This window comes from Nannobrachium achirus (genome assembly GCF_963921795.1).
Source record: "Nannobrachium achirus genome assembly, chromosome: 10".
NCBI classification, from domain to species: domain Eukaryota; kingdom Metazoa; phylum Chordata; class Actinopteri; order Myctophiformes; family Myctophidae; genus Nannobrachium; species Nannobrachium achirus.
This window is the reverse complement of record NC_137819.1, coordinates 21752027-21815157: the sequence shown is the minus strand read 5'-3', so window position 1 is coordinate 21815157 and position 63131 is coordinate 21752027. Positions and strand designations below refer to the sequence as shown.

General features: G+C 43.0%; 2 protein-coding genes across 2 annotated transcripts; both read right to left on the bottom strand.

Annotated features, from left to right (window-relative positions):
- Positions 1-7643: 7643 nt before the first annotated feature.
- Positions 7644-14281, bottom strand: LOC308292903 (high-affinity choline transporter 1-like; the record flags this gene model as incomplete). The annotated part of the gene is made up of 6 exons (XM_080735326.1): positions 7644-8270; positions 8490-8707; positions 9091-9244; positions 10474-10644; positions 11212-11360; positions 14098-14281. The coding sequence occupies 6 exons, from the start codon at positions 14279-14281 to the stop codon at positions 7644-7646; spliced, it is 1503 nt and encodes a 500-aa protein (XP_080591452.1).
- An 8045-nt stretch (positions 14282-22326) lies between these two features.
- LOC308292902 (high-affinity choline transporter 1-like) lies at positions 22327-32796 on the bottom strand (the record flags this gene model as incomplete). The annotated part of the gene is made up of 7 exons (XM_080735325.1): positions 22327-22953; positions 23173-23390; positions 25325-25478; positions 26255-26407; positions 26765-26913; positions 27518-27673; positions 32781-32796. The coding sequence occupies 7 exons, from the start codon at positions 32794-32796 to the stop codon at positions 22327-22329; spliced, it is 1473 nt and encodes a 490-aa protein (XP_080591451.1).
- Between the last annotated feature and the right edge of the window lie 30335 nt (positions 32797-63131).

The following is a 63131-nucleotide window of genomic DNA, read 5'->3' as shown; positions in this document are numbered from 1 at the left end:
TCACATTGGTTTATATGTTAACTAGAAATGTTCATTTATACACTTTCCCGTGCTTACCAGACGATGTATGGGTACTCATTCGAACGGGCGCGATCCAGCCATTGTCGCGATCCAGCGGATCGAAGGCGCATTAGCGTTTTGGGCTAGTATGCAAATATGGCTGGCCTGGAGGAAATCAAGCGCCCCCCTCATCAAAAAAATAAAAAGGTACTTCTTGTATCCTAAATGACGATCAGATAGTAGGAGAGCACCACTTGGTGGTTTTCAAAGGCCATTGCACTCTAAAACACACACAGTCATAATAACAGTATATAATATCATAATGATCTAGGTCATCTTACACATGTTCTATTGAAGCCCAAATCTAATGATAGGATATCCTTATATACAATTTAGAAGTTAGCCACTCCCTGAGAAGTTAATCACGCCCCGTGTACTGTATCCCGCTGCTACACTGCAGCTATATTAGCACAGACCCACGGCCCAATTCCCAAAACCATTTAACCAACAGCACAATCATACCTCTCGCTTTTGGACCGTCGCTATTTATTGTCTCTTTATGCATTCTTTTACCTTCTTTGCCCCGCTTTTCTGCCTCAGCCGCGAACGGTGCTACGTCACATATCATTCTTCCTGAAAGGTCTGTCCTTCTTCCTGAGACGACAATCACTTATCCTTTACAGTCTCTCCTTCTTCCGTGTCTCTCAAGTAAACGTCCCTGACGTATGCGGATGCGACGTGCCTTTGCGCAAGTGGAACTTATACTTCTCTGCCGGAGCCGCCGCTACGTCACTGACTCCACCTTTGCCTTCAGAACCCATGTCGCCTCTCGCGACCGAGTTTTTCCCGGTGAACCTAAGCGCAACGGTGGGGGCTTGGGAGTGTGGGGAACACGCACCACTGACTACTATTGCTGATGATGGAGACTTGGAGAGCTTATATAGCTTAGCCTTTGTATTGAAAATGAGAGGCACTCTTGCCGATTTATTAAGAGTCGAGACTCGTCGCCAATTGCAAGATATTTAAAAGTTATTTGGGGCCATGATGATGATGATATCCTTTTATTCCCACAACTAGACTAAGGATTTATGTGCGAACACTAGGATTCGCCCGCCAAAGGCGGGCGATATTCTAGTATATATATATATATATATATATATTTTTTTTTTTTTCCCCCTTTGTAAGAGGGGTAGTGTGGCTTGTGTGTGTAGATATGTAATTTGGGCGCGACGTTGGTGTAGTGATTAGTGCATATGCCCTTCATGCGGAAGGTGAGTGGTTCAAACCCTGCCTAAGCCGACGTCAGCAAGGGGAGAAGACGACAGCCAGCCCCATGGCCTCCCCTAAGTAACAAGAAATCTTGTGAAATAAAATGTCGTGAACCAATCATCAAGGATGATGATACACGAAAGAAGAAGAATATGTAATTTAAGTACAAAATATGATTTTGGCCCCCATAAAAAGTTGAAATTAAACAACTAACAGTTTTGTAGATTTTTAATAAAGGGTGGCATTCAGTGAGTGGGAATGTCTTTCTATCAATTCGAATGGTACTTTCGTGCTCCTGAATTATTACATTTTACAACTCAGACAATTTAGGCTCTGTGGAAAAAAACTGTAGTCTTTCTGGTTAATTTTCCCTTAATGTTGTTTGATTGGTTTGGCAGCACAATTGAATTGAATTGAATATTATGTGCACCTTCTTTTATTATTTTATTCAATAGCACAGTTGAGAGAAACAGGAAACAGCTAAAGAGTCAGGGAGTGACTATAGTCCGGCTGCCAGCTTAGCATTTATGCTAAGTTGGTATCATAGGTATGATATTTGGTATATAGTTTTTTTTATTGGCCTAAACTGTTGTCTATATATATATACGTTCATGAAACCACCTGCTGACGGCCTGTCAGCATTGAGCAATTTCTTTTATAGGGGGTAAAAGTTTGGGCCCATCACTTACTATACACTATACTATAAAGGAAAAAAATACCCCCCAAAAATCTGCTTTAACCCTTAAGTTCTGTTCAGATTCACTACACCTTCGTTCTGTTCGGGTCATTTTGACCCGGGGGATATTTGGTTTAAAAAAAACAACACTAATATAAATTTTAACTTAACAAATCATCATGATACATTGACTTTGACTCAATACCAAACAATTCATATGATATATAATTATATATGGTAAATGTTTGCATTTCTGCTTTGCTATATCACATTAAAAACTGAACGAGCTAGGCGTTTTTACTGATTTAGCTGGAATTCATGTAAAAAAACTACTTTATTTAATACTGGGCAATATTGCTCATGCTTATAGGAAAAAATTAAAATCAGACAGGGGGGCTTCGGAAGGGGGGTGTTAGAAGGGGGGGGGCTGTGTGTCTGTGTTTTGGCACAATACTGTGTATTTCTGTGCATAATTATGTGCTTCCGGGTCAAAATGACCCGAACAGCACTTAAGGTTCAAAAAATATGAGGGGGGTGTAGCATGGGTGTAGTGCAAAAATATTTTTTTTACACGTTCATCTCAGAAGAATCTTTAAGGCCAGTGAGTTTCAGGTGGAAATCTTTTTAACTTCTACCTTTTTTTTCCAAATGAAAATGTAAAACGGGTCAAAATGACCCGAACAGAACTTAAGGGTTAAGTGGCATGTGAGGGGTCAAACTAGGGGTTTATAATTATTCTGAATCCATTGCAAGCATTTGTTTTGCATGAAAAACTTTCCTTGGGCTTAAAAAGCCCCCCACAAAATTGTGAAAAGTGATGACTCATCACTAAACCATATTTTTGTTTGTCTGTTTTTAGGCCAAGGAATGTTTTTCATGCCAAACCAATGCTTGCAATGGATTCAGAATAATTATAAACCCCTAGTTTGACCCCTCAGGCCCTCACATGCTACTTAAAGCAGATCTTTGGGGGCATTTATTTCCTTTATAGTATAGTGTATGGTAAATGAATGGGCCCCACACTTTTACCCCCATAAAACAAATTGCTCAATGCTGATAGGCGGTCAGCAGGTGGATTCATGACTGTATGTATATAGACAATATTTTAGGCCAATAAAAAAAACTATATACCACATTCCATACCCCACCTCACCCCCTGACAAAACTGTCAAAAGTGATGACTCATCACAAAATCATATTTGTGTGGGTCTGTTTTTAGGCCAAGAGATGTTTTTCATGCCAATCCAATGCTTGCAATGGATTCAGAACAACTATAAACCCCTAGTTTGACCCCTCACATGCTACTTAAAGGTCCATGAAACACAAAATCACTTTTTCTATAAATATATATTATATCAATGAGTCACTTGTGATAGGGAGCAGTGATATGGTTCAGTTTGCCTATAGCCTTGTGGATTCAGAGCTTTCTGCTGGTCTCTGCAGCTATTTCTGTTTACTTCCAGTTTCTAGAAGAAAAGAAAACTTTGGCACCACTCATTAAATATTAGCTATCATTGTTCTAGAGTGCAATGTGACGTAGGCATATCTAATTAATATTAACGTTTGTTTAATATAGAGTTGTATCAAGGGGGGCGTGGTTTCATTCTGCCCTTGTTGTGGTGGCGTCTCGTTGTGTTGTTCAGAGCATAGACTGTAGGGCTGTCGCAGTGGGGCACTTGTTGATTAGATTCGGCAACTCCATGTTCTATAACCATTTAAAATGGGCAAGTATTTTACAAACAAGCTGCCTGAGCTTTTATCCATGGACAAACTTTCTCCAGCTTTGAACTGTTTACCACGGAACCGAAGAAGAAGGGACGCTAAGCTATCGCCGATAGCTATTTTCTGTGTAGCGTGTGTGTGTGTGTGTGTGTGTGTGTGTGTGTGTGTGTGTGTGTGTGTGTGTGTGTGTGCGTGCGTCGTGACAGTGTGTGCGCACACAACGTCCACACACGAAAAATAGCAGATCTACAAGCTCACAACGCGTCGCGAAAGCGACGCGTTGTGAGCTTGTATATCAGCTACGTAGCCAAGCTAATAGCCGTAGCAGCACGTTTGTTTCGGCTCTACGGCTATTTAGCTCGGCTACATAGCTACATAGCCGATATACAAGCTCACAACGCGTCGCGAAAGCGACGCGTTGTGAGCTTGTAGATCTGCTATTTTTCGTGTGTGGACGTTGTGTGTGTGCGCGCACTGTCACGACACACACACACACACACACACACACACACACACACACACACACACACACACTACACAGAACATAGCTATCAGTGCTGGCGCGTCCCTTCTTTGGTTCCGTGGTAAACAGTCCATAGGCTGAGCTGGAGAAAGTCTGTCCATGGATAAAAGCTCAGACAGCTTGTTTGTAAAATACTTGCCCATTTTGACTGGTTATACAACATGGAGTTGCCGAATCTTTATACTTTTTACACCTCCAATGGCTGGTTTTAAAAAATGTTTCCGAAATGGAAAAGCAACAACTGCCCACGGCTGACTAGAAGACGCATTACTCCGCCCCCTCCCCCCACAACGGCAGATAACCACGCCTACATTTTAGAAATCTTTTCATATCTCAAGTCTGATAAAATTAATAAAGAGGCGGGGTTTCTTATCCCTTTAAAGCAGATTTTTGGGGGGTATTTTTTTCCTTTATAGTATAGTGTATCCTAAGTGATGGGCCCACACTTTTACCCCCTATAAAAGAAATTGCTCAATGCTGACAGGCCGTCAGCAGGTGGTTTCATGAACGTATATATATAGACAACATTTTAGGCCAATAAAAAAAACTATATACCAAATATCATACCTATGATACCAACTTAGCATAAATGCTAAGCTGGCAGCTGGACTACTAGCATGCAGCAAAGATAAAGGTGGGTTTGGGAATCAAAACTGGGACTCGCTGTCAGGAATACACAGTTAAGTGGGATACTTGGTCATTATCTTGTGTATAAACTAAAACTTAAGCTTACTCAGCTAAGATGAGTTTCTTAAGACATTTGAATTTAAATGATGCAAAAATGTAACCTGTAAGTTCGTCGGCATACTGGCACGGAGGCATATTGACGCGGACCCGAGCTATTACTCAGATAACAGTTGTTTAAACACATTCACGTTATGAAGTACAATGACGATGATAATAGATTGAACCACGGTGCAGTGGAGCAGCGCAAACGAGGCAGTGTGTTTGTGTGTGTGTGTGTGTGTGTGTGTGTGTGTGTGTGTGTGTGTGTGTGTGTCATTACATGCAAGCATTACAGGCAAGAGTAACACGTGACACAATTGCTGCAGGTTTTCACAATAACTGTGACCTGCGGTCACAATAAACAGAGCTTCTACCTTTAAACGCATTTTAAATTGGAGTCTTTTTTTGGTTTAGTATTTAAATCGTTTTGAGAAAGTAATGCTGCTATTTGTCCCAAATTGACAGCAACCGATTGCTGCTACTTGTTTCAAAAAACGTACTGTATATACCCTGTATACCGTATAACATGTAGGCCTTTATAACGACGCAATGTGACATAGCTCTCTTTACAACTGTCTTTATTATATTGTTACACTTGATTTGGGAATGTTAACATATATGTTCTCCTGCCAATAAAGCTCCTTTGAAATGAAATTGAATTGCATATGTTAAATCCACTCAGGTAAGTAAGAGTTGTCTGTGCTCAATCAAACTTTGTATTGCAGTGGTTTTTGACATTGTGATAAATATTGAACCAAATTTACCCAAATAGACTCAAACAGTGTGCAAATTGGATCAGATTAATTTGTTCCTATATAATCAAAGTAAAATATTAGGGGTGTAACGATATAGTAACTGTATCGAAATATCGTTTTTAACTTAAAAAATTGAAGTAGATCGAAATGAAAACAGCTAAAATCGAATTGTATCGTTTTATTTTGTATCGTATCGAATCGGCAGTGCAAATAATCGATTGTATCGATACTGCCTACTTGTGCATTGTATTTAGCATTTTTAAGAAGAAAAAATGAAAAGGAGGGGTTTAATTACTTTTCCTTTCCATATAGCTACACTGGTCTATCGATAAATGTGTGTAATCTCTGGGTTCATGTCAAGGTGCAGGTTTGTCAATATACAATGTCCATGTATTTGGCAGATAATCACTGTGTTTACTTATTTATATCCATAATTATACATGTTTCCCTTAAAAACCTGCACTATCCACACCTTTCACACAGATTTAATTTCTTTGCTAAATAGTTACTATATCGACTTTAAATAATTAAATCGAATCGTATCGTATCGCCATGAATTAACAAATATCGTCCATGTATCGTATCGTCAACCATGTATCGTGATGTGTATCGAATCGCTATTAAAATGTATCGTTACACCCCTATAAAATATATAGCATTCAAATTATGCAAGAAAACCACTCAAAGGCTTTGCTTACACATCCAGGAAAATGATTACTTTACTTAAAGCACACACTATCACTTATAGTGACCTATAATCACAGTATAATGCATTATAACTGTGTTTATATACATTCATACATCATAACAATATAGCTGCAAGCAGTGATAATGGAGCCACACTATAGACTTACATGACAGGCATACAAGGCATACAAAAAAATATATATATATAAGCGATATGCACTGTAAGCCATAGAAACATGGAAGATTGAACATGAGAGAAAGAAGACCACACCCACCCACTTTCACCCATCTGCACCCACTTTAACCCACCCTCACCCACCTCTACTCCCCATTACCTATTACACAAATACACAATTATACTATTACTTCAGTCTTGGCCCCTAATAAACCCGTTCCCATTCAAATCCTAAGGCTTTCACTTTAAGGGTGTGGAATGAGTATTTTACCCTAAATGATGTCTGTTTGCTTTTGTTTAATATTGAACTTTTGACAGTGTACAGTAAGTCAAAGGTGGCTAGATCTGACTGAAACCTTACCCATATATGTAGTAATATATCTAAACATAAGCATGTGTGATCATGTGAAAGTTTGTATTTGTCCTACTGCATTACTGCTAATCCCCTCTAGAGGTCGGCATTGTCCCTCACTGAAACTCCCTGTGTAGTAATACAGTTAAAACCTGATTCTATCCCAGATTCGAACCCGGGTTTCCTGGGCAAGCGCTGGAATCTTTACCATTGGGCTAATAGAGCCTGCCTGCTTGCTCAGGGGATAAATGTAATCTTGACCGTGATCAGGTAAAATAAATTCAGAATCAGATTCTGTGGTGAGACATGACCTTTTATACCATAAAGAGCACGAGGACCAAATAAAACCCACCCCAATTGTATAAGCTATATTGTATTAACATTACATTTTATTTGTTCAAAACAATTTACATAGTGAGGTAGTTTTTTGAGGTAAATAGTTTTGAGATGCATAAGGCATAGTGGTCATGGTATTCATTATGGCCCCCATGACATTCTTCTTACCCTAGTACTATATATTAAAAATATAGAATGTGACATAATATGTGGGTGTCACATGTGTTTCCGGTACAACTGTGCTGCCAAACCAATCAAACAACATTATGAGCCATAATGAACCAGAAAGACTGCAGAGCCTAAATTGTCTGAGTCGTAAAATGTAATAATTCAGGAGAACGAAAGAATCAGAATTGATAGAAAGACGTTCCCACATTAAGAAGAAAATGGGAGATGTTCTTCTCTGCGTGAGCCAATTCTGCTCAGAAAGGGGTGCTGTTTAAACATTGGTCCTCACATGGTATGAGTTTAGCAGGGTCTAATCTCAGGTCTCCACCTCTGGGGTCACCTGGGGTTGGGGTCGCGGGTTGTGGGTCGGGCAAATTGTCAGCAGTAGCGGGTAAGTCTACATCCTCTCTCTTCACTCCGTTTACATCCCCATCCTCCCTCAAGACACCAAGGAGGTCCCAGGAACGAGGCAGCATGTGGCGGGCGAAGACAAGACGTGCCAGCAAAGAGCATGAGACGATGACGAGCAAGGTTAGCAACATTATCAACGTCCTGAAGGGAAACTTCTGGAGGATCTCCCCTGTTAGCTCATCCTCCTTCCAACCAGGGAACAGCAGGACAGGGGGGAGGTGGAGGATGGGCTCCCCACTCAGAAGTCTCAGCAAGCTCCCCAGGATGAGGCCGGCAGCTGCGCCGTAACCATTGGCGCGGCTAAAATGCAGGACACAGACGATCTGGGGGAATATCACACTGATCTGCAGGTCTGAAACCAGCAGCAAGAGAGACAGGACACCTTCCCCGGAGAAGGCCAGACCTGTGCTAACCAAGCCTGCCAGCAGAACACTTATGCGGATCACCCATGCACACTCCCTGTCTGATGCCTGGAGAGAGAATGGAAAAAGACTCATTAAATAATTTTCAGCTCACCTCGCCTCACCACGCACGCACATACACAAATACACATAAACACAAGTGCACACACACATGCATAGAGACACAGTAAATGGTTACGTACCTACACAAAGACAAACACAAATGTGCACACATTAGCTCATTCGCAGAGACACTTAAGCACATGATACTGTCCACAATTTTCAAACCTGTTTCCGGAGAAGGTTCTTGTAGATATTATGAGTGAACAGGGAGGCAATGGAAAGCAGGACCGAGTCCATGGAAGACATGACAGCGGCACTTATGGCTCCGATACCCAACACCGACACAAAGTATGGGGTGAAGTTTTGCAGGGCCAGCGGCAGCACATTCCCTGCCTCCCCACGCTCAAACGGAGGTGGAAGACCGTATTGTGTCTGGTTCCAGTCTGAAAAGATCAACTTCAATATGTTTGTGTCTCATACTCAGAGGACCAGCAGAGGGCAGTACATTGACAAAATATATGTTTGATCATCATGATAACAATTAGGAAATAAAGACTTAAGATCTTGGGCTCTATTTTGATTGCCTGAAGTACCAGCTCTTGTGTCTTAACTTAAGCTAGGCCTGTCCATACTGAAAAGCTTTACCGCCAATTAGAGTTCGGAAAGCTGCACGTCGGAAAGTCTCTCTGACGAAGGGTTTGGTGGTCGGAGACAGTATGGACAGGCCTTTAAGTTAAGGCATAGCAGCTGGTACTAGACAATCAAAATACAGCCCACTGCCATTGTTTAACAGTGTGTGCAATCAATGTGTGTGTTCATAACTTACCTGCAGTGGAAGCCACTGCTCCTATGATGACTGAGGGAATTCCCAAGATGACACAGGGCAGAGCTGCAGCGAAGCAGGTGATCTGAGCCTGAGCAGTTGATGCAGCCGAAAGGATCCTCTGGTAGAAGGCCTGGTAGCACAGTCCTCCCAGAGACTGCAGCATGCACGCACGCACGCACGCACGCACGCACGCACGCACGCACGCACGCACGCACGCACGCACACACACACACACACACACACACACACACACACCCCTTAAACAACTCATTTAATGCCCCAGACATGAAAGGGTTAATTGCACAGAGCGCCAGGATTTTCTTCCATAAGCGAACACTTTTACTTTGAAGGACCGGAAGGAGATTGCGCTGACTTTTTTTCATTTTACTTTCTTCAAGATTCACCCGGAACTAGTTCCGGGGCAGTGTGTAAACAAATCGAGCTGCACGTACGCACGCCCCACATGCACGCACACACGACACGAGCGTGCACGCACGTCGTCAAGTTGTGTGACGCCGCTGTCAGCACAGTACCCCTACCTGGCTAGCTGCTTTGCATAACAATACTCGGGTAGGCAGTTCTCACCTACATCCTCATTTACACTTGTACACGGCCAGCAGCACGTTCGCCTTGCAATCTTTGCAGACATTTAGCTTCTTTCGGAACCCCCCCTCCGCTATGCAGCTCCGAGATAAGCTTCTCCACTCTTGTGATCCACAATCGTTTGCGTCGCGGGGAAGCTCATCCGTTCGCGAAAACTTCTTACCTTTTGTGAACATTTACTTCACAAGAGTGGAAGAAAAACGAAACAGTGTGTTGTTTTGTCAGAGCTGCATGCATAGGCGAGGGAGAGTTCTGAAAGTGTCTATGATTGTAAAGTAAAGTGTATGTAATATGTAGTTATTTTATATTTTATATTAAAAAAATACATTAATTGAAACACATTAATTGAAACTAATTAACAATGTAACTAAATAATAAGAAAAAATAATTAGGCTACATTAAAAATGTTGTGTTGTTGAATACAGTATTTCAACTAGCACCGCGCGGCAGGCATGCGTGCACACATGCGCGTGCTCGTGCGTACTTGACGTGCACGTGGCGTCATGAATTTAGAGGGGTACCACTTCAAAAATCCATATCACACCACTGGCTACGTCCAACTGGAAACTCCCCCCTGTCAGGTGATAAGAAGCTTCTTGAGTCCTCATGCATTGAAGGAAGCAGGAGGTCAGTCCGTTGCTCTCCCCAGGTTGGCAGAGGGAGTGTAGCGCCCCGGATTCCATTAGACAATTGACAATGGGTGAAAAAAGTGGGTTACAAAAATCGTGGAATAAAATAATACAAAAAACACAAGCAGATACTAAAAAAGCAACAACAAACCAATTGGACTAATTCATCCATCCATTTTCCAGCATCCTCCATCTTCAGCTCACCCAGCCAGGAAGGGTATTGTAAAGGTGTAAGCGTGACATTAGATGATGATGATGACGATGACGACGATGATGATGATGACGACGATGGGTTGAGAAACAGGAAGGGAACACAGAGCCACTGGAAAGAAAGAAAGAAAGAAAGAAAGAAAGAAAGAAAGAAAGAAAGAAAGAAAGAAAGAAAGAAAGAAAGATTACATGTAAATAAAAAAATATACATACATATGAAAAACTGCATCAAAAGTAATATTTTAGTCTTGTCCTTATTAGGCAAATCATATAAAGGGTAGTATATTTCCAGTAGTCGCATCCAAGCCATGCGGTAAGTACTGGGAGCTGAAGGCAGGTGTTGCACTCCATCCCCCAGGGGTCTAGCACATTGGCCGATATAGACATTAAGGCCCTATTATGATCCAGGTCTCATGCCTTATGCCTTAACTTCTTTGCCTTTTTTTACTATTTTGTTTTTGTTTTTTAAATATTTCAAATAGCTGATCTGCAAGTTCACAACGTGCAGATGTATATCAGCATTGGAAGTATTTAAAAATGTTTTTCAAAATAGTGAAAAAAAGGTAAAGAAGTTAAGGCATAAGGCATAAGACCTGGATCATAATAGGGCCCTTACTCTCCAACCTAGACCCCGACATGACGTTGACTGCTGAGGCTGTTTGCAATAGGCAGTATTCACCATGCTGATGAAGATGATCACGAGCTGGATGACATCCGTGTAGGCAACTGAATAAAACCCTCCCAGTAGTGTGTAGATGACGGCAACGGCTGCAGACACGATGATGGAGTAGGACGAAGGAAGATCAAGGATCACACTGACTGTCCCACCTGTAAAAATGCACAATACGTCAGTGTTTGAACGGTTGAATGTACCATTGTAAAGTGATGTAGCCTATATACCTCTTAAAGATATTCTCATTGTGTTTCATTCTAATGGTTAAAAAAGGTTTTGGGCAGTTTGGGGGTGTTGATGATGCTTCCTAAACACAGCCAAGACTAATTCAGAGCAGGTTAGTGTTCACCAGGGGCGACAGGGTAGCCGCCACCCGCACCGCAGGTTAACCCTAACCCTAACCCTAACCCGAACCCGCGTCAGAACAACAAGACATTAAAATATGGATAGTCGGTATAGTCAGAGTACACAAATGATCACTAACCCAAGGCTACCAAGACACAGGCCACGGTAAGCAGGTCACATATCAGAATGGGTAGCAGAAGGATGGTGGTGATACTGTTGCCATAACGACGATGAAAAGGATCCATCATTGTCACAAACCTCTGTGACCTCATTGGCTTGGCAAAGAACAAGCCTCCTGTCGGGACAAAGCATGAGTAGATGATTTGAAACACGCATTGTTGTTGTCTGGTGTTGGAAACATCAGACAAGAATAATGCCAATGATCGGAGGATAATCCATGTTCATGGTCATGACAGTGCTGGCAAAGAGAAAGGCTAACATCGGAGAAGAACACTGCCGCAGACTTAAAAGAAATGCACAGCCAAATTAAAACACTTATGTAACATCTATGCATTATGTAATAGAAATGTCTAAGGCCATGCGTTTGCAACCAGGGGTGTCGCACCAAATTCTGGGCCCTGGGTACAAGGACTCCCTGCGGGGTCCCCATGAATGTTCTTCATGGGGGAGGGGGTTTAAACCCATTTAGAGTGGGAACGCATTATTTTGTGCTTTAACTATTGAAAAATAGCAGATACAAGCTCACAACGCGGCACAGAGTGCAGCGCTGCGAGCTTGTCGATCTTTGAATATTTCAAATCCTTCAAAGGATTTTTGAAAAACCTGTTTCTATGTCAGTGGTGCTCAAACCTTTTCACGTGAAGGACCCCCAAAATGATATGTATTTGGCCATGGACCTCTATCTCAAAATATTTAGTTCCAGGGACCCCCCAGAAGCAAAATTTGCTTTACAAATGTTTGCTTAACTCATTTGTAGCCGATCCCGAGTATACTCGCGAAATATACTCGAGTATTTATAGTGCCGATCCCGCGAATACTCGCAAAATATACTATACAGTAAAGCTGGCAAGGGCTACGTACCGTCCGTTGGAAAGTGCTGGCACGGGTGGACTCGCCGATTCATCATCATCGCGCATCCATGTGCACACAATAGTGATCCCTTAACATGGAAGCCAACGGTCTTTCTCGTCTTTGATGTCCATTTTCTCCAAAAAACACTTTTGATGCCAAGGATGGCATTGGATTCTCGCTAAAATAGTACAAGCTGAAAGGCATCGATCCGCCATTACTGTTTACGCTTTGGACGACAACACTTCCGGGTAAATTTCAAAAGGTCGTCAAGTAGGAATTGTGAGCGCGATCTACTTCCAGCCTTCAAAATAAGAGACTGGCCGCGGACGGAGCAGGCGAACGGCAGCTTGGACTTTTAACCCGTGGAGCACTAAATGGGTAAAAAATACATATATTCAAGATTTGCACACATTTTCACAACTTGCTAAAAAATAGCAGATGCACTCGGTGCCGCACTGTGAACTTGTATATCTGCTATTTTTCAATAGCTAAAGTATAACATAATTTGTAACTCAGTCCCCCCTCCCCCCTTCTGATGCCCCTGGAGGAGGCGCGTCTGAGGTCTGTCCTGGACACGTGTCACTGGACATAAAAACCAACAACATTTTTTTATGGAAACACAGGAAACACAAAACGGACAGAAACGTAAAAGTATTTCTCCCCTTCAATAATACCAGTAGTTGGTATTGTATTTTATATAGTTATTATCATTGATTAGTCACCTTTACAATAAAGTGTAACTTGAAAAGATCGTGCAATTGTTGGATGAGAAACACAGCTAAACGGGTGGGCAGTGAAACATTTACCTTAAGTACTGTACTTAAGTACAATTAAGTACACCTGACAGGTGTGTTGCGGGGGGAGGGGGGGGGATTAGTCACCCCACGTCAATCACAAGCACCTGTCAATTGTGTGCCCCGTGCGTTTGTACTTCCCAAAGGAAGTTATGATATATTGAGTCCAGCAGTCATTCAGGGCCCCTCGCCCAGGCGGAAAGTCATCCGTGTTGGCTCGTGGATAAGTGGAGATATTTTACAAAGTACACGTTTTCAGCCATAACTTTCAAATGGATATCCACCTACATGCCAGCCAGTTTGAATATAAGACATGTCAATATAAAATGTAATAAATGTCAGGATGCTTTTCATTGAATTTGGAATGAACAAGAATCATGTTTCTTACCTATGATGAAAGTGAATAAATAGGCAAAGGGTGCTAAGCCCCAGATAAGACCACGAGAGGGAGTGTAGACAGCCTCGGCAGTTCCCAAAATGTAGCCTCCTCCGACCCAGGTAGCTGATCCCACGCACGCACGCACGCACGCACGCACGCACGCACACACACACACACACACACACACACACACACACACACACACACACACACACACACACACACACCTTGATTAGTTATTAGTAAAGGTGGTGCCATAGTTTTGTACTTTATGGGTACAAAACTATGTAGCACACTGCTACAAATGCAGATGGAAAACAAACACAACTTAGACGTCCTTACCTGTCATTGTGAAGACTCCAATCCAAAGGCTGATGTTGCGTCCCCCTAGTATGGTGACGTGAGTCCTGGAGCCCACACATTTCTTCTCCTCCGCTCTGGATTTCTTAGAGGCCCAGATGCCCATTGCCAGGATCAGAGCATAGAAGACCAACAGTCCTACCAACCCACCTATGTCTAGAGCCATTGTCACTCTGTAGACAGACAGACAGACAGACAGACAGACAGACAGACACTTTATTAATCCCAAAATAAATGTGTGCCATATACATTTGCCATACATTCATACATACAGATTGTCAGTAAACGAACCATTAAAAAAAATTAAAAAATGGGTGCTTGGTCACTTACCCTTTTGCCTCAAATAAAAGAGCCCTTTTGAAAAAAGAAAAAAGTGTCCATTTAACATCCATGGCCCCCTTATCAAGATGAACATTCGACTGATTCATTTGTGTCCGTCTGTGTAGACGTGTACACATTTTTACGGTCTGTGGCTTTGCCGCTCTGACATCATGCTCTGATGTTACTGTGATGTCAGGGGAACCACTCTAACAGAATGGGTTTGCTGCTCTGACATCATCACGCTCTGGCTTCACTGTGATGTCACACTAACAGAATCCCTTTTATGCCCATGTATGGAGTTCCCTGATGTCATCAATATTGATGATGCCCTGTTAAAGAGATCCCTGTGATGTCAGGGGGAACAAATCCCTTTTATGCCAACATATGGAGATCCCTGATGTCCTTCCTCATCACTGTGGTGGCGCCTTTAGGGCGAGGTCGCTTGTCGCCCTGAGACGTCTTACTAGTTATTATTTATCGCCACAGAGATATATCCATAATGGGCATGAAAGGGACAAATGGCAAGACGGAATACATTTCCCAGTTTATTCCTCGTAACTCGCGTCATGGCAATCACACTTGCAATTTCCCAGAATCTTTCTAGTTTATTCATTGCCTCCGTCCGGCCGAAGGCGTGGCAGCCTGAGACTGTTTTTCCCCGTCTGTCTGTCCGTGTGTGTGTCTGTCCTTCCATCCGTGTGACTGCAGCTATAATATCCACCACCCTTGGACCGATCGGCGTGAAAATATGTGCACACACACTCATCAAAGGCCAGAGCAGAACCTCTGTCCCAAAGGTCAGATTAGCAAAGATTGGCATCTTAACTCATTCACAACCAAGACTATTTAACCAAGAATAGATTTTACTTACCTTTTCGCGACGTGCGAGTGGCCCGCAGATCGATCACGCAAACACGGTCTTTGTGATCATGTAGGGGAAAACAATATATTTGGACAAACGGTTCCAAAGTTAGAGCAGAAAATAAAAAAATGTTACAGAACTGAATACAATGAGGTTCTCTTGTGTGTGTGTGTGTGTGTGTGTGTGTGTGTGTGTGTGTGTGTGTGTGTGTGTGTGTGTGTGTGTGTGTGTGTCTCTCTCTCGCTCTCTCTCTCTCTCTCTCTCTCTCTCTCTCTCTCTCTCTCTCTCTCTCTCTCTTTCTCACAAATTCTCCTGAAAGTATGGCTATGGGGCCACACAGTAACTAAATGATATACTGTGCTGGCGAGGTGGTTGACAATCTGTAGAACAGGTCTAGAACAGATGACCTGATGATAATAACTAGGTGCAATTCTTGGAAATTTTGTGAAAGTGTGAACATTTGCACCAGGAGGTATTTTTGTGTGCTGAATTCAAAAAATGACAGATCTAAGCACTTTTCCCATGGGATCTGGTCGTAAAACGAGAATTAAAGATAGCTGCCTATGTTTTTGGTTCAATTAGGTTTTGTATTACAATCTTTGATATATAATGACTTTTGAAGGTGAAACAAGTTTGTTGTAATTGAAATCCTAAATTGGAATGCACCCAATAGTTTGAAAATATACATTTTTGTAGATTAATTTAGCAGATTACGGTTTGTTTTTATGCGGTAAATTTGATTGAAACCAGTGCTGCTCCACTGTGGCGGCTAGGTGGCTGACAATCTGTAGAACAGGTCTGTGACCGGATGATAATAACTAGGTGCAATTCTTGGAAATTTCAAGTGTCACTGATGACGCGAGTCTCGAGGAGTCCACTGGGAAATGAAGTCTGAGACATAGAAAACTAGTGTGTTTTAACCAAGTTTCTTCCAACCAAGGACAAACCATCAGGCCGGCATGTTCAGTGATCTCTTTCAAATCACTTCTCAAAATACACTTTTACAGACCTGCTTTTTACCTGATTAGTCTGTGGTGTTTTATCTCTGTTATTATTTTGGAATGAACAGACAATGTTTCTTACCTATGATGAAAGTGAATAAATAGGAAAGGGGTGCTATTTGCTAAGGCCCAGATAAGACCACGAGAGGGAGTGTAGGCAGCCTCGGCAGTTCCCAAAATGTAGCCTCCTCCAACCCAGGTAGCTGAGCACACACGCACACGCACACGCACACACACACACACACACACACACACACACACACACACACACACACACACACACACACACACACACACACCTTAAAGGAGTAGTTCACCCCCAAAATGACTTTTTTTCTAATGAGTATTCATGCCATGGAGAGTAGAGTTCAATAATATTTTTTGGTTTTTGTCACATTCCTAAGACAAAAATTTGATTTGAGTAAATTTACCCCCATTGATTCCGGATGGTGACCCGTTTCGAAACGGGTCACCATCCGAAATGAATGGGGGTAAATGTATTGTTATCACATTAATTAATTTTGGCAACAAACAATACTGAATATCTATACTATAATTTTGCAAATGTCTGTCTGAGTGAGTGTCTGTCTGTCTGTCTGAGTGTCTGTCTGAGTGTCTGTCACAGCGTTTCTCCTCAGTGGCTGGAGCAATTGATCTGAAATCGCATCACCATTAGCATATGAACACACCTGACATAACTGTGAAGCCCGTTTGTCACTTTCACAAATCATATGCTGTATATTAGCATTTTTATGGTGTATCTACTATCTATTCTGCATCTAGCATGAGGCATATCTATTCTGCATCTAGCATGGGGCAACATGTTTAACCCACTCTGTGTGTGTGTGTGTGTGTGTGTGTGTGTGTGTGTGTGTGTGTGTGTGTGTGTGTGTGTGTGTGTGTGTGTGTGTGTGTGTGTGTGTGTGTGTGTGCGTGTGTGTGTGGGGGGGGGGGGGGGTTGGCTGGCCCTGTTACAGATGTTGTCATGTAGATCGGTACACAGTATCTCTGTAGCCTTTAAACGAAACGGGTATTTCTTACATTGATGCTCCTACATATTATCATGCAAGCACCAGAAAGTTACTTTCCATCCCTCATATACTGTGTGCACAGTGCACACCCCATAACCCACACACTGCACATCATTTCAGAGCTCATATCTTTGAACGGGTAAGGACTAGTATAGTACTAATATGACAAACGAAAAGAAAAAAAAAAAGAAAAAAAAACTATAAGCAATATGCACTGTAAGCTATAGAAACATGGAAGATTGAACATGAGAGAAAGAAGACCTCACAACCCTTAGTTGGGTCAAAAGGGGCAGTTCCGTGACCGTGGAGAGCGAAGGTCCGTTTCTCAATGGATTTGTCATCTAGGAGGGTTATTAAACAAATTTGGCCGGGGTGTATTTTTTTAAATGGTTGGGAAAATGTTTGACAGCTAGGGTAATTTTCAGTCTCATTCACCTACACTATAAAGGAAAAAATGCCTACCCAAAAATTTGCTTTAAGTGGGATGTGAGGGGTCAAACTAGGGTTTTTTAATTATTCTGAATCCATTGCAAGCATTTGTTTGGCATGAAAAACATTCCTTGGGCTAAGAACGGACCCTAAAAGACTGTAACAATTGATGACTCATCACTAAACCATAGTTTCCTTAGGCGTTTTTTAGCCCAAGGAATGTTTTTCATGCAAAACAAATGCTTGCAATGGATTCAGAATAATTAAAAACCCCTAGTTTGACCCCTCACATCCCACTTAAAGCAGATTTTTGGGTAGGCATTTTTTCCTTTATAGTGTAGGTGAAGGAGACTGAAAATTACCCTAGCTGTCAAACATTTTCCCAACCATTTTAAAAAATACACCCCGGCCAAATTTGTTTAATAACCCTTCTAGATGACAAATCCATTGAGAAACGGACCTTCGCTCTCCACGGTCACGGAACTGCCCCTTTTGACCTAACTACCTGACCCACCTCCATCCACTTTTATGCATACCCACCCATCTCCACCCACTTTCACCCATCTGCACCCACTTTAACCCACACCGACCCACCTCCACTCCCTATTACCTATTACACAATTACACAATTACACTATTACTTCAGGCTTGGCCCCTAATAAAATAAATACATAAATAAAATATTTATTAGTTTTATGTTATTTTAAAAGCAGTTAAAATAGGCCCGTCAAAATTGCCCGGGACCACTGAAGTAAAGGGGGGTAAATAGTCATAGTCATATCCTATGGCGGTCATTTTTTACCGGGAACACTAAGGGTGTGGGGTGTGAGTATTTTACCCTAAATGATGTTGGTTTGCTTCTGATATGTAGTAATATATCTAAACATAAACACATACAGTAGGCTTACAGCATGTGTGATCATGTGAAAGTTTGTATTTGTCCTACTATACTGCTAATCCCCTCTAGAAGGCAGCATTGTCCCTCACTGAAACTCCCTGTGTAGTAATACAGTTAAAACCTGATTCTATCCCAGATTCGAACCCGGGTTTCCTGGGCGAGCGCTGGAATCTTTACCATTGGGCTAATAGAGCCTGCCTGCTTGCTCAGGGGATAAATGTAATCTTGACCGTGATCAGGTAAAATAAATTGTATCAGATTCTGTGGTGAGACATGACCTTTGATACCATAAATGTCTTAATTCATGGGTTGCATTTGTAGTCCTAAACGGCCATCTTGAGGACCAACACAGGTGTTTCAGTTTGTCTGATTGGCATAGAACTAATGTTCTACGCCAATCAGAACACCTGTGTTGGTCCTCAACATGGCTGGTGTAGGACTACAAATGCAACCCATGAATAGAAGAGCACGAGGACCAAATAAAACCACCCCAATTGTATAAGCTATATTGTACCAGTAAGACTCCCTAATCGGGAGATAAGCGACCGTCAGGTCGCAGCGTGATTTTAGGGCAAAATGTGTAGGAGCAGTGTCCAAAAATGTGGTTGAAAAAAATCGGCCTGATGGTGGCGCTGAGTGTAGACATAGTGTGTACCGATTTGGGTGATTTTAGGGCAAAATCTGTAGGAGCAGTGTCCAAAAATGTGTTCGAAAAAATCGGCCTGAAGGTGGCGCTATATGGGACAGATCCATGTTGATGAGATGAGTGTAGACATACTGGGTAGCGATTTGCGTGATTTTAGGGCAAAATTTTTAGGAGGTAATTTGGTCATTTTTGCAAATTTGGTCATTTTTTACATCTGGGGGTCCCCCAGGGACCTGGGGGTCCCTGGAGCTCCGGGGGTCCTTCGAGGTTGTAGTTTGGCAGGCAAGGAGTGTGTGTGCAAAATCTGGCATGGATCGGGGCAACGGTTGCGGAGATATGAGCAGGGCAAAAGTGTGACATGTGACGTGTGACAGACAGACTGACGGACGGACTGACGGACTCACAGTTTGTGGAGGTTTTGTCAGGTCGCAATTAACATTACATTTTATTTGTTCAAAAGAATTTACATAGTGAGGTAGTTTTTTGAGGTAAATAGTTTTGAGATGCATAAGGCATATAGTGGTCATGGTATTCATTATGGACTTAAAGCACACAATATCACTTATAGTGACCTAATCACAGTATAATGCATTATAACTGTGTTTATATACATTCATACATTATAACAATATTGCTGCAAGCAGTGATAATGGAGCCACACTATAGACTTACATGACAGGAATACACCAGTAAGACTCCCTAATCGGGAGATAAGCGACCGTAGGTCACTTATCTCCACAAATAGGGCAAAAATGTCTTTTGCCAAAATCTTCCTGATCCATGTTGATGACATGAGTGTAGACATACTGTGTAGTGATTTTCGTGATTTTAGGGCAAAATCTGTAGGAGCAGTGTCCAAAAATGTGTTTTTAAAAATCGGCCTGGAGGTGGCGCTATATGGGAGAGATTCATGTTGATGGGATGAGTGTAGACATACTGTGTACCGATTTGCGTGATTTTAGGGCAAAAATTGTAGGAGCAGTGTCCAAAAATGTGTTTTGCAAGAATCGGCCTCATGGTGGCGCTAGAAGAGGGCCATGTGAGAAATGAGGGGTGGGGTCTCCGCGCCGGCAAGGCGGACGAATAGGTACCGGCCCCGGCTGTCCCGGTCGCTCCTAGCCGGAGTTACGGCATTTTATGTGAGCTGCAGTGTAGGGGGTCCTCCACTGGGGGCGCCACCACTTTTGCATCCGTTCTGGAGCACCAGGAGTCGGTGGTCCCCGGGAATTCCCCGTGAGCAGCCCCGTTGGGGTGGTCATTTGGTCAGTTTAGCACATTTGGTCATTTTTTACATCTGGGGGTCCCCCAGGGACCCCCAGATGTCCCTGGAGCTCCGGGGGTCCTTGGAGGTTGTAGTTTGGCAGGTAAGGAACGTGTGTGCAAAATTTGGCATGGATCGGGGCAACAGTTGCGGAGATATGAGCAGGGCAAGAGTGTGACGTGTGAGGTGTGACAGACAGACTGACGGACGGACTGACAGACGGAGTTACTTACACTTTGTGGTGGTTTTGATAGTAAAGTGCGACCTATGGTCGCAATGACAAAAAAACTATAAGCAATATGCACTGTAAGCTATAGAAACATGGAAGATTGAACATGAGAGAAAGAAGACGACCCTGCACCTCCATCCACTTTCATCCACTTCTATGCACACCCACCCACCTCCACCCACTTTCACCCATCTGCACCCACTTTAACCCACCCTCACCCATTTCTACTCCCTCTTACCTATTATACAATTACACAATTACACTATTATTTCAGGCTTGGCCCCTAATAAAATAACCCTTTCCCATGCATTCATATCCGATGGCTTTAATTTTAAGGGTGTGGAATGAGTATTTTACCCTAAATGATGTCTGTTTGCTTCTGTTTAATATTTAACTTTTGACAGAGTAGAGTAAGTCATAGGTGGCCGGATCAGACTGAAACCTTACCCAGATATGTAGTAATATATCTAAACATAAACACATACAGTAGGCTTACAGCATGTGTGATCATGTGAAAGTTTACTGCATTACTGCTAATCCCCTCTAGAAGGCAGCATTGTCCCTCACTGAAACTCCCTGTGTAGTAATACAGTTAAAACCTGATTCTATCCCAGATTCGAACCCGGGTTTCCTGGGCAAGTGCTGGAATCTTTACCATTGGGCTAATAGAGCCTGCCTTGCTTGCTCAGGGGATAAATGTAATCTTGACCGTGATCAGGTAACATAAATTGTATCAGATTCTGTGGTGAGACATGACCTTTGATACCATAAATGTCTTAATTCATGGGTTGCATTTGTAGTCCTAAACGGCCATCTTGAGGACCAACACAGGTGTTTCAGTTTGTCTGATTGGCATAGAACTAATGTTCTACGCCAATCAGAACACCTGTGTTGGTCCTCAACATGGCTGGTGTAGGACTACAAATGCAACCCATGAATAGAAGAGCACGCGGACCAAATGAAACCACCCCAATTGTATAATCTATATTGTATTAACATTACATTTTATTCGTTCAAAGGAATTTACATAGTGAGGTAGTTTTTTGAGGTAAATAGTTTTGAGATGCATAAGGCATAGTGGTCATGGTATTCATTATGGCCACCATGACATTCTTACCCTGATAGTACTATATAAAAAAAAAGAAAACATGAAATATTTTTGTGTCTGTCTGTAGGCATTTGATGGGTTTGTCTTATTGTTGTATTTGATATACAATAACAATAACGCCTCCCCAACTCTTTAGCTGTTTCCTGTTTCTCTCACTGCGCTATTGAATAAAGGCAGGACAAAATAATAAAAGAATTTGACATAATAATTATGTAGGTGTCACATGTGTTTCCAGTTCAACTGTGCTGCCAAACCAATCAAACAACATTATGGGCCATAATGAACCAGAAAGACTGCAGAGCCTAAATTGTCTGAGTTGTAAAATGTAATAATTCAGGAGCACGAAAGAATCAGCATTGATAGGAAGACATTCTCACATTAAGAAGAAAATGGGAGATGTTCATCTCTGCGTGGGCCAATTCTGCTCAGAAAGCGGTGCTGTTCAAACATTGGTCCTCACATGGTATGAGTTTAGCAGGGTCTAATCTCAGGTCTCCACCTCTGGGGTCACCTGGGGTTGGGGTCGCGGGTTGTGGGTCGGGCAAATTGTCAGCAGTTGCGGGTAAGTCTACATCCTCTCTCTTCACTCCGTTTACATCCCCATCCTCCCTCAAGACACCAAGGAGGTCCCAGGAACGAGGCAGCATGTGGCAGGCGAAGACAAGACGTGCCAGCAAAGAGCATGAGACGATGACGAGCAAGGTTAGCAACATTATCAACGTCCTGAAGGGAAACTTCTGGAGGATATCCCCTGTTAGCTCATCCTCCTTCCAACCAGGGAACAGCAGGACAGGGGGGAGGTGGAGGATGGGTTCCCCACACAGAAGTCTCAGCAAGCTCCCCAGGATGAGGCCGGCAGCTGCACCGTAACCATTGGCACGGCTAAAATGCAGGACACAGACGATCTGGGGAAATATCATGCAGATCTGCAGGTCTGAAATCAGCAGCCAGAGAGACAGGACACCTTCCCCGGAGAAGGCCAGACCTGTGCCAGCCAAGCCTGCCAGCAGAACACTTATGCGGATCACCCATGCACACTCCCTGTCTGATGCCTGGAGAGAGAATGGAAAAAGACTCATTAAATCATTTTCAGCTCACCTCGCCTCACCACGCATGCACATACACAAATACACATAAAAACAAGTGCACACACACATGCATAGAGACACAGTAAATGGTTACGTACCTACACAAAGACAAACACAAACGTGCACACATTAGCTCATTCGCAGAGACAATTAAGCACATGATACTGTCCACAATTTTCAAACCTGTTTCCGGAGAAGGTTCTTGTAGATATTATGAGTGAACAGGGAGGCAATGGAAAGCAGGACCGAGTCCGTGGAAGACATGGCAGCGGCACTTATGGCTCCGATACCCAACACCGACACAAAGTATGGGGTGAAGTTTTGCAGGGCCAGCGGCAGCACATTCCCTGCCTCCCCACGCTCAAACGGAGGTGGAAGACCGTACTCTGTCTGGTTCCAGTCTGAGAAGATCAACTTCAACATGTTTGTGTCTCATACAAGGACCAGCAGAGGGCAGTACGTTGACAAAATATATGTTTTTTATCATTGATCATCATGATGACAACAATTAGGAAATAAAGACTTAAAGTTATACCATGTAACTTTTTTTATAAAACAAATCTTAAAATGGTCCTAGCTGTTAAATCGCTAAAGTTTTAGAACCCCCACTCCGTTATTGCCAGACCCAGGGGGTCGGCCTACATAAGGCTTTGTCTGTCGGTCGGTCGGTCGGTCCCTCTTTTCCTCTGATTGCCTTGAGTGCCGTCACCTGTACAGGACCAGCTGAGTTGAGTTGGCTGACGAGCTGCTGACACTATAAATTCCTCAGCCCATCTACAAGCTCACAAACATTTCCAGCTGCTCAGCCTATACAATCCTGTGTGTTCATGTGTTAGTTCAGTGCCATACTAGTCAAAACAGCCGATCTACAAGCTCACTACGCTTTGTTGCTGAGACTATAAAATCCTGTGTGTTCATGTGTTAGTTCAGTGCCATACTACTTTTCATTGCGGGTCTGGCACAACCAGGTGACCTGGTCTAGTTTTCAGCTTCTAAAGCCTTCTCTTTATATGTTTTCTATGATCCCTGCCCGGGACCGGTTTTCACGGAAAAATTGCGTCATCACACTACCGGCCAATCACAGCGAGGGTTATACACTGCCGGCCAATCACAGCACAGAACATACACTGCCGGGCTCTCTGGTGGGTTTAGGAAACACGCCTTCAGGAAGTACACTGCAGTGTTTACACTGGAGGAGTCTAGCATGTAACTCCCCAACCGCTGCTCGTAGAAGGACACGGGAGACCTCATTGAAAGCGTCTCGGCGAGGCGGACGCGGTGGTCTGACGGCCCGGTCCGCGAGCGAAAAACGGACGAAAAAAGCAAGCGCGACCGCGGTTTGCTATACTGCTACAGACCACCAGTTGAGCAACTTACACAGTATAGCTTTAAGATCTTGGGCTCTATTTTGATTGTCTGAAGTACCATTTCTTATGTCTTAACTTAAAGGGCCACTTCACCTCTGGGACAACCCGATCTTATTTTATTGTTGTTTGGGACACGATCAACACAATCCTGAGTTATTTTTTGTGTTCAATCTGTGTTTTTAGATATTTTGGTATTTCAGCATGTACAACAATAAAATAAGATAGGGTTGTCCCAGAGGTGAAGTGGGCCTTTAAGCTAGGCCTGTCCATACTGAAAAGCTTTACCGCTAATTAGAGTTCGGAAAGCTGCACGTCGGAAAGTCTCTCCGACGAAGGGTTTGGTGGTCGGAGACAGTATGGACAGGCCTTTAACACAACGGAAGCCAAGGTTTCTAACATTTCTAGCTGTTGCTGCTGCGCCGTTCACTTACGCTTTATTTTGAAGAGCCTCGGAAGCTTCGTGCGTGTGCACGTGAGTGTCCACTGACGATTGAGGAAGATAATCCATTTGTTTACAAACGCTCGCGAAACTAAAATCCAAACCGGGGCCGACCATCGCGGTAAAGTGTCGCCGTGAAAACAGGCAGATCTCTGCTTCCTTGGTGTTCTTTGCACCTTATTCATAGATAAAGCTGTTTTTATGTTTCAGCATAGAATGGAAGTGTATGCAGCCTAGATCCTCCATTTTGTTTCTGTGCGAGCCACGGTATGACGTATGGACCAGGGTCTTTCACAGGGCACATAGCATGCGCGCAGCTGCACGCTGCACAGTTAACCCTTTATGTCGTTATTCAACGGGATAACAGATTTTTGGCACAGCGACCTCCAGTGGCCTTATCCTGTTACTGAACGAGTTTGGCTCTGTGGGTGTTAAGTTAAGGCATAGCAGCTGGTACTAGACACTCAAAATACAGCCCACTGCCATTCTTTAACAGTGTGTGTAATCAATGTGTGCTTTCATAACGTACCTGCAGTGGAAGCCACTGCTCCTATGATGACTGAGGGAATTCCCAAGATGAGACATGGCAGAGCTGCAGCGAAGCAGGTGATCTGAGCCTGAGCAGTTGATGCAGCCGAAAGGATCCTCTGGTAGAAGGCCTGGTAGCACAGTCCTCCCAGAGACTGCATCATGCATACACACACACACACACACACACACACACACACACACACACACACACACACACACACACACACACACACACACACACACACACACACACACACACACACACACACACACACCTTAACTCATTTAATGCCCCAGACATGAAAGGGTTAATTGCACAGAGCGCCAGGAAATCGAGAAGATGGCTGCCTCTATGCTTGTGCTATTTTAGCAAGTAAACCTGCCAGCCTTGGCATCAAAAGTATTTTTTTTTTTCGAGTAAATGAAGTGCAAAGATGTCAAGATCCATTGTTTTGTATGGAAGCGCGGCATTTGCGTGCACGTGGACGTGCGATGTAAACAAATCGCAGAGTTCACCAGTGCCAGATGGATAGCCCGGACCTCACGGTAAGTCGTGCCACATTTAGCCTACTATATACAGTATATAGCGCGAGTATATGCGGGATCAGCACTCCGGAACTCGTCTAATATTTTGCGAGTATACGCGGGATCAGCATTAAATAGTTATTAGTAGAGCCTGTCCTTCCAGCGCTACGACCAACTGGAAACTCCCCCCTGTCAGGTGATAAGAAGCTGCTTGGAGTCCTCGTGCATTGAAGGAAGCAGGAGGTCAGTCCGTTGCTCTCCCCAGGTTGGCAGAGGGAGTGTAGCGCCTCGGATTACATTAGACAATTGACAATGGAATGGGTGAAAAAAGTGGGTTACAAAAATCGTATAGAATAAAATAATACAAAAAACACAAGCAGATACTAAAAAAGCAACAACAAACCAATGAGACTAATTCATCCATCCATTTTCCAGCATCCTCCATCTTCAGCTCACCCAGCCAGGAAGGGTATTGTAAAGGTGTAAGCGTGACATTAGATGATGATGATGATGATGACGACGATGGGTTGAGAAACAGGAAGGGAACACAGAGCCACTGGAGAGAGATGAAAGAAAGAAAGAAAGAAAGAAAGAAAGAAAAGAAAGAAAGAAAGAAAGAAAGAAAGAAAGATTACATGTAAATAAAAAAATATACATACATTTGAAAAACTGCATCAAAAGTAATTTTAGTCTTGTCCTTATTAGGCAAATCATATAAAGGGTAGTATATTTCCAGTAGTCGCATCCAAGCCGTGCGGTAAGTACTGGGAGCTGATGGCAGTTGTTGCACTCCACCTCAGCATTCCGTCCCCCAGGGGTCTAGCACATTGGCTGATATAGACAATAAGCCTCTCCAACCTAGACCCCGAAGTGACGTTGACTGCTGAGGCTGTTTGCAATCGGCAGTATTCACCATGCTGATGAAGATGATCACGAGCTGGATGACATCAGTGTAGGCAACCGAATAAAACCCTCCCAGTAGTGTGTAGATGACGGCAACGGCTGCAGACACGATGATGGAGTAGGACGAAGGAAGATCAAGGATCACACTGACTGTCCCACCTGTAAAAATGCACAATACATCAGTGTTTGAACGGTTGAATGTACCATTGTAAAGTGATGTAGCCTATATACCTCGTAAAGATATTCTCATTGTTTCATTCTAATGTGGGACACAAGGTTAAAAAAGGTTATAGATTTTGGGCAGTACGGGGGTGTTGATGATGCTCCCTAAACACAGCCAAGACTAATTCAGAGCAGGTTAGTGTTCACCAGGACTCAAGGAATATCCTTTTTACATGATTTTATCGGCCCTTCGGCCTTCTTCAGCGTTGCATGCAACGCTGAAGAAGGCCGAAGGGCCGAAACGCGTCCGTACACTGTCCATTGAGGTAAATAAAATCATGTAAAAAGGATATTCCTTGAGTGCTGGCGACTACTTCTTTCTCATTATGCTTCTTTGAGCCGTGCACCTAAAAGCCTTCATCTAACTTGGAGTGTTGCGGGCTGTCTGCTTTATTGCAGATACCTTTCTCTACTAGTGTTCACCAGGGGCGACAGGGTAGCCGTCACCCGCATCCGCAGGTTAGCGTTCCCCCGCGTCAGAACAACAGGACATTAAAATATGGATAGTCGGTATACTCAGAGTACACAAATGATCACTAACCCAAGGCTACCAAGATCCAGGCCGCCCAAAGCAGGTCACATATCAGAATGGGAAGCAGAAGGATGGTGGTGATACTGTTGCCATAACGACGATGAAAAGGATCCATCATTGTCACAAACCTCTGTGACCTCATTGGCTTGGCAAAGAACAAGCCTCCTGTTGGGACAAAGCATGAGTATGATTTGAAACACGGGTGCACACCAAACACCTGCGGTAGAAGATGTTTCTAACACCAGACAACAACAATGCCAATGATTGGAGGATAATCCATGTTCATGGTCATGACAGTGCTGGCAAAGAGAAAGGCTAACATCGGAGAAGAACACTGCCGCAGACTTAAAAGAAATGCACAGCCAAATTAAAACACTTATGTAACAGAAATGTCTAAGGCCATGCGGTTGCAACCAGGGGTGTCGCACCAAAATCTGGGCCCTGGGTACAAGGACTCCCTGCGAGGCCCTCATGAATGTTCTTCATGGGGGAGGGGGTTTAACCAGTGTTCGAGTTATACTCCCAGAGCTATGGGGGCCCTACATGGGGGGGGGGGGGTCATGCACGCGCGCGAAATTGGCGTTTTTTTGCGGTTTTGATCGCGTTTTTATCGCATTTTATTCGGGTTTCCGCTGGGTTTTTTTTGCTAAAAAATCGGGAACGGCACACTACACTTTCCCTTTGCCCCTTTCCACATGCACCAGCCAGCAAGATAGTCTATATAGTTATAGTAGATGGAATTCTTGGTACCAACACTCCAACAGACAGACAACACCAGTATCATATAATCATTCAGTTCCAAAAGCTTTTCAGTTATCTACTTAATTTTACACCACTGTTCTACTACAGCAAGCATTATGGTATTGCTTCCCAAACGTTTTAGCCCGTGAACCAAGAGAAACTAAATCCAAACAAGTAGAAGTGAAAATAGCCGATCTACAAGCTCACAAGGAGTCGCTTCGCGCTGCGTTGTGAACTTCTAGATCTGCTATTTTCAGGACCCATACAATGTGTCCACAACGCTAGCCAAAACAGTGTTAGCTAGCAGCATAGCATCCATCATTACTCCAACTCTAATATAGCCACGACTCACTCACCAATTGTTGACTGAGTGACGATGAGACGAGCAGGACGATGTTTAATGCCTTTATAGCCTACATGGTCTTGTCTTGGTGTTTTGTTATATTCCTTTATGCCTGTGTTGTTAATTTCACCACGAGTCCATCAGGGCGCAAGATACGCACTGACGACAGAGTGGACGACCGTTAAAGGCTCGTCCTATGAAAGCCATTTCCTCTCTGCACAGAAGCGCATTTCAAAACAAGAGTCTATATTTTATTTTTTTCATCTATACAATCGATCATTCAACATGTTTATTTTGAAATTGTCCTGGAAAATAGTAGCCAAATAGCACCTACATGCCACTGAGAGGTTACGTTTGTGTTGATGAGAGCCAGAGAGCGCAGGGGAGAAAAAAAAAAAAAAAAAAAAACACTTGGGAAAAAAAAGAGACCCCATAGGGGTTTTTGACTATGGGGTCCCAGACTTTATCTATGGGGGCTAAGCCCCCATTGGCCAACACATAACTCGAACCCTGGGTTTAACCCATTTAGCCTGGGAACACATTATTTTGTGCGTTAACTATTGAAAAATAGCAGATACAAGCTCACAGCGCGGCACCGAGTGCAGCGCTGCGAGCTTGTAGATCTTTGAATATTTCAAATCCTTCAAAGGTTTTTTGAAAAACCTATTTCTATGTCAGTGGTGCTCAAACTTTTTCATGTGAAGGACCCCCAAAATGATATGTGTTTGGCCATGGTCCTCTATCTCAAAATATTTAGTTCCAGGGTCCCCCCAGAAGCAAAATTTGCATTACAAATGTTCGCTTAAAAAATACATATATTCAAGATTTGCACACATTTTCACAACTTGCAAAAAAATAGCAGATATACAAGCTCACAGCGCTGCACTCGGTGCCGCACTGTGAACTTTTATATCTGCTATTTTTCAATAGCTAAAGCTATAAAATAATTTGTAACTCAGTCCCCCCTCCCCCTCCCCCTTGTGATGCCCCTGGAGGAGGCGCGTCTGAGGTCTGTCCTGGACATGTGTCACTGGACATAAAAACCAACAACATTTTTTATGGAAACACAGGAAACACAAAACGGACAGAAACGTAAAAGTATTTCTCCCCTTCAATAATACCAGCAGTTGGTATTGTATTTTATATAGTTATTATCATTGATTAGTCACCTTTACAATAAAGTGTAACTTGAAAAGATCGTGCAATTGTTGGATGAGAAACACAGCTAAACGGGTGGGCAGTGGTGTAAGTAAACATTTCAGGTTCAGGTTCAGGTTCAGGTTCGGTTTATTAGTCAAATGCGTATCCATACAAGTACAGACAAACAATGAAATGCTTGTGCCAAGAGCACTCTCAGCCTTATTGCACACAAAACAATACGACAACAACAGGTCACCCAGGACAACCCAAAAAACAACAAAACAACCATACAGTGTGACAGTGTACAGTTTAAAAACTGCGTATATTGTACATGACTACCTACGTCTCGCTTCCATCTCTTCGTTAAGCAGCCTGATTGCTTGAGCATAAAAACTATTACTGAAACGGGTGGTGTGAGATTTGATGCTCTGGTAACGTTTTTTTGAAGGGAGGAGATAGAACAGGGAATGGGCGGGATGACAGCTGTCCTTTAAGATGTTCTCTGTCTTTTTCTTACAGCGTGTGTTATAGATTGTGTGTAGCTGTGGTAATTCTGTGCCAATGATTTTGGCAGCTCTCTTCACAATTCTCTGTAACTGTTTACTGTCTTGAGCAGTCACGTTACCAAACCACACTGTTATGCATCCTGTCAATACACTTTCTATGGTACAGCGATAGAAATTAACAAGAGCCTTGGTGCTTAGGCCAAATCTCCTGAGGCGCCGCAGAAAGTACAATCGCTGCTGCGCTTTCTTAAGGATACCTTCGCTGTTTTGAGACCATGTGAGTGAGTTTGTTATGTGAACACCCAGGAATTTGAAACTGTCCACTATGTCTACAGGTGAACCATTTATGGTTACGGGACTGTGATTGACTTCAGATTTCCTAAAGTCAACGATGATCTCTTTTGTTTTACTAACATTTAGAGAGAGATTGTTATTCTGGCACCATAGGGTTAGCTCTTCAATTTCCCTCCTATAGGCCCTCTCATCATCGTTGGATATTAGTCCTATAACCGTGGTGTCATCTGCAAATTTGAGAATAGAATTATTTCCACACCTGGCAACACAGTCATAGGTGAACAGACTATACAACAAGGGACTGAGGCAACAGCCCTGGGGCGCTCCAGTCCTGGTCAATATCTTAGATGAATGCTTGTTCCCTATTCGTACAGATTGTGGCCTGCCTGTCAAAAAGTCAAACAGCCAGTTGCAGATACTACTGCCCAGACCAAGACCTCTGAGTTTCAACACAAGCTTAGATGGTACAATCGTGTTAAAGGCAGAGCTATAATCTATGAAGAGTAGTCTGACATAAGAGTTCTTATTCTCCAGATGTTTCAAGGCAATGTGTAGTGCGAGAGAAATAGCATCATCGACTGATCTATTAGCACAGTATGCAAACTGTAATGGATCAGTATTGGCAGGGATAATGTGCGTTATATGTGATATAACCATTTTTTCCAGACACTTCATAAGAACAGAGGTCAAAGCCACAGGGCGATAATCATTAAGACAGGTGACAGGATTTTTCTTTGCTATGGGTACAATTATGGTTTCCTTGAAACACAACGGCACCACACACAATGACAGGGACATATTGAAAATGTCAGTAAAGACTCCCGAAAGCTGGTCAAAACACAACTTAAGGACACGTGAGGCAATCCCATCAGGACCGGCCGCCTTATGAGTCCCAACGCTTTTAAAAGTTTTACTCACATCTCGTTGTGTCACCTGCAGCTCCACCGCACCGGGTGTACCCCGCACCGGTGTAACTGGGTCCGTGTTGTGAGATTCAAAGCGGGCGAAAAAGTTATTCAATTCGTCTGGTAGAGAGTCCGAGGTGTTAATAACAGCCGGCTTCGGTTTGTAATCCGTAATCGCCTGCAGCCCTCTCCACATACGCCGTGCGTCACAGCCACTATAGTTGTTCTCCAGTTTGTCCCTATATTGTCTCTTAGCGTCTCTGATCGCCCTCCTCAGGTCGTATCTGGATTTTTTGTACCGTTCCTCGTCCCCAGATTGAAAAGCGGCTCGGCGCTCCCTCAACTTCAGACGAGTATCCTGGTTCATCCACGGCTTCTCGTTGGGATAGGAGCGAACGGTTCGCGCTGGGATGCAATTTTCCACACAGAATTTAACATAGCTGGTGACAGTGTCAGCATAGTTATCCAAACTTGTGGCTGAGTCTTTGAAGATGGACCATTCTGTCGCTTCAAAGCAGCCCTGGAGTTTAGATACATTATCTGTGGACCAGCACTGTACAGACCTCACCCTGGGTTGCTCGCTCTTCATCCTCTGCTTGTAGGCAGGTAGTAGTAGCACCGCATGGTGGTCAGATCTCCCAAAGTGGGGCCCGTTGGACCGCTTTGTAGGCATCCTTGATGGTTACCTTAAGTACTGTACTTAAGTACAATTAAGTACACCTGCTTGACAGGTGTGTGCTAACAGGTCACTGACAGGTGTGTTGCGTGCGGGGGGGGGGGGGGGGGGGGGGGGTGAGACAGTGAGAGTCTCACCCCCCCCAGTGAGAGGTCGCTTGAGCATGGCTCCAGCAACTTTGCCGGGCACACAATCACCCCACGTCAATCACAAGCACCTGTCAATTGTGTGCCCAGTGCGCTTGTGGGAAGGAAGTTATGATATATTCAGTCCAGCCGTCATTCAGGGCCCCTCGTCCGGTCGGAAAGTCGTCCGTGTTGGCTCATGGATAACTGGCGATATTTTACAAAGTACACATTTTCATCCATAACTTTCAAATGGATATGACACTATAGGACAATGTCTTTCTCCCAGGCTGAGGAATACATTATTGGGTGAGTACACAAGTAACGCGCAACACTTTAGTGCCGCGCAGATTAGCTGCTAACCGCCGCGGATAGGGACCGTACAGACATTCTAGGACTAATTTTAAGTGTGCTTTCTTTTTGGTTATATTTTAAACTATGCCGTTCTTGTTACTATATTTTGTTTACTACTCACTCCTCACTATTAGTCCTTATATTTACATGTGAACATCAGCCTATGCTTTTTGTGTTTTTGTTTTTACCGCAGGGCTTCTTCATCTTTGTCATTAAAAACGTATAATTGACATTGAGGAGTCTATTTCTTCATGAAGAAGCCATGGTTGTCGTTGGATGCTTCGTGCCTGACTGCGGTTTCCAGACTGGCGACGTGTCAGAAGCTCTCGCCATTGCTCTGTTGACAAATCATGGACTTGCCCATCAGAGTGCGCCATCTGTCATGGCCGCCCCGGCCCAGGCCCCGACCCCTCTGGGCCCAAAACTGTGTGTCCATCGAGGAATGGAACGTGTTCATCCGTCGTTGGGACATCTTCTGCACCGGCTCGGGCATTGGAGCTGCCCAGGCCCCTTTCCAGCTATTCCAGTGCGCTGGGCCCGAACTTGGTGACAGCCTGCTTAAAGCCAATCCCACCGTCACGTCAGGGACTCTGCAGGATCTCATCGCCGCCATGCGTTCTCTAGCACTCATTCCAGTCGCCACATGTGTACTGTGCACCAAACTGCTTCAGTTTCGCCAGGAATGCAACGAGACCTTCCGTGCCTTCACTGCCAGGGTGCGGGGGAGAGCAGAGACATTTGCCTGCCTACGTTGCGGTATGTGGGTGTGGCGCGGCCGTGGACTATACCGACCACATTATCCGCGATGTTCCACTTAATGGGATTTATGACTCTGACATACGCCGCGAGGCGCTGGGAACACCTGACATTCTGAAATTGCCAGTTAACGACGTAGTTGCACTTGTCGAGAACAAAGAGATGGCTCGTAATGCTCTCCCATCCTCGGCCCTGTCGGCCATGTCGTCGTTCCAGCGCTTAAAGAAAGGCCCACAGGTGAGCCCCACCCCGACCCTAGGCCCAGCGGACAAGGCGGGCTTCTTCATCTTTGTCATTAAAAACTTATAATTGACATTGAGGAGTCTATTTCTTCAGGGTTGGCTAAAGGGCCTTTCTGTGTGGAGTTTGCGTGTTCTCCCCTTGTCCCCTAGGGTACTCTCCCTATACTGTCTCCGCCTGGTCAGCTGGGGAAGGGAAAGGAATAAAGTTTACCTTCCACACGCTACATCCTACCCCCATCATTTAAGCACTCCAATCAATGACAATTTTGTGACCTCCACCTACATGCCAGCCAGTTTGAATATAAGACATGTCAATATAAAATGTAATAAATGTCAGGATGCTTTTCATTGAATTTGGAATGAACAAGAATCATGTTTCTTACCTATGATGAAAGTGAATAAAAAGGCAAAGGGTGCTAAGGCCCAGATAAGACCACGAGAGGGAGTGTAGACAGCCTCGGCAGTTCCCAAAATGTAGCCTCCTCCGACCCAGGTAGCTGATCCCACGCACACACGCACGCACGCACGCACGCACACACACACACACACACACACACACACACACACACACACACACACACACCTTAATTAGTTATTAGTAAAGGTGGTGCCATAGTTTTGTACTTTATGGGTACAAAACTATGTAGCACACTGCTACAAATGCAGATGGAACGACGCATGCCCAGTACAGGCGGTGGTTTCAGAGATGTCAAAAATGTGGGCACTGTTTCACCCGTATATGCCCATGGTGTTCCATGCGTTCCGACAAAAAACAAACACAACTTAGACGTCCTTACCTGTCATTGTGAAGACTCCAATCCAAAGGCTGATGTTGCGTCCCCCTAGTATGGTGACGTGAGTCCTGGAGCCCACACATTTCTTCTCCTCCGCTCTGGATTTCTTAGAGGCCCAGATGCCCATTGCCAGGATCAGAGCATAGAAGACCAACAGTCCTACCAACCCACCTATGTCTAGAGCCATTGTCACACTGTAGACAGACAGACACTTTATTAATCCCAAAATAAATGTGTGCCATACGGGGACTGCCCATAAGTCCGAAGGTTCATTAGTCCGAAGGTTCATTAGTCCGAATTTAGTTAGGGTTACTGAGGTTAGGGTTAGGCATAGTATTCTTAACAAATTCGGACTAATGAACCTTCGGGCTATTGCCATGGCACCGTGCCATACATTTGCCATACATTCATACATACAGATTGTCAATAAAAGAAGCATTACAAAAAGAAACGATGCTAAGTAAAAAGAATATATATAGGCCTATAGATTTGTTTTTCTTCCCTGTTTTGCCTTTATATTTTTTATGGAGAATGGACCACTCCATTCCCATTGAAAAGCAGAATTACATTCATATGTCGATTTAAACTTCCAAGTCAGAGAAGGTAAAAGAATAGCTATTATATTATATATATTATAAATATATAAAACACAACTATAACTACATTACATTTTGCTAACTTACCGTGTCAATAATGCACACCGCTAAAAATGCAGATGGATCAAATAACCAGGTGAATGATGGATGTATGGTGAACTACAGTAAATATGCAGAAGCCCTAACCCTAACCCTTAGCCTATAGGACGGACAGAGCAGGACCTGAGACACACCCACATAGAGTCTCCATGCAGAGCTATCCTTGCACTGGAATACCAGTATAGTATAGTGTCTTATAAAGATAAAGGCACTATATAAATGCACCATTTACCATTTTGTCATGCATTAGGTGCAAGACTTGTCACAAGTACCTAAATATACTTAGCCTCTCTGTATCTTCTTATGTAGGCCTCAGAGTGTATATAAGAGAGTTACGTCACACTTTGAACTCGCCGCAGACCGGAAGTGGCGTCGCATGGAGCCTGTTCTCATTCTTATCGAGGCTCTGCTGCTCTCCTGCCCGTCCGCGGACGGGCTGAAGAGCAGCAGAGGCTAGCTAGGAATGAGAACAGGCTCCATGCGTGCGCAAGTGCGCATGCGTAAGCTTCCCACCATAGAGTAAATAGGCTTTCCACGCTTACTATGGGAGTCGACGTAAGTGACGTAACTCTCTTATATACACTCTGGTAGGCCTATAAGGAGTTATGCCTTCCTTGTTTCAAAGTACATCAGGCACGTGCAGGGGGGGGGTCTGTGGGTGCTTGGTCAGTGGTCACTTGCCCTTTTAACATCCATGGGCCATGGCCCTTATCAAGATGAACATTTGACAAATAATTCATTCATGTCCGTCTGTGTAGACGTGTAGACATTTTTACGGTCTGTGGGTTTGCCGCTCTGACATCATGCTCTGGCTTCACTAACAAAATCCCTTTTATGCCCATGCACGGAGTTCCCTGATGTCATCAATATTAATGATGCCCTGTTAGAGAAATCCCTGTGATGCCAGGGGGGAAAAATCCCTTTTACGGCCATATATGGAGACATGGAGATCCCTGTGATGCCAGGGGAACAAATCCCTTTTATGCCCATACATGGAGATCCCTGATGTCCACATCACTGTGGCGCCTTTAGGGCGAGGTCGCTTGTCGCCCTGAGGCGTTTTACTAGTTATTATTTATCGCCACAGAGATATCCATAATGGGCATGAAAGGGACAAATGGTAATCCGGAATACATTTCAGAGTTTATTCCTCGTAACTTGCGTCATGGCAATCACACTTGCAATTTCCCTGAATCTTTCTAGTTTATTCATTGCCTCCGTCCGGCCGAAGGTGTGGCAGCCTGAGACAGTTTTTCCCCCCTGTCTGTCCATCTGTCCGTGTGTGTCCGCGTGTGTCCTTCCATCCGTGTGACTGCAGCAATAATCTCCACCACCCTTGGACCGATCGGTGTGAAAATATGTGCACACACACTCATCAAAGGCCAGAGCAGAACCTCTGTCCCAAAGGTCAGATTAGCAAAGATTGGCATCTTTACTCATTCACTACCAAGACTATTTAACCAAGAATAGATTTTACTTACCTTTTTTGCGACGTATGTATATATTGTATATACTGTACTTACTGATTGTATAGACCTACTGTTTTCTTTTTTTCTTTACATATCTACTGCATAGTACTGTGTTCTATTTGTCTGTCATTCAATGTTATATGAGATACTTTAATGGTTTCCTGTTGAAATAAGCTTAGTCTTTTCATGGATCTCCTTTTAGTAGACCTTGTACCAGTGAACTGTACCGTCATGAATCTGTACATTTTCCTATGCAAACTTCTAATAAAGCCTTCAATCAATCAATCAATCAATGATTGGCCCACAGAACGATCACGCAAACACGGTCTTTGTGATCATGTAGGGGAAAAACAATATATTTGGACAAAGTTAGAGCCGATTTTTTTTTTTACAGAACTGAATACAATGAGGTTCTCTCGTGTGTGTGTGTGTGTGTGTGTGTGTGTGTGTGTGTGTGTGTGTGTGTGTCTCTCTCTCTCTCTCTCTCTCTCTCTCTCTCTTTCTCTCTCGCTCTTTCGCACAAATTCTCCTGAAAGTATGGCTATGGGGCCAGACAGTATAAATGATATACTGTGGCGGCTAGGTGGCTGACAGAACAGGTCTGTGACCGGATGATAATAACTAGGTGCAATTCTTGGAAATGTCAAGTGTCCAGGGACGTGCTGGCCATTGGGAAAAGCGGGACAACTCCCGAACGGCCGGTTCATTCCTGGCTGGTCCAGGCCGGCCATTAGGAAAACAATATAAAAAAATAAAATGTCGGCCTTTGTTCCATTTTGGGGGCTGGGCGGCCAACAAAGTAAATCGTCACTGTCAGGCAGAAACCTAGAAACCTCGTATCTCCAAGTTTCACATGTAATTTTTTTTCGCAAAGCCCTGCTTCATCATACAAGGCCGTCGCACAAAAGTAGTGAAAACAGCAGATCTACAAGCACACAACGCGCGAGGCGTTGTGTGCTTGTAGATCGGCTGTTTTCACTAGTTTAAATCATTTTTTAAATGATGAATACAAAACATATGGTTTTGGACATACAAAGTTTCCACCCGACAACGACGAAATATAACTCATGTAATTGGCCCACTGGCTTGTCACTTTGTTACAAATCTTTGAGTAGCAGCAGCGCTATATAGAGAGAGATCTCTCTCTATAGCGCGCAATGAGGGCCTCTCCAACTCTTTTTCCCGGGCTGAATCAGGGGCCCAGCACGTCCCTGCAAGTGTCACTGATGACGCGAGTCTGGAGGAGTGCACTGGGAAATTAAGTCTCAGACATAGAAAAATAGTGTGTTGTAACCAGTGTTGTTTTTGACAGCAGATTTTGATTTAGTTTTAGTCATAATCTTTGGAATAAAATGTCATTTAGTTTTAGTCATAATTTAGTCACCTGAAAAGTTTTAGTTTTAGTCTAATTTTAGTCGACTAAATATCATAAGATTTTAGTTGATTAAATCTACAGTTCATTTAGTCAACTGAAATGTATTTTGGCGGGCCTTAATGGCATCGTAATGACTAATTGTAAACTTGCTTGAGTGCTGAAAATAGCTGCTACAAGCTCACAACGCATCGCAGCGTCACGCGTTGTGAGCTTGTAGATCAGCTATTTTCAGCACTCAACATCTGAGAGCAACCAAACATAAAATGACTCTCTTCTCCACTAGTCCCTCCCTTTTAGTCTAGTTTTTATTTTGTTGACGAAATTGTCAATATATTTAGTCTTAGTTTCAGTCACCACAGCTTAGTTTTTATTCCGTTTTTATTTCATTTTCCTCAGTGAAAAAAACGCAGTCGACAAACATTTTTCGTCATAGTTTTAGTCGACAAAATCAACACTGGTTGTAACCAAGTTTCACCCCCAAGGACAAACCATCAGGCCGGCATGTTCAGTGATCTCTTTCAAATCACTTCTCAAAATACACTTTTACAGACCTGCTTTTTTCCTGATTAGTCTGTGGTGTTTTACCTCTGTTATTATTTTACTTGCACATTTGTATCCCTTCCCTTTATGTTTTTAACCAAGTTTCCTGATCATTTTATACTGATTTGGGTGAGATACTTGTTGCACTAACTAGCATTGAATGTTATGGTCACTTTGATTTGGGGGCACTGTACTATATTGATAGTTTTGCCTAAGGACACTTTATGTATGTGTATATATATATATATATATATATATATATATATATATATATATATTATTCGTTCCCTTTCTTGACGTACCTTGCTCTTACTGTACTCTGTTCTTGTTTTATATATTATTATTTTTTTCGTCTTACTCTGGGCAACTGATTTTCCCCCTTGGGATAATAAAGGTATCTATCTATCTATCTATCTATCTATCTATCTATCTATCTATTTGTGCTGTTTCTATTCATTGATGATGATGATGATGATGATGATGATGATTATGATAATTGTCATCATCATCATCATCATACTTATTATCAGGCCCCAACATTTAGTCCTAATGTAGATGCAACTGGGAGTCGATCCATGGAGCTATATTAGTCAGATCTGTTTAAACACCATTATGTCAGGATAATCCTGATTCCCTTGATTATTGACAATTAGATTACCAATCTATGCATCAATCTTAGATGTTGCAGTTAATAATACAATCATTTGACTTGCAGGACATTCACGTTATTTTTCTGCTTTTTAAATTGATGTTATCCTAGATAAAGTACTATGTTCTATCTGTCTGTCTTTCAATGTTATATGTGATACTTAAAGTGTGGCTCTTGTGGAAATAAGCTGTAGCGCTTTCTAGGATCTCCTTTTAGTTGACCTTGTACCAGTCATAAAACTGTACTTTTTTCTATTGCAAACTTCTAATACATTCTTCAATAAATCAATCAATCAATATATGCATCGTGCTTGGCCCCTAAATATAATGTATAGGCTATTACAACTACAATGATTATAATACTATTTGATCCTTGTCAAAGACACATGTATGTGAGTATCCAGCAATTATAAACACAAATATAGCTGCAAGCAGCGATAAAGTGGCCAAGCCAGAAAAAGCAGGAAAGCAAAAAAGCTAAAAAGCAGCTCTGGAAAGCAAGGGAAAAGTGGGAAAAGAAATAAAAGAAAAACTAGAAGCAGTGCTCTTCCAAACACTATAATACGTAATTTAAATAGTCCGCATGAGGTGAGACTTGAACCGGTGATCATCGGCGTTAAAGACATAAAACACTGACTGGAACCTGTAAAATAACCTCTCTAAATTAAAATATCTTGTGTGTGTGTGTGTGTGCGTGTGCGTGTGCGCGTGTGTGTGTGTGTGTGTGTGTGTGTAATAGTTTCCAAAGTGCCAATTTTAGGGGTGCCAGGTAGATTCTGTCTACCAGAGAAATATTCAGCGGTGGTCACACCGTCTCCTTAGCGTGACCATGTGTGTAGCTATGAGTGGCTGTAGCCTGGCCTGCAATACCGCTGGGTGACTGTTGAGCAGCCTTGAAATGTACTGTTCATGCACGCATACACACAACCTTGAAATGCATGGACACCACCGCTCCATTCACACTGGTGTGATTTTTATTTTACACTTCTCCATAATTAGATATTTACGAAATGTAAACGCAAAAGTCAAGTCAAATCAAAGTACCCAAGTTATGTTTGTAACCAATACGTTTCAAAGCAACCACAAACAAACAAGTCAATTGAGTTCAACCCACAGTTCAATGAATGAACACTTTTAGCCACAGGCTTGTCAAGTTCCCACAGATTTTAGTTAACTCCTCAAGGTCTTAACTCTCAATATCTTTATTTTCCAACTTTTTCATTTGTTGTCTTCTTTGTTGAAGAGTTGGTCATCAGGTTGTAAACCTTCAAAACAGAAGGTTAACAACCTTGCCATTTTCAACAACGTAAGCATCTCTTTTAAATCACTCAAGTCTTAAAAACAATGTTTTCAAATAATTCAAGTAGTAAATGTCTTCAAATAAAGTTTTTAAACGTTAAGTATTGTGAAGTCTGAACCCAAACCAGCACACAGAAACAGTTCTCAAGGTGAAAACGCAATAAGCGTTGTTTTATTCAAGGGGGCGTTCCCCTAAAACATGAAATAATGTTTTTCCAAAAACCGGGGCTTTTAACTCAAAATATGCTTCTTTCAGGACTTCACAAACAGGGGTTATGTTCGAAACACGTGTTTCACAGTATGCCGTTGCTTCCATAAACACATGCCATTTCTCTTCATTTTTTTCACCACTGGTTAAATATAAACAGGTGCTCACTGCTGATATAACTTGATGAGGTTCCCCTCCAGTGATACTGTTCATATTGATACTGATATTAAATGTAAACATAGGTTAATGAGGCTTCTTGCCTAACTGGTCCACATGCGACCATCAGTCCATCACAGAGAGGAAAAAGTCTTTGGGATATTGAACATTTTGTGCAAAGCATATTTGCCTGTGCATACCTGCTGTATTCTTATGTTTGTTTATTATAACTGCTGACTACAGTAGGCCTACATGTCCCTGTCTGTCTAAAATATGCCACAACTAAAGCTCCTTTAACAAAAACATACCTCAGGTTTTTTCACAATCATCAAACTCAAGGAAATCACCATGAAAAGAAGACATCTTACTAACGAATATCTCTCTTATATCATCATATTTATAGGGCTTCAACAACCAAAACATAAAATATCTTCTTTCCTCTGGTTTGGCGTTAAACCTGCCAGTCTCCAGAGCTAATGGTAACGTTCCTGGTGAATTATGTAATAATAATAATAAATATAGCTGCAAGCAGCGATAAAGTGGCCAAGGCATAAAGAGCAGGAAAGCAAAAAGGCATCAAGGGAAAGCAAAGAAGACATCAAAGAAAAACTAGAAGCAGTGTTCTTCCGAACAGGACTCCGGCAGGTCAGGTAGGTTTTTTTTTGGCCTAGTGGTGACTCTATAATAGGCCAAAGTGAAAAGGGTGCCACGTGTTCTTGGGCCTTTCACGGCAATCAAGACGCTGCATGCGGGATTTGAAGCATTTTGTTCCAAAAATGTGTTTTGCAAAAATTGACCCGCTGGTGGCGCTATAACAGGCCAATGTGAGAAGGGTGGCATCTGTTCCTTGGCCTAGTGGGAATGTGTGTGCAAAATCCCACACACATAGCAGGCTGCGTTTGAGACATTTTGTTCAAAAAGGAGCAATCCTGCAAACCAGGGGTCTTCAACGTTTTCAGGCCGGGGACCCCCAAACTGATGGAGAGATGGAGCAGGGACCCCCTACCACCTCGTAGGGTGGGGGGGTGGGGGCTACGACATATCGTAGGGTAGGGGGGGTGGGGGCTACGACATATTTTTTATTTTAAACATGTACAAGTTACAGCGAGCAGGGTGGGCCGTACCACTACCATTTCTAAATATACTACTTATTAACTGAGAACCAATGTCAATAATATCAACAATCTGTCAATTGCATAGTAATCATGTATTCAAGCTATTCAAAATGGATAGAATCATGATTTATTTTTTTACATAAATGTGAAAAATGAAAAAAAAAAACTTTTTTTGAAATCTTTTTTTTTTTTTTTTTTTTTTAAGCAATAATTTCGCGGACCCCCTGCTGTACCTCCGCGGACCCCCTAGGGGTCGCGGACCCCCTGTTGAAGACCCCTGCTGCAAACCATGGAATTCAATGTTAGCCAATTAGATAGAATATGATATCTGACAAATCTGTCATGATTACATCACTGTAGAGATACTGTGTACTGATTTGTGAGATTTTCGGATAAAATCTGAAGGAGTAATATCGAAAAATGTGTTTTACATACTGTAAGTCGGCCTTCTGGTGGCGCTATAAATGGCAGATGTGAAAAATGCAGGGCACAGGTTTTTCCTTGGCCTCTGGGAAGTGTATCTATCTAGGTCGTCCTCAGACGAGCCCTCCATCGTTGTTTCCAGTCATCTCGGTTCTCCATACATCTGGCCAGCTCATTGGTGTTCTGTGTCCCTACGTCTTCCTTCAGTACGTCCACGTATGTTTTTGTGGGACGTCCTCGCGACCGGTGCCCATGTGTTGGCTCCCACAGTACCAATTTGCTGGCTGGAAGTTTTACACTAATCGGTGGTTATAGGTAAAAGCACAAATTGGCCTCTACACAACATGTATGCAAAAGACTGTAGGCCTATATGCAACAGACATAAAAAAAACTGTGATACTATGCACCTGGACAGTTTGATGATGACATAAAAAAACTGTGATACTATGCACCTGGACAGTTTGATGATGTACATAGTAAGCCTTGCTGAGCTATGAAGACCATATGAATCGGCCAGGCTATGAATCTCATAGGGCAGGAGCCTATCTCCTGTTTCTGTAGCGTAAGGCAGCTTGATGTACAAGTACACCCCCTGGACATAACGCTAGTATGTCGCAGGGAGTTAACCCCAATCCAACCCTTGATGCTGAGTTTCAAGCAGGGAGGCACTGGGTCCCATTTTTTAGAATCTTTGGTATGACGCGACCCGGGTTTGAACCCGGATCTCCTAGTCTCAGGGCAGACACTCAAACCACTAGGCCACTGGAACTGGTACATGATATCATTGCAATCCTTGAAAATCACAACATAGGTGTAGACATGACAGTTTGTATTATAATGCTTGTTTCAGGATTTATGATGCAAAATGCATTATTTAGTAATGGCGGATATTAAAATACGCATCAAGGGATTTCTGACATTTTCGAGTGATCATATTTTCTTTTACTCAGAACAGAAAAAAAAACGGCCGGTAGAGAAGGGCTCATTTTAAACATGAACGTGATCTGGAGTTAGATCAGACGTGTCAACATTAAAGAGATTGACATAGGCACATGTCATGGGCATCCAGGATATTAACATCAACTCAACCCGAAGTGGGGATTGAACTGACAACCATCCGTAGACTAGGCACAGGTACTGACCACTACACTACGGCAGTAACACATAATGGACCTGTCATTTTAGAAAAAAAGAAAAGAAAAAAGAAAAAGTTTCATGTAAATCTACAGTAGTTGTGGGGCTCATTTTAAACATGAACGTGATCTGGAGTTAGATTAGACGTGTCAACATTAAAGAGTTTGACATAATGCACATGCCATGCGCATCCAGGTTGTTAACATCAACTCAACCCGAAGTGGGGTTTGAACTGACAACCATCCGTATACCAGGCACAGGCACTGACCACTACACTACGGCAGTAACACATAATGGACCTGTCATTTAAAAAAAAAAAAGAAAAGAAAAAAGAAAAAGTTTCATGTAATGTACTTGACGCCTTCTTTCAAAATGATATAGCGACCCCTTTGGCCAATTGGGGTAAGATTGGTTTCAGTGATATTTGGACTAACCCTCTACAGTAGTTCATCATGACATTTTTACTTTGCATGTATGTTTTAGAGGCAGAAGAATAATTTGCATAAAACTTGCAATGTTGATTGAATTATTAAAAAAGCATGTTTCAATTTAAAAAAAAAAAAACGATCCGACAGATCTTTAGATATTGGTCCAAAGTTCATGTAAAAAAAGTTCCGTGCACGTGACGTGAAAGTTCCGGAATAAAAGCGGGTTTAAGTGTTTTACAAACTGCTCAAAATGGCAGAAAATCAAAGACAGAGCGTACTTAACAAAGACACGGATGGCTTACGCTTGAGTCAAGGCACGCGTGTAAGCAAGTTGCATGTCTTCAAACGAAACGAGGCATGACTTATGTCCCTTTAAAGTTTGAGTTTTCAAACGCTTCGTATAGCGCCCCCCTTTGGCCAATTGGAGTAAGATTGCTTTCAGTGATATTTGGACTAACCCTCTACATATTTGCCAAATGCCATGAACGTGTCACTTTGCATGTATGATTTAGAGGCAGAAGAATAATTTGCATGAAACTGCATTATACAGTGAATTATTAAAAAATAATGTTTCGCTTTAAAGAAAATCCGGCCGCTGTGCGATGACCGTGTTGGTCCAAAGTTCATGTAAAAAAAGTTTTGCGCACGTTACCCGAAAATCCCAGGAGGAGATAGATTTTGACTGTATTTCATATAATTCAAAATTGTGGGAGAGGTAAACAGTGATGTTAATAGGTTTTTAATGTAATGAGTCCCGGGACCCAAGACGGGTCTTTCGGATGAGTCCCAGAGATATTTTATGGGTCCCACAAAAATTCAACGCGTCATGTCATTTTTGACAAAGTGCAGCATTTAACTTGAATTGGTTATTATATGGTTATGTTCATGTTACGTAGAAATGTGTCTGAAAGAAATGAACCACAATTCCAAATCTTACAATTTGAATACTTCCAAATAGTCATGTGATGGTTTGATTTTTTTTATACCTAACCGGTAATATCGGATGTTGACCACTTGGGGGCGTAGATAGAAGCTTTTACCGAGTCTTCATAATCAACAGCCACCTGTTATTTTATATACATCGATAATATATGGATCTTCTAAGTGAGATCATGATGTCTCCTGTTTGTACTGTTACTGCTTCTATGGAATGGGGGAAATGCCGTGCTTGTGTTTGCTCTGCTGTACATTGAACCAGTGGACTGGGTCAAAAACAGTCGATTAGGATTGCTTGTAGATCGGCTACTTTTGTTTTGAACGGTTGATCATAGAGGGACGTGCCGCCCCTCTATGGATGCGGGAGGGCAAGGCACAGGCGGCCGCCACCAAATGGACGGCGCCGCCACGAAAACACTATAATCAATCAAAACAGTTAGGCAGTCTAGGCTACATACATACTGTCTCAGATAGCATACATGCTAGGCTAGCTTGCTTCCTCCGTGTTGTAGTTGAGCCAATAAAGGTTATTTGACCACGTTCACCACAACGTTAATCGTCGCTATTGCTGTAAAGACGCAATGAAGACCTGTGTGGCTTCTAACACGTTGTCCAATGTCCACCACATCTATAAACAATAGCGCGTGTATCCAGTTGTTATTGAATGAAGACGACAGAGGGAGAGGAGGCGGGTCGCTGTGTGAGCAGTGAGCATGTCATGTTTCTGCGCCATACACGTTCTGTGGGGGAACCCTTTTTGGTGTATCACCTAACACGCTGTGCCACTATGGTCAGAGAGCGGCCCGGTGCTACGCTAAAACTCAGGCACCCATTGAATTCTGTGACCATCCACATACACACAATGGCGTTCAAAACACACTGTCGTTAGTTCTATCGTCTGTTTTAAGACTTTCTACGCGGATTTCATTTGTGTTAACATAGCATTAAGTAGCATGCCTTCACCCATGAACAATGGTGGCGTCTGGACTTTTTAAAATATATTTTTTTCGCGACGTGGTAAATTATTTTAACGTGGACTCCAATGGAGGCGATGCGTCCATGGGACCCAAGGACACTGACGTGAATGCGTCTTTAGGCAACGTGAATGCGTCAGAGACGCGTGACACGCACGTATTGACGTCACTGGGTAAAGGTCAGAGGTCAAAAGTCAGAGCGTAAAAGTTGTTCGGCATGAGGAGACGCATAAGTGTATACAGGTTTCATTGCTGTACCTGAAACAGGGCATGAGCTACACCAGTTCAAAGTTGGCATTTTTCAAAGGCTTCCTACAGCGCCACCCTTTGGCCGATTGTTGCGAGCTTCGCGTTTTAGCCGTTTGGCATAGTCCTCTGCCATACTGCCGAGTTTCGTAAAAAGCGACTGCACGGTCTAGCCGGTAGAGAAAAAGTGGCGGAATAATGATGAAGTCCAATATCAATGAGTGGCCTTTTGCCACTTCGTGGCCTTGGCCACTAATAATATAGCTGCAAGCAGCGATAAAGGTTTGCCAATTAGGTAGAATATGATATTGGACAAATCCGTCATGATTACATCACTGTAGAGATACTGTGTACTGATTTGTGTGATTTTCGGATAAAATCTGAAGGAGTAATATCGAAGAATGTGTTTTCGCTCTTCTGGTGGCGCTATAAATGGCAGATGTGAAAAATGCAGGGCACAGGTTTTACCTTGGCCTCTGGGAAGTGTGCATACAACGTTTTACACTAATCGGCGGAGTTATAGGTAAAAGCACAAATTGACCTCTACACAACATGTATGCAAACTACTATATGCAACAGACATAAAATACTGTGATAATATTCACCTGGACAGTTTGATGCTGTACATAGTAAGCCTTGCTGAGCCATGAGGCCCATATGGCTCGGCCGAACCATGAGGCTCATAGGGCAGGAGCCTATCTCCTGTTTCTGTAGCGTGAAGCAGCTTGATGTACAAGTACACGCCCTGGACATGACGCTTGTATGTCGCAGGGACTTACCCCCAATCCAACACTTGATGCTGAGTGCCAAGCAGGGGGCACTGGGTCCCATTTTGTAGAGTCTTTGGTATGACCCGACCGGGGTTTGAACCCCGATCTCCCAGTCTCAGGGCAGACACCCAAACCACTAGGCCACTGAGTTGGTACATGATATTATTGTAATCCTTGGCCATCACAACATGGATAGGTGTAGACATCACATAGTTTGTATTATAATGCTTGGTTCAGGAGTTAGGATGTAAAATACATTAGTAATGGCGGATATTAAAATACACATCAAGGAGGGGCATTTTTGGGAAGGCTCCATATCAGACATTGTTCAAGGACCCAAACTGTACAAGTCTAACACATTTCATGGTTTTATGCATATATCAACCCCAGGCGGAATTCTATCCACGAACCTACTGCATAAAAGGCATATGCTCTAACCGCTAGACAGCCACACATTTGGTGTCAGTCATGTTTGTTAAAAAGAACAATGATTCAATAGCCGTTTGCCACAGTATTTTATAGATTTTCCATATTTGAGGCTCAGGCTAAAAGTAATCTGAGTAAATGTAATATTTCTGTATTTCTGTCATTAATCGTATTCTTTCACTCAGCATAGGCACTAACCATTGGCTGATGCACATACATGACCAGTCATCTTTAGAAACAAAAAAAGTTCCATGTAATGTACTTCAATAATATGTTTAGTTTTTTGTCGCATTCCTAAAACAATTTGCTTTCAATAAATCTATCCCCATTGGCTCCGGATGGGGACCCACATGCATTCGGGTCCCCATCCGGAATCAATGGGGATAAATGTACTATAATCAATTTTTTGTCTTAGGAATGCGACAAATACAAAAAAGAATTATTGAACTCAAGTCTCCATGGCATGAATAATCAATAGAAAAAAAGTCATTTTGGGGGTGAACTACTCCTTTAAACAATAAAGCTAAGTAATTCAGGTCAAAGTCAAAAACAGTCTAACAGTCTATTCAACCCAGGGCTAGTACTTGCAGTCCTTAAGAATGCTCGTTCCACACCATTCTTTTGCTCCGAAATGCACTCAGTTGTTCTCCACGGTCAAGTGGGATTGTTACAGCGTTTGCTAGCTGTCAAATGCACCCATCACTGGTGCATGTTCTCCTATATTCCCTGAAATGACAGATACGCAACATTAGGATTTCATTTAACTATATGGCATTTAAAAGGACATGGGGTGTATAATTCTTTTACCACTGTCAGCATGGAGGAGTCAGTGGAGAGAGCAGGCACTTCTGATTTAAGAGTGGTGCCCAGCCCTGCTCTCTGCAGGCGTGCTTATTAGTTTGACCGTATTGGTCCAAAGTTCATGGAAAAAATGTTTCGAATGTGACGCTGCATGCATGATTTGAGGCATTTTGTTCCAAAAATGTGTTATGCAAAAGTTGACCCGCTGGTGGCGGTATAACAGGCCAATGTGAGAAGGGTGGCATCTGTTCCTTGACCTAGTGGGAATGTGCTTGCAAGATTTCACACACATCGCAGGCTGTGTTCATGATTTGAGGTGTTTTGGGCCACTTTATCGCTGCTTGCAGCTATATTTATTATTATATATATTTTTTGTGCACTTCATAGGCATGTTAGATAAAGGTCCTTAGATTGTGTGTAGAATGTTTCATGCAAATTGCAAAAAAGAAATCCTAGAATAAAAACGGGTTTAAGCGTTTCACAAACTGCTCAAAATGATATAGCTCCCCCCTTTGGCCAATTGGGGTAAAATTGGTTTTTAGTGATATTTGGACTAACACTCTACATCTTTGCCAAATGCCATGAACATGTTACTTTGCATGTATGATTTAGAGGCAGAAGAATAATTTGCATAAAACTGCAATATTCATTGAATTATTAAAAAAAGCATGTTTCAATTTTAAAGAAATCTGATCCGACAGATCTTTAGATATTGGTCCAAAGTTCATGTAAAAAAGGTTTTGTGCACGTGACGTGAGAATTCCAGAATAAATGCGGGTTTAAGCGTTTTACAAACTGCTCAAAATGGCGGAAAATCGAAGGGCGGAGCTTACTTAACAAAGACACAGATGTCTTCCGCTTGAGTCAAAGCACGCGTTTAAGCAAGTTGTATGTCTTCAAACAAAACGAGTCATGACTTATGCCCGTTTGAAGTTTGAATTTTCAAATGCTTCGTATAGCGCCCCCCTTTGGCCAATTGGAATAAGATTGGTTTCAGTGATATTTTGACTAACCCTCTACATCTTTGCCAAATGCCATGCACGTGTAAATTTGCATGTATGATTTAGAGGCAGAAGAATAATTTGCATAAAACTGCAATATTCATTGAATTATTAAAAAATAATGGTTCACTTTAAAAGAAATCCGACCAGACATTTTGACCGTATTGGTCCAAAGTTCATGTAAAAAAGGTGTTGTGTGCGTAACGCAAAAATCCCAGGAGGAGATAGATTTTTACTGTTTTTCATATAATTCCAAATTGTGGGAGATCTAAAGGTCAGAGGTCAAAAGTCAGAGGGTAAAAGTTGTTCGGCATGAGGAGACTCATACGTGTATACAGGTTTCATGGCTGTACCTCAAACAGAGCATGAGCTATACCTGTTCAAAGTTTGCACTTTCGAAGGCTTCCTACAGCGCCACCATTTGGCCGATTGCTGTAAAAAGTAATAGCACACGTCGCCACAGTAAGCTGAAGACATTGATGTTTTTATTTTCATTTTCTGTCTAAGTATGTAGGAGATACCAAAGTTTTTGAGGAGAACTTGGTATGATAGATAAATAAATATTGACAATATCTAAACTTTCAGGCGAGCCCACAATAATAGCACACGTTGCCACAATAAGCTGTACACATTGATGTTTTTATTTTCATTTTCTGTCTAAGTATGTAGGAGTAGAAAGGTGCCAAAGGTTTGAGGAGAACTGATAGATAAATAAATAAACTAGAATTGACAGAGTAAATTTTTACAAGTGTGCCTGCAGCTCGCTAAATGTGCAACCTTGTGCAGCGGTTTGGACTGTGAGACCATCCACCAAGTTGTCTGTGTTTCGTTTTGAGAGGGTCGTTCCCCCTGAAAAACGTGGTCTGGCACGAAACGGTTACGTTTTGCGCGTTTCTGACGCCTCCTATGGGTCGAAGTTGAAATGCTTTTGGGGATTCGTTGAGTATGCCACCCGCAACCGGTGGTTAAAATTCAGTGTTGAATTGACCTATTGTTTGTTATTCATGGCTATTTTTTGCTAAATGGGCCCCTCCCGCTAACTTTGGAAGCCTGTTACGAACAAACGGTATGGACTGTCAAAATATTCCTTGACTATGTTCATTGCATGGGTTCATAGATCATGTGTACCCATTTTTTTGACATTTGACGAAAATATGTAGGAAAAGGAGCAAAAAGTGTGTTTTGGAGAAAGTTCAAAATGGCGGAAAATCTATCCTGACGCAAATGGGTTGGGCCTATATGGGGAGATGCGTTATGACCCAAGGAATCCAGGGAAAAAATAATTTTCATTTTCCAATCTACGGTTCAAGAGTTACGGGGCAAAACGTAAAGTGGGCCGTTATAGCGCCACCATGAGGCCGAGTGATGTAATTATTTTTCAATTAATTCTTAAAATCATTATGAATCTCCTCTCTGAGGTTTGAAACTGTAGCCCCTATGGTTTGCGAGAGAAAAATACTTGAATGTGAATTTTTGCATTGTCCCATTATAAGTCAATGGGGACAATTAAGCGTTGTTTTTGCCAATTACGTCGCCATGGTAACACGGACGGTAGAAGTGGAAATGCTTTTGGGGATTCGTTGAGTATGCCACCCCCGACCTGTGGTTGAAATTCAGTGTTGACTCGACCCTTTGTTTGTGATTTATGGCTATTGTTTGCGAAACAGGCCCCTCCCGCTAAATTTGGAAGCGCTTTACGAATCAACGGTATGGACTGTTGAAATATCCCTAGACTATGTTCATTGCAAGGGTTCATAGATCATGTGTACCGTTCTTTGTGACATTTGAAGAAAATATGTAGGAAAAGGAGCAAAAACTGTGTTTTGGAGAAAATTCGAAATGGCGAAAAATCTCGCCCCGCAGAAATGGGCGTGGCCTATATAAGGAGATGCGTCTTGACCCAAGGAATCCAGGGAATTTTTTTTTAAATTTTCCGATCTACGGTTCAAGAGTTACGAGGCAAAACGCCGTTATAGCGTCACCATGAGGCCGAGTGTAATTGCTTTTGGGGATTCATTGAGTATGCCACCCGCGACCTGTGGTTGAAATTCAGTGTTGACTCGACGTTTTGTTTGTGATTTATGGCTATTGTTTGCCAAACGGCTCCCTCCCTCTAAATTTTGGAAGCGCGTTACGAACCAACGGTATGGACTGTCGAAATATCCCTTGACTATCTTCATTGCATGGGTTCATAGATCATGTGTACCGATGTTTGTGACATTTGAAGAAAATATGTAGGAAAAGGAGCAAAAAGTGTGTTTTGGAGAAAATTCAAGATGGCGGAAAATCTATCCTGGCGCAAATGGGCGATATGGAGAGATGCGAGAGATGCGTCTTGACCCAAGAATTCCAGGGAAAAAAGAATTTTCATTTTCCGATCTACGGTTAAAGAGTTACGGGGCAAAACGTAAAGTGGGCCATTATAGCGCCACCATGAGGCCGAGTGATGTAATTATTTATCGATTCATTCTTAAAATGATTATGAATCTCCTCTCCGAGTTTTGAAACTGTAGCCCATATGGTTTGCGAGAGAAAAATACTTGAATGTGAATTTTTGCATTCTCCCATTTTAAGTCAATTCGCGTTACCATGGCAACGCAAAAAGCGTTTTTTTTGCCAATTACGTCGACATGGTAACGCGGATCAGAAAGAAAAGTAATAGCACACCATTCCCGGCCGAGCCGCACGTTTTGATGTATATATTGCGGGGGTGGCGTAAATGGTGCGGCACTAGTTACGCGCTGAAGTTTTCCTGAGCGATTACAATAAGTGTTCTGCCATGCTGGCAGGCACACTTAATAATAAATAATGACAATATCTAAAGTGTGCTCGCCTTACAGGCGAGCCCACACTAAGTGGACTTTGCCACTTCGTGGCTTGGCCACTAATTATAATACTTGACATAAGTCATTATATCGATCGGTCGGTCTATCTATCTCTGTCTACCTGCCTGCCTGCCTGCTGTGACGAGCTGTCTGTCTCTGTCTGTCTGTCTGTCTGTCTGTCTGTCTGTCTGTCTGTCTGTCTGTCTGTCCGTCTGTCTGTCTGTCTGAGTGTCTGTCCTAAACAGTGTTGTTGTTGTTTGTTTTGTTTGTGATGTGTGGGTGTTGTGGGGCGACATCTAGTGGATGTATGTCGCTATAGCAGCAGGTTAAACGTGTTCCAGACTGCACAGAGCCTCGGCGAGTCATTGTTTCCGATAAGCTGACACACTGAGGCAGTTCCGAGGCTTCCACACACACACTGCCTTATTGGCCTGGGATTTATATCTGTCTAACGTTAAGGTAAGAAGAGACAGTTAAATGCATTTAACACAGAATTAATAGAGAGGGATGTATTATGATCAAATTGCTTTGCTCCCGACCTGCAAATGCATGTTCTGTGAGCTGGGGAGTCAGAGAGACCTAGGTAGGTCTACTTTGTTTTATGCTACTGAACAAACTCTCTCAATCTAGAACAGTTTAATACTTGTTTTAACAAAAGAAACATCAGTTAATGGCTGCACCTTTAATGTAACTTGATCAGAGAGTGCACAGATGTAACCAAATGGACCATTTCTAATAAGATTACACACGCATCAATTAAAACTCAAGGATTTTACTGTGCAGCGCTTAGCCTATTTTTCATTGTACAAAAATGCGTTGATTTGACAAATCTGTCCTGCACAAACATGTTTATAGCCTAACTTTCAAAGTGCTTATAGGCCTATAATACATTTCTGTTACTTCATCATTGTCACGGGACACGGGTGGTCAAATAAATTGAAGTTTAGCCTAAGTTGTCAGTCACTACCATTTCATTAAAACCAGCCAGACTTGTGGAAAAGAAGTGAACGGAACGCTGTTCCAGATGCCTGCCAGTGCTTTACGTCAACCTGGCATCCAAAACAAACCCATAAAAAGATTCGAGGTGTGTGTGTGTGTGTGTGTGTGTGTGTGTGTGTGTGTGTGTGTGTGTGTGTGTGTGTGTGTGTGTGTGTGTTTGGGAGTGTGTGTGTGTGTGTGTGTGGGGGGGGGGGGGGGGGGGGGGGGATGTTTTACAAGGTCAAATTGAATTGCAGTTGTGGAAAGTGTATGAAACATTCTAGAATCTAGACTATAGAGGCTCAATAATAATAATCATATAATAATAATTATTATTACTCTACACAATTTATTTAGTGCTTTTCTTGGAACTGAAAAAAAAAAAAAAAAAAAAACGTGGGTATTCATACATTTCTGTTAGGTAGGCATAAAGTGGATTATGGGCTCATACCACATAATTTCTCAGGGTATAAAAGTCCATATATGGTCATTCCCAGAAAAAGAAAAAAAACCTTTTATGCCCATACATGGAGATTTTTTAGACAATATTTAGACTTTGGTTAGCAAATTTGGTCAACCTTCTCTTTGAGTTAAGAGAAGGTTGCTATATACATTCTGTATACGTTCATTTTATAATTTTTTGAAAGTCAAAATAATACATGCTGAATATCCTAACCTAAAAGGAGTAACGTTTGGAATTTATTAAACTAATAAGATCAATCCAAAAGATCTATTATTTGACCAATGTGCATAGTGATGAAGTCAGGCAGGTAGGCAGGCAGATCACTGTCCACAGCCCTCCTCTGAGACAGAGTGAGTAGATAGAAATGATGCCATCTATCATGAGCATCAGTGAGCAGAGGACCAATTAAATGAATTAGACCTGTCGCAGTTATTAGGCTATAATCATCGCCTTATCTCAATTATTTGAGATAATCAAAATAATCTTTTGCATAATCTTCATTCATATATTTTCAAACAGTGAAAAGTGGAAATAGCAGATCTACAAGGTCAAAATGTGCATTGTAGACCGGCTATTTCCACTATAATAAAGGATAAAGTTAATAACGTATGTCAAGCCTAAAAGTGAGATTTTTCAAACAATGTTCATGACATTCTTTGAGCTTTGTGGATGTGTTATTTTTGAGAACCACTGTTCTAAATTATGTTGCTATAGCCTACTGTATATAGTTGCGACCGTAGGTCGCACTTACTACAGAAAGCTGCTCGAGGTGTCCGTCCGTCAGTCAGTCAGTCAGTCAGTCACTCCGTCACTCCGTCACACACGTCACACTTTTGCCCTGCTCATATCTCCGCAACCGTTGCCCCGATCCATGCCAGATTTTGCACACACACTCCTTACCTGCCAAACTACAACCTCCAAGGACCCCCGGAGCTCCAGGGACCCCCAGCTCCCTCGGGGACCCCCGAGTGTAAAAAATGAGCACATGTGCAAAAATTACCAAATGACCACCCCAACGGAGCTGCTCACGGGGAATTCCTGGGGACCACCCACTCCTGCTGCTCCAGAACGGATGCAAAAGTGGTGGCGCCCCCAGTGGAGGACCCCCTGCCACTGCAGCTCACATAAAATGCCGTAACTCGGGCTAGGAGCGTCCGGGAGAGCCGGGGCCAGTACCTATTCGTCCGCCAAGGCAACGCGGACACCCCACCCCTCATTTCTCACATGGCCCTCTTCTAGCGCCACCTACAGGCCGAATTTTAAAACACATTTTTGGCCACTGCTCCTACAGTTTTGACCCTCCAATCACGAAAATCACTACACAGTATGTCTACACTCATGTCATCAACATGGATCAGGAAGTTTTTGGAATAAAAAATGTTTGCCCTATTTGTGGAGATAAGTGACCTACGGTCGCTTATCTCCCGATTAGGGAGTCTTACTGGTATATAATGTAGGTGTATACTGTGACACAGATATTTTTAATGTAATGGAGCCATGTGTGTTTGCAGTCTGCTTTGGAACGTCGCCATGCTCCTCCGCGCAGACGCGAGCCGGACGTGGCTCCGCCTGAGCTGCTGCCTCCTGCTGGCGGGGAGTTCAGCGGCGGGACCGCGGCAGCCGGGGGAGGGGCCAGACCTCCCGGACAACGACGGTGGGGAGTGGGGCTCCGGTGGTTCCTTCCTGTACCAGGTAGGGATGGGACGATATGAAAACTTCATATCACGATTATTGTGACAAAAGAAATCACGATTTACGATATTATCTCGATAATCGAAATCCATTATCCTGGGGCGGAACATTTGCCAAAAAATAGCAGATCTACAAGCTCACAGCGCTCGGCAACGCCTTTTACCAATTATATAGGGTTTAAGTCGTACCAGATATTCAGCTCGGCAAATAAAAGGTGAACTGATCCCAGTGCATGACGGAGGATAATTTCACGATAAATGAAATCTCCACGATACAATTATCGTGTTTTTTATCACGATAAACGATATTATCACTTATCGTCCCATACCTAGTTCCAGGACCACCTTCTCCACGACAGCAGCTTCCCGGCCGACGGCCCCCCGCTCGTTATGGAGACCACAGGAGAGCCCTTGGCCAACTGCACCGAGCGCTTCTGGCTGCCCTCCCCCTCCTCCTCTGCCTCGGTGTGCCGGGGCGGCGCGGCCGCCAGACCCGAGGAGTTCCAGAGGTCCCGTCTGCTGGTCCTCCAGAACCGAGCCGCCCTGCAGGCAGTGTCCACCTCAAGGTTATAGAACCACTTAACCACTTGGCATCAATTTTATATACTGTATATACTGTATATGTGTGTGTGTGTCTATGTATATATATATATATATATATATATATATATATATATATATATATATGTAACGGAGGTGATCCGAACCTCCCCACCCGGCTTCGAACCCGGGTCTCCCACGTGAAAGTAAATATCTTAACCATTACTCCAAAGGGATATCCCTATGGAGCGAGGGCAGATACTAGACTTTTGAGGCTTCAGGCTGGGGCTGCGACTCTCTCCGCCACACTCACCCCCCTTTGACCTCCTCCTACGGGGAAGCCCGGATCCAGGTCACGGCACCAATGTAACGGAGGTGATCCGAACCTCCCCACCCGGCTTCGAATTTCTTTTTATGGTTTCCTGAACTCTATAGAGGGTATACAACTATGCGCATGCATAAAGTGAATGGCAACTCGGGTGGCAAAGCAAGTGGCAAAGTGAGTTTAACGTCGGTTTATGTCGTTTAAACAATTTAATGCAATGAGATAGGACTTTTCTGTTTGGATGTATGGGCTGTCAAGGCCTGAAAGTAGTTTTTTGCCACTCAGTAGGCGTTCACGCGTAACTTCCTGGTATAATGATAATGTCACACGCATAAACTCTATTACACCCCCAAAAAACTGTAACAGCCAAATATATATATCTTTTACATAACCTGTAATATCCCTATTCAGGTGGGAACATTTGCAGATTCGCAGCAGATCTACAAGCTCACAACTCTATAGAGAAAATAAATAATCAAATAAAATACAAATATTCCATATTTTGGCATATATATATAAATAAATACAAATGTAAGAAAACAATGTAAAGAAAGCAAGCCCACATAAGAAATTAATTAAAGTGATACATATATCCTCGCTGTATTATATATATCGTCGTTGTCTGGTGGAAACCTCGTATCTCCAAGTTTCAAATTAGTATGTTCTTTCGCAACGTAAAGCCCTGCTTCATCGTACAAGGCCGTCGCACAAAAGTAGTGAAAACAGCCGATCTACTTGTAGATCGGCTGTTTTCACTAGTTTAAATACATTTTAAAATGAAAAATGCAAAACGAACGGTTTTCAACGGACAGCGACGATATATATAATGAAAATAAAGTCTACTAACTCTACTGTATATACCTGTGTCCTCCCCTCCAGTGGGGTGGAGGAGGGCGGAGCGTCGTACCAGCAGCAGGTCAGGGAGGAGGTGCAGGGGGTGGGCTCGGACCACCACAGCATGCTGGAGGTCATGGACACCGTCCAGAAGGTCTTCATCTCCCTGCAGGAGAAGAGGAGAGAGGGACAGGAGCAGAGGACCTTCTCTGGGTAGGACACACACACACACACACACACACACACACACACACACACACACACACACACACACACACACACACACACACACACACAGACATAGAAAGGTAGACGCCTCCTTCGGCTAGGGGGCGTATGCATTTAGTAACCAAGGGAATCTTCCATAGAGTATATATACTAGTAAGACACCCGAGGGTGGAATGCGACCTCAGGGTGACATGCAACCTCGCCCTAAAGGGCGAGGTCGCGCCAATTCTTGACAATCTGGCCAACCACAGCGTTTCTCTGACGATTCTAGTTGTTGTCATTCTGGGGGGAGTTTGTTCATGTTTTTGTGAGGGTATCAACCCTCACACCCTAGGTTCGGTTGGCGATAGGGCCTTTCTGTGTGGAGTTTGCGTGGTACAGAAGGACACATACACTTCTGGAATCATGTGCGTCGACTTAAAGTTGGATCCAGGCCTAATAACTTTATCTGGCCGCCCCGTTGCCACCTCCTTGTTACATTTTCTTTTCTCCAGGTGGATGGACATTCTTTCATGGACATCCTTTCATAGGTGATCTAAGTCCAGCCGCCCGTATCAGATCAGAGGAGGATACCGCACATTGTACCTCATCCACCCTTTCTTCTCTCTCCTTTTGGTATCTTTATCCTCCTTTCTTTTTTTCTTTTTTATTCTTCTCTTTTTTTGTCTTTCTTAGTCTTGTGTATCCTTCTCTTTTTTTTTGTATTTCTTAGTCTTGTGTAGCCGCCCCGTACAGGAAGAGATGGGGACTTGAGGTCGCAAGTCAGGACTTGAACCTGTGACGCTGCAAAAGCTGGATTATCAGCCTAGATGTTTGGAACACTACCCTGTGTTCCAGAGCAGCAGTTGATTCTCAGTACTGTGTGGTTCATTTGTTTCTCATTTTGGTATGTTGTCACCTTGACTTTGATTATGAAGACATGACTTGTTGAGATTACGGCGTTCGTCGGCAGTCTCCCCTGGAACATGGGAGCATGTGGGCATGGACATGGGTGGCTGGGGATACTGCTCCAGGCGGCGGCGTTCATTTGCAGCGGCTTCCTCCGTGCGATTCTGAAGCCGGCGGCGCTTCTGCGCCCTATTACGGCGGCGTTCATCTGCAGCGGCTTCCTCCGTGAGATTCTGACGCCGGCGCCGCTGGCGTTCCCTGCGAATACGGCGGCGGCGTTCGTCGGCAGTCTCCCCTGGAACATGGGAGCATGTGGGCATGGACATGGGTGGCTGGGGATACTGCTCCATGTTCACGCGGCAATGAACTTTATTGACTCCGACCTAATAATGGCTACTGTCTATGACGGTAGTTCCATATGACATATTGGACTAGACTATCTCCATATATAGTGTTATCCACATCTCCATGTTAGGACTCATATATGGGCATAAAAAGTATGTCATGTGACATCACGTTCGTCGGCAGTCTCCCCTGGAACATGGGAGCATGTGGGCATGGACATGGGTGGCTGGGGATACTGCTCCATGTTCACGCGGCAATGAACTTTATTGACTCCGACCTAATAATGGCTACTGTCTATGACGGTAGTTCCATATGACATATTGGACTAGACTACCGTAAATCACCAATTAATCGCCCGGTGGCAAACTGCCGCCGGGTCCCATATATCCGCCCGGGGTCTGACCCCATTTTGCGCAATAAACGCCTGTTTCAAATAAGCGCAAGGTTCGTATAAGCGCCTGGGCCGTTATTTGCAATTAATATTATCCTTATTAGGTTTTATGTAAGAGCCCGGGCTATTATTTGTTTGGTTGTTTGGTATTATTTGCTATTTATTTAACTTAACTGGTCATTTATGTTGCATGGCAGTGGTGCGCTGAAAACAGCAAATCTACAAGCTCACAGCAGTGCTGTGACAGCACGTTGCAACGCACCACACTCGCGGTGCGTTGCTACGGGTCATACAGTATGTTGCATGACTGTAATGTGCCGAAAACAGCAAATCTACAAGCTCACAGCCCTGTGGACAGACACTTCTAAGCCAAATGTAGGCTATATGGTGCCCAGCCCAGTGCTACCATGACGCGCAGTGCGTCGGGGAACAGATTGCCAAAGGACACCAAAAAAAGAGAGCGAAAAAAAAAGAAAAGGAGTCTGCTGCTCTCTGCGCACTGACCATCATTCATTACTGTCTAAAACTTTGCTACAATGCAAAGTTTGCGTGAGTAGGCTACTTTAATGGCAAAACGTTGTGATGGAGAAAGACTGGCCAGAGAAAGACTGGCCAGACCAGCTGGATCAGAATAACTCATTACATTACCTACTGTTGCTGCCTCTTATCCAATCCGCATTTTGAAGAAGTAATCCATTATTTTGAGGTTCAAGGGGAATGCAGAAGGCTTAATCATAATGCAATACCATAATGGTTTAATGTCAGGATAGTGGAGCTGTTCAGTGGTCACGTCAGCGAGTCCAGTCTGAGCCCCAGCTGCAGGACTTCTGCGCTAATTGGGTCGTTGACTCGTTGAGCTAGATGCGTACTCTTTGCTGGCATGCGGTAATAGATTATTTTGGAGAAAGATTCCCTTAGTATAAATATAGTATATATACATATTTTTTAAAAGGCTTTCATACACTCTTGATATTTTTTAAATGAGGTTTGGTCTAATAGATCGCAATGTGCTATCACTCAAACACGGTTCTTCAGAGTATATGCGACCTTCGGTCGCAACGACCTTCGGTCGCAATAATAGAGAGCGGACCAGCCCCGCCCCCAGCTATCATTTCAATGCAATTGCTCAGTGGCGTTTTGAAGCATGCGGAAGTAGCTGAATTCCAGTGCATTGTGGGTGAATCCAGGTGCATTCTGGGGGAAATTGGTCTCTACCTAGAGACCAAAATGTTTGACGTTGAGACGTAATGACGTCACGAACGACGTTGACGTCCATTGAACCCTATTGTAGACCCCAGCTGCGCGCTCTTATGCTCGTGCATGTATGTTTCACCCTGCCTGAAATTCCAATTTTGGCCAGTAGGGCGGCCGCTTCAATGTTTACAAGCCGTTCTGGGGGCTTGGAATCTTCATCACTTCCGTTCCGTGTGCGTTGCTTCCGCGTGCGCCACACATAGGGAAGTTGCCATGCCAGTCAGAGGCAGGTGGGGGCGGGTCTTTACGTACGCAGACTGTGAGAACAGCTGAGCCGCGCAACATCGGAACTGGCTCTGTTGAATTGAATCGTGGTCCTTGGATAAGTCCCGGAAAAGTCGCGCTGTGATTGGCCAGTAGTCACTTTGACTGACAGCGTTCCCTTGGTTTTTCCAGGAAGTCCGGACTAGAACTTTTGCACATCGCTCCAATTAACTGCAGAGGCGAACAAGGCATCTAGCTCTTTATATCTGGGCACACAACATGCACACACACACACACGCACGCTCGCACGCACTCGCGCGCATACACACACACACACACACACACACACACACACACACACACACACACACACACACACACACAGAGAGACTTACTACAGACAGTGGTGTAAAGTAACCAAGTGCATTTACTTAAGTACTGTTACTCAAGTACAATTTTGAGTTATTTTTACTTTACTACTTTAGTATTTCCAATTTCCAAAAAGGGCGTACTTGAAAAAGAGAGCTTGCTCTCAATGGGCTCCCCTGAATAAATAAAGGAAACAAGGAAGAAAGAAATACTTAATACTTACTTACTTCTACCCCACTACATCTCAGATCCATATATTTTTTTTAAAGATTTGTTTTGGGGCTTTTATACCTTTATTGATTGGACAGTAGACTGACAGGAAATGGGGGGAGAGATGGGGAGAGACACGCGGCAAAGGTTATCCGGATTGGGAATCAAACCGGCCATGCCGCCAGGCATCCATGCCTATGTGGCAATGCCTAAATGGTGCACCTGGACCAGTAGGTCAGCGGGCGCCCCACGATCCAAATATTGTACTTTTACTTCACTACATTTATTTGAAAGCTTCAGTTACTTGTTATTTTGTAGACTTTGATTATTATTACAAAACATACATTAACCACTCCAGCTCTATATACATTTTGTCCATTTGAAAATAGACGATCTATTAAGCCAATCTACAAGCTACAGTATTTCTGCTACTTTTGAAATAGTTTAGAAATTGTGTGCAAGTGTGTTTTTGTAAACACTGAACTAATGAAAAGCATTAAGAAGACCTTGTGACTAAATGTTAACTACATTGGATCATTTGGAACACATTTTAGTTTTTCCATTTAGTGGAAGGTTTTCATCTGCGATTATACACTCCGTTGTTGCTGTCAGGAAAGAAACCTTGTATCTCCATATCGCCCCCCCACCCCCATTAACTAATACAAGAGTGACCCAAAAAAATACATGGTATTAGTTTAAAATACACACATTTTAAATCATATTAATAATGAGGGTTTTTTAAAAAAAGGATGATTTTGGACATAAAAGGTTTCCACCCGACAGCAACGGCTTGTTTTTCTTTTTTTTTCTGGGGATCAGCGTTGTTAAAATTCCTCAGCGGTGATGTCAGCTTCATTGGCGTCTGGTGTGAACCTATCCCACAGAGTAGACTAGAGGAAAACTGTTCCACTGTTACACCAACAACTGAGGTCAGTGTGGGGTTTCTGCCTTCTGGGAACCCAATTACTTTTACTCAGCGGTGGAAAAAGGTTTTCTAATGTGGTTTTGTACTTAAAGGGATATTCCACTTTCAACAGGGAGCAGTGGAAGGGTTTCTCTCCCCATACACACCCATTGTAACTTCAAACTTCATTTTAACCATGATAGATTCATTAAAAACACCCATTATATTTTCTGGTGACTCATACTGCCCTCCTAATACGTGAGCAGGCCATGTTTTTCCTATAACTTTTTTCATTTATTTAAAAAAGAAAATGGAAAAATTTAATACAAAAATATATTTATTAAAAATAAATGAAAAAAGTTATCGAAAAAACACGGCCTGCTCACATATTAGGAGCGTAGTATGAGTCACCAGATAATGGGTGTTTTTAATGAATTTATCATGGTTAAAATGAAGTTTGAAGTTACAATGGATGTGTGTGGGGAGAGGCCCTGGGCCTGGAGGGCCTGGTAACATTTACATCAAATATCTAAATATTCAATCAAGCTACCGTAATTAAAAACTGTTAAGTGTATTCATAAAAGGCTGATTAGATGATACAATTACAAAACGTTTTTTTGAAAGTGAAATATCCCTTTAAAGGTCCTACACCATGCATTTAAAAATAATTTATATAACACTGTTTTTGTCCCAAAAACGTTTTTGAAAAGGTTTGAGGCTAAATTACCACTCCTGAATACAGAGCCCCTGTCATTTCTGCCTGGCTTTCAGAGCATTTTCAGCTGCAGTACCACCTTGTCCTGAGTGGGAGGACTGCGCTATTGAGCCAGTTTTGGCCCCACACTCCTCCCCACCTCCTGCTCAGCAGTCCTGCCCACCCCTCCCCAACCCTCTCCCAGCTCCTCCTGCCTCCTTCTCAGGCCTGCCCACCCCTCCCCAACCCTCTCCCAGCTCCTCCTGCCTCCTTCTCAGGCCTTGTGACATCACAAATCTGACATTTCACAATCAGGACCGTTCTGAGACATGCTAACATAGATCTGCCCATAAACTGAGAAAGACACAATGGTCAGAAATAGGACTTTGTGAGGATAGAAGTTGCTGGTGGGACACCAAGAAAATACATAAAAAATGGAAAAATGAAAATTCATGGTGTAGTCCCTTTAACTACTTCAGCCCCAGTGTACGTATTTTGGGGAAAGCATTCGCTGAACATAGCCGATTGACAAGCTCGCAAAAAGTTGCGAGCTTGTCGATCGTCTCTTTTCAGCGAAAGCTTTCCCCACAATAACAGAAAACAGAAAATACAGTAGTATAGAGCCCTGGTGGACTCCACTCAACCATGTGGGGAATAAGTGGTAAAAACGATGTCACAATGTAGAAATACTCTGTTTCCAATGCTCCATTTCACAGTATTATTGGATTACAATTAGTAATACATTAATTAATCCCTTTAAAATTAATGTTGCAGCTGGTAAAGATGGGGCGTTATACTTTATGTGCTGTTGGATTGGATACTATCATCTTAGTTATACATCATCATTTGAGTACCTGAGACGAAACGAACGTCTAAGTCCATATTTTAAATCTGAAAAAGTTTTTAATTTGTTAAATTCTTAATGCACTCCCCCCTCATTTAGTTGAATTAGGTTTGTTT